Raw genomic sequence first — 69,365 nt, 5'->3', positions numbered from 1 at the left:
ACACAGTAATAACATTTTTTGGACCAAAGCAAAGTAAGAGTTTTTTGACCAAACAACTTAGGTCTGTGTGAGCACACTTTTTCCTTTGATGCTGATGGGAACAGAGATCCTTTCTCTCATCTGAGTGCTGCTGAATAAAACGTACACCTAGGAAGAATGCAGGTGGGGAGAGATGAAAGAGTCAACTTGCTCCAAAGTACATCTAGCAGCACATAGGACAGAAGCACACACTACTGAAACATTGTATCCAGAACCACAGGAACAGCGGGCTCGGAATTCTTAGCAGCTGCTCCCTTTGGCTACTTCAAGGACTTTCCCAGCCAGGGAACCCAGCCGGGGCTCCCGGCTAGAAAGGGCACCTTTGCCATAAAATGCCATGGAAACCTGCTCCAAACCAGCGCTGCAGCTGCTGCCGCATGCAGAGGACATCGGGCTGCTGCCAGCTGAAAGGGGGGGGGGGAGCTGGAATTGTGCCTGGGAATTCTCCCGTGCCCGCTCTCCCCCCCCGCCCCGTCCTTCCGCCCCTCTCACCTCTCCGGCAGAGAGAGCAGCTGCCTCCTCCTGCGGGCTGCTCCCGGCTGCGGGCAGGGCGATGGCTCCGGGAGCTGGGCGACCGCTCTTCCTTCGTCGATGCGTTCCCGGGGGGGGGGGGGGGGGGGAGCGGAACCGGGCGGCGCGGAGAGGTGGCGCGGCGGGACGGGAGTCGGTCTCCGCGACGGCGGCCGGGGAAGGACCCCGGCAGAGAGAGGGGCGGGCTCCCGCCGCTGCCTGTCGGCGCCCGCCGGGCTCCCGCGCGTCCGCGGCGCCGCTGAGCCCACAGCCCGTGTGGGCACGATGGGAAACGCCGCGCAAAATCGCGCCGGGGCAGTGGGGGGGGGGCGATCGGCGTCGGCGTCGCGGGCAGGCAATGCAGTAGACACCCCGTGAGGGGTCCTCTTTTTCCCCGCCCCTTTTTGGCCGCCCTATGTAGAAGGTCGGGCGAGTGACGGTTGAGTCGCCATCTTGGGAAGGTCGAGACGCAATTTCCGCCCTCCCCTGCCGCCATCTTTGATACTGGCAGAAGCCATTTCCGGTGCCTCCGCCATCTTTGTTTCGGGAGGTGAAAAAAGAAGGCCCCCTACATTGGCGGCTATTCAACTCGCCTGCCTGAATCCGGCCCCGAAACCGATCCCGCGTTCTCGGCGCGATTTTCCGTCGCCTTTTACGCGGCGCGGACGGGCGCGGACTGGTCAGCGGTGCTGGAAATGGCTCGTGGAACAGGCGGCGGGAGAGCGCGCGATCGGCGCCGGGGGTCGGATTCAGGCAGGCGACTTCAATAGACACCATTATCTGGGGCTTTACGGTTACCACGACAACGGTGGCAACGCCACCGGAAGTGGCTTCTGCCAGGACCAAATTTGGCGCCAGGAAGGGCGGAAATTGCAGCGTGCCACTCCCAAGATGGCGACCTGGCCATCGCTCACCCGACCTTCTACATAGGACGGCAAAAAAAAGGGCGGGAAAAGAAGGACACACCCCCCCCCCCACACACACACACACCCCCCAGCGTATCTCTGCCGGGGCCCTATTGCGTCCGCCGTCCCGAGCGTCGCATCGGTCCCAGTGGAACGGCATCGTCACCTTGGGCCATCCGCCATCTTGAGAAGGTCACACGCCCCCACCGCCCTCCCGCAGCAGCGCCGAGGAGGAGCCCGTCGCCGCTTCGGGGCACGGCTGCAGTACCGCGCTGTGTCCACAAGGCGGCAGCACTGCCCGGGCTCCGGCTCCGGGCACGGCTGCAGTACCGATCTCTTACCACAAGGCGGCAGCACTGCGGCCGAGCTCAGCCCGGGGCTGCGGCTCTTTGGGGACACGGGGGACACAGACAGAGAGACAGACAGACACACAGACAGACAGACACACAGACAGAGAGACACACAGAGAGACACACAGACAGAGAGACACACAGAGAGACACACACACTGAGAGACAGACACACACACTGAGAGACAGACACACAGACAGAGAGACACACAGACAGAGAGACAGACACACACACTGAGAGACAAGGGGCCAAAAAACATCGAGGTCCCTCCCTTTAAAAAATCCTACTAAACGAATGCCCCCCAAAAAACCCCGACCCAAACTAAAAAATCCCTGCCATGAATAAATTAAAAAAAACCCAAACCCATTAGATATATATATATATAAATATATATATATATATGTTTGTTAATAATTAATTTATATTCATAATCAATACCTATTTTTGGATATTGAATTTAATGCGTATTGGCATCAATTACAACATGGGTACAATATTATTTTTATTAAGAAATCTTTATATTACTAACATTTATATTTTATGTGTGTGTGTATATATGTATACACACACACACACACACACACACACACACACACACACACACTTATATATTCTATATCTTCACATTTTTACATCCTTTATGGAAAAGCCCGGCCTCTAACAAAACAGAAAATTAAAACCCCTTTATTTTAAAACTATATTTCAATTCATTTTTCTATTTATATTTGGCATACTTACGTGGAATTCATATATCCATATAGTCTACACATTATAAACCAGACACAGAGGACACGAGGCAGAAAGGGAGAGTGGCAGCAGAGACGACACGGGAAGAAAATGAAGATCGGGGTGCAGGATGAAATTAAAAAAAAAAAAAAAACAAAAACAAAAAAACAAACAAAAAAAACAAAACCAGAAAACAAAACCACGGCCAGCGGGACAGAGGCTCACCAAGAGAGGGTACAGTCAGGGAGCAGCACTGGGCAGCAGTCAGACTGGGCAGGGCTCCTTTTGGGCAAATATATTTACACGTAGGAGCCATTCCCTCCCTGGCATCTCATTTGTATTTAACCCCCACCCCGACCCCCCCAGAAAAACCTGAATTCCTATCACAAGGAATGTGCAGTCCTGGCTTCTCCCCGCCCAGGATTTGGACAGGGGACCTGGGCACAGCACACACACCTGTGAGTCAGGTGAATAAATCCCGGTTTACATTTCAAGGCTTCTCCTTCTGGCACTGCATGTTTGCAGATCTGGACGGGCACGTTCAACTCCCCTCATGGCCACATTCAAAAACAATTCACCACATTTGGCAGAGAATTCCCAAGAAAACTCACGTGCCATCAGTGAGCAGAAAATCCTTCGGGGTTTAGTTCCATCTCTCACCTGCTCCCAGTGGAGGGAAGATGGGCTTTAGTCACACATCACAGCAGCAGTGATGGAGCGGGGCTTTTTTTCTTTTAATTAAATGAAGGGGTAACACATTCAAACCAGGTCTGATGGAAACGCCTTTAACAAATTTGTCTGGCACACCAACATAAACATAAGGAATCATCAACCCCCAAAGAAAGCAGAGGCAGAAGTATCCAGCTCCAGGCCAGCGGGCACCTGTAACTTTGAACACCACAACACCACGCTCGCTGGAAACAAACTGGGGCTTCAGTAACCTCCCCCTCACTGCAGTTCACTCTCGCCTCTGCTCCCCACCAAGATTCACACGAGTGAACGACATGGAGTTATTCCCTTTTGACCTTTCTTAGGCACCTGTTAACGCACAGACTGGTACGGCACGCAAGGTCTGATGGAAAAACAATCCTGCTTTTACACAGAACAGTCACTAGGACTGTAAGTCGCTGAACACTTTTTCCTTTGACGCTGATGTGAAGAGAGTTCCTCTCTCTCTCCCTCTCTCTCTCTCTCATCCGAGTCCTGCTGAATAAAAAGTACACTTAGGAAGAACGCAGGTGGGGAGAGATGAAAGATTAAACGTTTTTTTCCAAGTACCTCTGCATCAACTAAGACCAGTTACAGACATCACACCTACATGCTGCATGCTGCAGACAAACGATTGATTTTCCAAGGTGTACTTTGAAACCTACTGTATCCTGCTTTGGAATCTCTACCAAAACTCAGAGTAGCTGTTCTGGATCCGGGAATTTTGAGGTAACTGTTAAAAAAAAAAAAAAAAAAGCAGACACAACAGAAATGAAACTGTTTTCCCTCTGGGAATGACATTTCTTTTATACTTTTTGTTCCACTTCAGTCCTTGAAAGGCAGCTTCTGGGCGAATATCATGCAGAGGCCCAGTGTAGGAATCGGACTGACTGACATGCCAAGCCAGACCAGTGTTTTGGGTGAGGAGTTGGCCCATGGCCCCAGACCTTGGAGGGCATTTGTTTAAGTTTAGAATAGCTCCTAAGAAGGTTGTCAAAGGTTTTAAAAATTCTTTATGGCAAAGCTTTAAGGTAAAGCTTTATAACCCTCATTTCCCATTGGTTGCCTCTATTCCCAGTTATGTCATCCCTTGTCTCCTCCCAGCTCTGGAAAGTTCTTGTATCCCTGTACCCCCCCGCCCCCCCCACTGGTTTATGTTCACTGCACTGTTCCACCCATCCTACCTTATCGGCCCCTGCCCTGTATTACTCCTCCCTGGCACCACTTTTCCCTTTACCCACTGGATTCTCACCCTGGACCCACCTCTCATCATCCCTTATAAATACCCTGGATTTTCCCTCAGCCTTGTCTTCGACCCTGAACTCTTCCAGTGTATGCCCTCGCTGCAGGGGACTGTCAGGCCTGAATGGCTGGGAGTTCGTCCTCTTCTCCCTGGGCAAGCAGAAATTGGCATTCATTACACCACAGAAATGCTTTCTGAAACCTTTCCCCTCCCCTGTCCTTTGCTGCTACATCTTCTCTCTCTGCCTCGGAACTGACAGCTGTATCCCTGAGGTCATTTCCCCTGCCTGACTTCTGCGCAGCTCCAAGCTGGGACAAACTGGGATAACTTAGGGGGACAGAGGTGAGACACTTTTATTTAGCAGGATTTTTCTCCCACTTCTAATTACAGCCAAAACCTTCTCCAATCCCCCAGTGAGAAGAGCACAAACTCACAGCCATTCCGGGCTGGCAGTCGCTGAGGGAAATGTGACACAGTATCAATAAATAAGTGACCTTTCCTGGGAGCAGCCATCACCCCAGTCCTCCAGCCTCGGCGAGCTGCTGCAGTCAATGGACCCAACTTCCAAGGCTTAACCTACATTTCTGTCAGCTCTCGTTCGAAAGCTCCCGCACAGTAAATCACACGACAGAATTTTAAAATGGCACCAAGAATAACAGAGCCCAGGCCAAACCCAACCACCCCCATCGCTGCTCCACCCCGCTCTTGGCAGAAACAGTCGTATCCTTTAGAAATCCTCTCCTTCCCCTGCTACTCAGTCCTTCGCTGCCCATCCCCACAGAGGATTTACTCCACCTTTGGCTCCCCACAGCACCTCTCTCCCCAGCACAAATCCCACTTGGCACAGACACAGACGGAGCAGACCTAAGGCCATGGATCCAGCAGCAGCTGCGATTCCGAGCTCCCCGTTCCCCGCACGGCTCATCCATCCAAGCACTCCCGGCAATCTCACCTCAGCCCGGACTCTCTGTTCCTCAGAGGCAAACACGGCCTGATGGGGCACGGCTCTGGCACCCCATTTCCTCCGGCTGCTGCCGACCTGGAAAGCCACGGGGAAACGCAGTCCCCCGGAACCTCACGTCCCTGGATACCAGCAGAGCCGCAGTTTCACCCAGATCCCAGATTCCATAGACACTTCATCCCAGCGGGGAGGAAAAGGGGAACCCTGCGCGGTCAGGACCGGGAGCCCCCCAGTGCAGAGCCCTGGTGCTGAAGGCACCTTGGCTCTGGCTCCTCAAACACCACAGCTTTTGGGAAAGATGGGAGGAGTGGAACCATTTCTCCGGTCCTGGAAGAGAAGAAGAGGAAAAGAAAATGAAGTCCCCTGCAGAAGTCAAAGGATCCCAGCTTTCACACTTCTGCTCCGGACGGACTGCTCGCTGTGGGGCTGCATCCGAGACAGGCGACGGCTGCAGTACCGCGCTGTGCCCACAAGGCGGCAGCACTGCCGCCGAGCTCAGCCCGGGGCTGCGGCCCTTTGGGGACGGGCAGACAGACAGACAGACAGACAGACAGACAGACAGACAAGGGATGGGGTGGGGGGGGGATGAAACAACGAGATCCATCCCTTCAGGAAATCCCCCTGAATGAATGCACCAAAATAAACCCCAGCCAAAACTAAAGAAAGCCTTCCTCTAACGAAATGAAAACAAACAAAAATTTTTCATGTATTCTACGGCCACCCCTCCCTGGGAATGTCCTGGCACCCGTGGGTCCCTCTGGGGGAGGGCACCCAGCACGGCCCCCCCCATTCCCCACTCCCCTGCTCCTGCCCCGCAGCGTGGCTCCCTCTGCCGGGGACCTCGGGCTGCCCCGAAACACATCGGAGCCCCCCGAGTCTCCACCCCGTCCCCCCCTCAGCCTTCTTTCCTCACCCCCAAAATGAAGGCACAGAACCGCTCCAGCTGCCCTGGACGGCAGCACGGCCCTTGATGGGAACCCTTCCCACGGGTCCATGCCCCCAAAAAGGGACCCTGCTGGCACAAGGAAAGGGGTGGGGGGCAGCCCCCAGGAGGGCTAAAGTTCCTCCCCAGCCCCGCAGACACAGAGGACACGAGGCAGAGAGTGGCAGCAGAGAGGACACAGGAAAGAAAATGAAGATCGGGGTGCAGGATGAAATGGAGGAAAAAAAAATAGAAAACAAAACCACAAAAAAAGGGATGCTAGATGGGCAGCACGAGAGAGGGATTAAAAAAGAACAGGGGCAGCGAAGGGGACACAAGGATCCCGGGGGAAACAATGGCACGGGGAGCACCACAGAGCCACAGGGAACAGAACGGGAACACGAGTGAGGCACGGAGAAGGACAGACAAAAAGACGGAGTCCCAAACACACAGCAAGGACGCAGGGACACAGAGACAAAAAGGGAAACCAGGACCGGGAGACAGGAATCGACCACGCCACGTGCTCGGGAGGGTAAAGACGGGCACGGAGCGGCACGGGGACGGGGACAGAAAAGGCACGGCCAGCAGGACAGAGGCTCACCAAGAGAGCGTGCAGTCAGGGAGCAGCACTGGGCAGCAGTCAGACTGGGCAGGGCTCCTCTAGGACAAAAATATTTACAGTTACAAGCCATTCCCTCCCTGGCATCTCATTTCTATTGAACTTCCCCAGAAGTGACTTCCTATCACGAGCAATGTGCAGTCCTGGCTTCTCCCCGCCCAGGATTTGGACAGGGGACCTGGGCACAGCACCCACTAGTGAGTCAGTGGAACACATCCCAGGTGACACTTCAAGGGATCTCCTTCTGGCACTGCATGTTTGCACATCTGGGCTGGCACGTTCAACTCCCCTCATGGCCACATTCAAGAACAACTGACCACATTTGGCAGAGAATTCCCAAGAAAACTCACGTGCCATCAGTGAGCAGAAAATCCTTCGGGGTTTAGTTCCATCTCTCACCTGCTCCCAGTGGAGGGAAGATGGGCTTTAGTCACACATCACAGCCGCAGTGATGGAGCGGGGCTTTTTTATTCTAAAATGTAATGAAAGGTAATAAAAATAAACCAGGTCTGAGAGAAATGCCCTTTAAAGCCATTAAAGCTTTTTAAAGCCAAGGAGACCATCACCATGCCCGAGTTCAGTCTCCTATTCCTACTGCTTTTGGTATCAGCAAATCCATCAGGCTCTTTTCAGAACTAGTGCTTCATATCAACTAAAACTCTGGCTCCTCTTTATTTGCACTTACAGCCCCTTGCAGGAAGCTCTGCAGCCTTTTTTTCCCCCATCCTGCATTGGAGAGAGGAGGGATGTTAGTGACACACGCATGCACAAACAATCCTTCTGGCTCTTCAGAAAGTTCAAATCGCCTGTAATAAAATTGATACCAAGTAATATTGAGTCTCAGACTGTTCAAGAAAAGGGAAAGTGGAGCTTTCATGTCCCACTGAATGCTGCTGAATAAAATCTTCCCCGTGAGTTTGCACACAGTAATAACATTTTTTGGACCAAAGCAAAGTAAGAATTTTTTGACCAAACAACTTAGGTCTGTGTGAGCACACTTTTTCCTTTGATGCTGATGGGAACAGAGATCCTTTCTCTCATCTGAGTGCTGCTGAATAAAACGTACACCTAGGAAGAATGCAGGTGGGGAGAGATGAAAGAGTCAACTTGCTCCAAAGTACATCTAGCAGCACATAGGACAGAAGCACACACTACTGAAACATTGTATCCAGAACCACAGGAACAGCGGGCTCGGAATTCTCAGCAGCTGCTCCCTTTGGCTACTTCAAGGACTTTCCCAGCCAGGGAACCCAGCCGGGGCTCCCGGCTAGAAAGGGCACCTTTGCCATAAAATGCCATGGAAACCTGCTCCAAACCAGCGCTGCAGCTGCTGCCGCATGCAGAGGACATCGGGCTGCTGCCAGCTGAAAGGGGGGGGGGGAGCTGGAATTGTGCCTGGGAATTCTCCCGTGCCCGCTCTCCCCCCCCGCCCCGTCCTTCCGCCCCTCTCACCTCTCCGGCAGAGAGAGCAGCTGCCTCCTCCTGCGGGCTGCTCCCGGCTGCGGGCAGGGCGATGGCTCCGGGAGCTGGGCGACCGCTCTTCCTTCGTCGATGCGCTCCCCGGGGGGGGGGGGGGGGGGGGGGGGGAGCGGAACCGGGCGGCGCGGAGAGGTGGCGCGGCGGGACGGGAGTCGGTCTCCGCGACGGCGGCCGGGGAAGGACCCCGGCAGAGAGAGGGGCGGGCTCCCGCCGCTGCCTGTCGGCGCCCGCCGGGCTCCCGCGCGTCCGCGGCGCCGCTGAGCCCACAGCCCGTGTGGGCACGATGGGAAACGCCGCGCAAAATCGCGCCGGGGCAGTGGGGGGGGGGGGCGATCGGCGTCGGCGTCGCGGGCAGGCAATGCAGTAGACACCCCGTGAGGGGTCCTCTTTTTCCCCGCCCCTTTTTGGCCGCCCTATGTAGAAGGTCGGGCGAGTGACGGTTGAGTCGCCATCTTGGGAAGGTCGAGACGCAATTTCCGCCCTCCCCTGCCGCCATCTTTGATACTGGCAGAAGCCATTTCCGGTGCCTCCGCCATCTTTGTTTCGGGAGGTGAAAAAAGAAGGCCCCCTACATTGGCGGCTATTCAACTCGCCTGCCTGAATCCGGCCCCGAAACCGATCCCGCGTTCTCGGCGCGATTTTCCGTCGCCTTTTACGCGGCGCGGACGGGCGCGGACTGGTCAGCGGTGCTGGAAATGGCTCGTGGAACAGGCGGCGGGAGAGCGCGCGATCGGCGCCGGGGGTCGGATTCAGGCAGGCGACTTCAATAGACACCATTATCTGGGGCTTTACGGTTACCACGACAACGGTGGCAACGCCACCGGAAGTGGCTTCTGCCAGGACCAAATTTGGCGCCAGGAAGGGCGGAAATTGCAGCGTGCCACTCCCAAGATGGCGACCTGGCCATCGCTCACCCGACCTTCTACATAGGACGGCAAAAAAAAAGGGCGGGAAAAGAAGGACACACCCCCCCCCCACACACACACACACCCCCCAGCGTATCTCTGCCGGGGCCCTATTGCGTCCGCCGTCCCGAGCGTCGCATCGGTCCCAGTGGAACGGCATCGTCACCTTGGGCCATCCGCCATCTTGAGAAGGTCACACGCCCCCACCGCCCTCCCGCAGCAGCGCCGAGGAGGAGCCCGTCGCCGCTTCGGGGCACGGCTGCAGTACCGCGCTGTGTCCACAAGGCGGCAGCACTGCCCGGGCTCCGGCTCCGGGCACGGCTGCAGTACCGATCTCTTACCACAAGGCGGCAGCACTGCGGCCGAGCTCAGCCCGGGGCTGCGGCTCTTTGGGGACACGGGGGACACAGACAGAGAGACAGACAGACACACAGACAGACAGACACACAGACAGAGAGACACACAGAGAGACACACAGACAGAGAGACACACAGAGAGACACACACACTGAGAGACAGACACACACACTGAGAGACAGACACACACACTGAGAGACACACAGACAGAGAGACAGACACACACACTGAGAGACAAGGGGCCAAAAAACATCGAGGTCCCTCCCTTTAAAAAATCCTACTAAACGAATGCCCCCCAAAAAACCCCGACCCAAACTAAAAAATCCCTGCCATGAATAAATTAAAAAAAACCCAAACCCATTAGATATATATATATATAAATATATATATATATATGTTTGTTAATAATTAATTTATATTCATAATCAATACCTATTTTTGGATATTGAATTTAATGCGTATTGGCATCAATTACAACATGGGTACAATATTATTTTTATTAAGAAATCTTTATATTACTAACATTTATATTTTATGTGTGTGTGTATATATGTATACACACACACACACACACACACACACACACACACACACTTATATATTCTATATCTTCACATTTTTACATCCTTTATGGAAAAGCCCGGCCTCTAACAAAACAGAAAATTAAAACCCCTTTATTTTAAAACTATATTTCAATTCATTTTTCTATTTATATTTGGCATACTTACGTGGAATTCATATATCCATATAGTCTACACATTATAAACCAGACACAGAGGACACGAGGCAGAAAGGGAGAGTGGCAGCAGAGACGACACGGGAAGAAAATGAAGATCGGGGTGCAGGATGAAATTAAAAAAAAAAAAAAAACAAAAACAAAAAAACAAACAAAAAAAACAAAACCAGAAAACAAAACCACGGCCAGCGGGACAGAGGCTCACCAAGAGAGGGTACAGTCAGGGAGCAGCACTGGGCAGCAGTCAGACTGGGCAGGGCTCCTTTTGGGCAAATATATTTACACGTAGGAGCCATTCCCTCCCTGGCATCTCATTTGTATTTAACCCCCACCCCGACCCCCCCAGAAAAACCTGAATTCCTATCACAAGGAATGTGCAGTCCTGGCTTCTCCCCGCCCAGGATTTGGACAGGGGACCTGGGCACAGCACACACACCTGTGAGTCAGGTGAATAAATCCCGGTTTACATTTCAAGGCTTCTCCTTCTGGCACTGCATGTTTGCAGATCTGGACGGGCACGTTCAACTCCCCTCATGGCCACATTCAAAAACAATTCACCACATTTGGCAGAGAATTCCCAAGAAAACTCACGTGCCATCAGTGAGCAGAAAATCCTTCGGGGTTTAGTTCCATCTCTCACCTGCTCCCAGTGGAGGGAAGATGGGCTTTAGTCACACATCACAGCAGCAGTGATGGAGCGGGGCTTTTTTTCTTTTAATTAAATGAAGGGGTAACACATTCAAACCAGGTCTGATGGAAACGCCTTTAACAAATTTGTCTGGCACACCAACATAAACATAAGGAATCATCAACCCCCAAAGAAAGCAGAGGCAGAAGTATCCAGCTCCAGGCCAGCGGGCACCTGTAACTTTGAACACCACAACACCACGCTCGCTGGAAACAAACTGGGGCTTCAGTAACCTCCCCCTCACTGCAGTTCACTCTCGCCTCTGCTCCCCACCAAGATTCACACGAGTGAACGACATGGAGTTATTCCCTTTTGACCTTTCTTAGGCACCTGTTAACGCACAGACTGGTACGGCACGCAAGGTCTGATGGAAAAACAATCCTGCTTTTACACAGAACAGTCACTAGGACTGTAAGTCGCTGAACACTTTTTCCTTTGACGCTGATGTGAAGAGAGTTCCTCTCTCTCTCCCTCTCTCTCTCTCTCATCCGAGTCCTGCTGAATAAAAAGTACACTTAGGAAGAACGCAGGTGGGGAGAGATGAAAGATTAAACGTTTTTTTCCAAGTACCTCTGCATCAACTAAGACCAGTTACAGACATCACACCTACATGCTGCATGCTGCAGACAAACGATTGATTTTCCAAGGTGTACTTTGAAACCTACTGTATCCTGCTTTGGAATCTCTACCAAAACTCAGAGTAGCTGTTCTGGATCCGGGAATTTTGAGGTAACTGTTAAAAAAAAAAAAAAAAAAGCAGACACAACAGAAATGAAACTGTTTTCCCTCTGGGAATGACATTTCTTTTATACTTTTTGTTCCACTTCAGTCCTTGAAAGGCAGCTTCTGGGCGAATATCATGCAGAGGCCCAGTGTAGGAATCGGACTGACTGACATGCCAAGCCAGACCAGTGTTTTGGGTGAGGAGTTGGCCCATGGCCCCAGACCTTGGAGGGCATTTGTTTAAGTTTAGAATAGCTCCTAAGAAGGTTGTCAAAGGTTTTAAAAATTCTTTATGGCAAAGCTTTAAGGTAAAGCTTTATAACCCTCATTTCCCATTGGTTGCCTCTATTCCCAGTTATGTCATCCCTTGTCTCCTCCCAGCTCTGGAAAGTTCTTGTATCCCTGTACCCCCCCCCCCACTGGTTTATGTTCACTGCACTGTTCCACCCATCCTACCTTATCGGCCCCTGCCCTGTATTACTCCTCCCTGGCACCACTTTTCCCTTTACCCACTGGATTCTCACCCTGGACCCACCTCTCATCATCCCTTATAAATACCCTGGATTTTCCCTCAGCCTTGTCTTCGACCCTGAACTCTTCCAGTGTATGCCCTCGCTGCAGGGGACTGTCAGGCCTGAATGGCTGGGAGTTCGTCCTCTTCTCCCTGGGCAAGCAGAAATTGGCATTCATTACACCACAGAAATGCTTTCTGAAACCTTTCCCCTCCCCTGCCCTTGGCTGCTACATCTTCTCTCTCTGCCTCGGAACTGACAGCTGTATCCCTGAGGTCATTTCCCCTGCCTGACTTCTGCGCAGCTCCAAGCTGGGACAAACTGGGATAACTTAGGGGGACAGAGGTGAGACACTTTTATTTAGCAGGATTTTTCTCCCACTTCTAATTACAGCCAAAACCTTCTCCAATCCCCCACTGAGAAGAGCACAAACTCACAGCCATTCCGGGCTGAGGGAAATGTGACACAGTATCAATAAATAAGTGACCTTTCCTGGGAGCAGCCATCACCCCAGTCCTCCAGCCTCGGCGAGCTGCTGCAGTCAATGGACCCAACTTCCAAGGCTTAACCTACATTTCTGTCAGCTCTCGTTCGAAAGCTCCCGCACAGTAAATCACACGACAGAATTTTAAAATGGCACCAAGAATAACAGAGCCCAGGCCAAACCCAACCACCCCCATCGCTGCTCCACCCCGCTCTTGGCAGAAACAGTCGTATCCTTTAGAAATCCTCTCCTTCCCCTGCTACTCAGTCCTTCGCTGCCCATCCCCACAGAGGATTTACTCCACCTTTGGCTCCCCACAGCACCTCTCTCCCCAGCACAAATCCCACTTGGCACAGACACAGACGGAGCAGACCTAAGGCCATGGATCCAGCAGCAGCTGCGATTCCGAGCTCCCCGTTCCCCGCACGGCTCATCCATCCAAGCACTCCCGGCAATCTCACCTCAGCCCGGACTCTCTGTTCCTCAGAGGCAAACACGGCCTGATGGGGCACGGCTCTGGCACCCCATTTCCTCCGGCTGCTGCCGACCTGGAAAGCCACGGGGAAACGCAGTCCCCCGGAACCTCACGTCCCTGGATACCAGCAGAGCCGCAGTTTCACCCAGATCCCAGATTCCATAGACACTTCATCCCAGCGGGGAGGAAAAGGGGAACCCTGCGCGGTCAGGACCGGGAGCCCCCCAGTGCAGAGCCCTGGTGCTGAAGGCACCTTGGCTCTGGCTCCTCAAACACCACAGCTTTTGGCAAAGATGGGAGGAGTGGAACCATTTCTCCGGTCCTGGAAGAGAAGAAGAGGAAAAGAAAATGAAGTCCCCTGCAGAAGTCAAAGGATCCCAGCTTTCACACTTCTGCTCCGGACGGACTGCTCGCTGTGGGGCTGCATCCGAGACAGGCGACGGCTGCAGTACCGCGCTGTGCCCACAAGGCGGCAGCACTGCCGCCGAGCTCAGCCCGGGGCTGCGGCCCTTTGGGGACGGGCAGACAGACAGACAGACAGACAGACAGACAGACAGACAAGGGATGGGGTGGGGGGGGGATGAAACAACGAGATCCATCCCTTCAGGAAATCCCCCTGAATGAATGCACCAAAATAAACCCCAGCCAAAACTAAAGAAAGCCTTCCTCTAACGAAATGAAAACAAACAAAAATTTTTCATGTATTCTACGGCCACCCCTCCCTGGGAATGTCCTGGCACCCGTGGGTCCCTCTGGGGGAGGGCACCCAGCACGGCCCCCCCCATTCCCCACTCCCCTGCTCCTGCCCCGCAGCGTGGCTCCCTCTGCCGGGGACCTCGGGCTGCCCCGAAACACATCGGAGCCCCCCGAGTCTCCACCCCGTCCCCCCCTCAGCCTTCTTTCCTCACCCCCAAAATGAAGGCACAGAACCGCTCCAGCTGCCCTGGACGGCAGCACGGCCCTTGATGGGAACCCTTCCCACGGGTCCATGCCCCCAAAAAGGGACCCTGCTGGCACAAGGAAAGGGGTGGGGGGCAGCCCCCAGGAGGGCTAAAGTTCCTCCCCAGCCCCGCAGACACAGAGGACACGAGGCAGAGAGTGGCAGCAGAGAGGACACAGGAAAGAAAATGAAGATCGGGGTGCAGGATGAAATGGAGGAAAAAAAAATAGAAAACAAAACCACAAAAAAGGGATGCTAGATGGGCAGCACGAGAGAGGGATTAAAAAAGAACAGGGGCAGCGAAGGGGACACAAGGATCCCGGGGGAAACAATGGCACGGGGAGCACCACAGAGCCACAGGGAACAGAACGGGAACACGAGTGAGGCACGGAGAAGGACAGACAAAAAGACGGAGTCCCAAACACACAGCAAGGACGCAGGGACACAGAGACAAAAAGGGAAACCAGGACCGGGAGACAGGAATCGACCACGCCACGTGCTCGGGAGGGTAAAGACGGGCACGGAGCGGCACGGGGACGGGGACAGAAAAGGCACGGCCAGCAGGACAGAGGCTCACCAAGAGAGCGTGCAGTCAGGGAGCAGCACTGGGCAGCAGTCAGACTGGGCAGGGCTCCTCTAGGACAAAAATATTTACAGTTACAAGCCATTCCCTCCCTGGCATCTCATTTCTATTGAACTTCCCCAGAAGTGACTTCATATCACGAGCAATGTGCAGTCCTGGCTTCTCCCCGCCCAGGATTTGGACAGGGGACCTGGGCACAGCACCCACTAGTGAGTCAGTGGAACACATCCCAGGTGACACTTCAAGGGATCTCCTTCTGGCACTGCATGTTTGCACATCTGGGCTGGCACGTTCAACTCCCCTCATGGCCACATTCAAGAACAACTGACCACATTTGGCAGAGAATTCCCAAGAAAACTCACGTGCCATCAGTGAGCAGAAAATCCTTCGGGGTTTAGTCCCATCTCTCACCTGCTCCCAGTGGAGGGAAGATGGGCTTTAGTCACACATCACAGCCGCAGTGATGGAGCGGGGCTTTTTTATTCTAAAATGTAATGAAAGGTAATAAAAATAAACCAGGTCTGAGAGAAATGCCCTTTAAAGCCATTAAAGCTTTTTAAAGCCAAGGAGACCATCACGATGCCCGAGTTCAGTCTGCTATTCCTACTGGTTTTGGTATCAGCAAATGCATCAGGCTCTTTTCAGAACTAGTGCTTCATATCAACTAAACCTCTGGCTCCTCTTTATTTGCACTTACAGCCCCTTGCAGGAAGCTCTGCAGCCTTTTTTTCCCCCATCCTGCATTGGAGAGAGGAGGGATATTAGTGACACACGCATGCACAAACAATCCTTCTGGCTCTTCAAAAAGTTCAAATCGCCTGTAATAAAATTGATACCAAGTAATATTGAGTCTCAGACTGTTCAAGAAAAGGGAAAGTGGAGCTTTCATGTCCCACTGAGTGCTGCTGAATAAAATCTTCCCCGTGAGTTTGCACACAGTAATAACATTTTTTGGACCAAAGCAAAGTAAGAGTTTTTTGACCAAACAACTTAGGTCTGTGTGAGCACACTTTTTCCTTTGATGCTGATGGGAACAGAGATCCTTTCTCTCATCTGAGTGCTGCTGAATAAAACGTACACCTAGGAAGAATGCAGGTGGGGAGAGATGAAAGAGTCAACTTGCTCCAAAGTACATCTAGCAGCACATAGGACAGAAGCACACACTACTGAAACACTGTATCCAGAACCACAGGAACAGCGGGCTCGGAATTCTTAGCAGCTGCTCCCTTTGGCTACTTCAAGGACTTTCCCAGCCAGGGAACCCAGCCGGGGCTCCCGGCTAGAAAGGGCACCTTTGCCATAAAATGCCATGGAAACCTGCTCCAAACCAGCGCTGCAGCTGCTGCCGCATGCAGAGGACATCGGGCTGCTGCCAGCTGAAAGGGGGGGGGGGAGCTGGAATTGTGCCTGGGAATTCTCCCGTGCCCGCTCTCCCCCCCCGCCCCGTCCTTCCGCCCCTCTCACCTCTCCGGCAGAGAGAGCAGCTGCCTCCTCCTGCGGGCTGCTCCCGGCTGCGGGCAGGGCGATGGCTCCGGGAGCTGGGCGACCGCTCTTCCTTCGTCGATGCGTTCCCGGGGGGGGGGGGGGGGGGGAGCGGAACCGGGCGGCGCGGAGAGGTGGCGCGGCGGGACGGGAGTCGGTCTCCGCGACGGCGGCCGGGGAAGGACCCCGGCAGAGAGAGGGGCGGGCTCCCGCCGCTGCCTGTCGGCGCCCGCCGGGCTCCCGCGCGTCCGCGGCGCCGCTGAGCCCACAGCCCGTGTGGGCACGATGGGAAACGCCGCGCAAAATCGCGCCGGGGCAGTGGGGGGGGGGGCGATCGGCGTCGGCGTCGCGGGCAGGCAATGCAGTAGACACCCCGTGAGGGGTCCTCTTTTTCCCCGCCCCTTTTTGGCCGCCCTATGTAGAAGGTCGGGCGAGTGACGGTTGAGTCGCCATCTTGGGAAGGTCGAGACGCAATTTCCGCCCTCCCCTGCCGCCATCTTTGATACTGGCAGAAGCCATTTCCGGTGCCTCCGCCATCTTTGTTTCGGGAGGTGAAAAAAGAAGGCCCCCTACATTGGCGGCTATTCAACTCGCCTGCCTGAATCCGGCCCCGAAACCGATCCCGCGTTCTCGGCGCGATTTTCCGTCGCCTTTTACGCGGCGCGGACGGGCGCGGACTGGTCAGCGGTGCTGGAAATGGCTCGTGGAACAGGCGGCGGGAGAGCGCGCGATCGGCGCCGGGGGTCGGATTCAGGCAGGCGACTTCAATAGACACCATTATCTGGGGCTTTACGGTTACCACGACAACGGTGGCAACGCCACCGGAAGTGGCTTCTGCCAGGACCAAATTTGGCGCCAGGAAGGGCGGAAATTGCAGCGTGCCACTCCCAAGATGGCGACCTGGCCATCGCTCACCCGACCTTCTACATAGGACGGCAAAAAAAAGGGCGGGAAAAGAAGGACACACCCCCCCCCCCCCCACACACACACACCCCCCAGCGTATCTCTGCCGGGGCCCTATTGCGTCCGCCGTCCCGAGCGTCGCATCGGTCCCAGTGGAACGGCATCGTCACCTTGGGCCATCCGCCATCTTGAGAAGGTCACACGCCCCCACCGCCCTCCCGCAGCAGCGCCGAGGAGGAGCCCGTCGCCGCTTCGGGGCACGGCTGCAGTACCGCGCTGTGTCCACAAGGCGGCAGCACTGCCCGGGCTCCGGCTCCGGGCACGGCTGCAGTACCGATCTCTTACCACAAGGCGGCAGCACTGCGGCCGAGCTCAGCCCGGGGCTGCGGCTCTTTGGGGACACGGGGGACACAGACAGAGAGACAGACAGACACACAGACAGACAGACACACAGACAGAGAGACACACAGAGAGACACACAGACAGAGAGACACACAGAGAGACACACACACTGAGAGACAGACACACACACTGAGAGACAGACACACAGACAGAGAGACACACAGACAGAGAGACAGACACACACACTGAGAGACAAGGGGCCAAAAAACATCGAGGTCCCTCCCTTTAAAAAATCCTACTAAACGAATGCCCCCCAAAAAACCCCGACCCAAACTAAAAAATCCCTGCCATGAATAAATTAAAAAAAACCCAAACCCATTAGATATATATATATATAAATATATATATATATATGTTTGTTAATAATTAATTTATATTCATAATCAATACCTATTTTTGGATATTGAATTTAATGCGTATTGGCATCAATTACAACATGGGTACAATATTATTTTTATTAAGAAATCTTTATATTACTAACATTTATATTTTATGTGTGTGTGTATATATGTATACACACACACACACACACACACACACACACACACACACACACTTATATATTCTATATCTTCACATTTTTACATCCTTTATGGAAAAGCCCGGCCTCTAACAAAACAGAAAATTAAAACCCCTTTATTTTAAAACTATATTTCAATTCATTTTTCTATTTATATTTGGCATACTTACGTGGAATTCATATATCCATATAGTCTACACATTATAAACCAGACACAGAGGACACGAGGCAGAAAGGGAGAGTGGCAGCAGAGACGACACGGGAAGAAAATGAAGATCGGGGTGCAGGATGAAATTAAAAAAAAAAAAAAAACAAAAACAAAAAAACAAACAAAAAAAACAAAACCAGAAAACAAAACCACGGCCAGCGGGACAGAGGCTCACCAAGAGAGGGTACAGTCAGGGAGCAGCACTGGGCAGCAGTCAGACTGGGCAGGGCTCCTTTTGGGCAAATATATTTACACGTAGGAGCCATTCCCTCCCTGGCATCTCATTTGTATTTAACCCCCACCCCGACCCCCCCAGAAAAACCTGAATTCCTATCACAAGGAATGTGCAGTCCTGGCTTCTCCCCGCCCAGGATTTGGACAGGGGACCTGGGCACAGCACACACACCTGTGAGTCAGGTGAATAAATCCCGGTTTACATTTCAAGGCTTCTCCTTCTGGCACTGCATGTTTGCAGATCTGGACGGGCACGTTCAACTCCCCTCATGGCCACATTCAAAAACAATTCACCACATTTGGCAGAGAATTCCCAAGAAAACTCACGTGCCATCAGTGAGCAGAAAATCCTTCGGGGTTTAGTTCCATCTCTCACCTGCTCCCAGTGGAGGGAAGATGGGCTTTAGTCACACATCACAGCAGCAGTGATGGAGCGGGGCTTTTTTTCTTTTAATTAAATGAAGGGGTAACACATTCAAACCAGGTCTGATGGAAACGCCTTTAACAAATTTGTCTGGCACACCAACATAAACATAAGGAATCATCAACCCCCAAAGAAAGCAGAGGCAGAAGTATCCAGCTCCAGGCCAGCGGGCACCTGTAACTTTGAACACCACAACACCACGCTCGCTGGAAACAAACTGGGGCTTCAGTAACCTCCCCCTCACTGCAGTTCACTCTCGCCTCTGCTCCCCACCAAGATTCACACGAGTGAACGACATGGAGTTATTCCCTTTTGACCTTTCTTAGGCACCTGTTAACGCACAGACTGGTACGGCACGCAAGGTCTGATGGAAAAACAATCCTGCTTTTACACAGAACAGTCACTAGGACTGTAAGTCGCTGAACACTTTTTCCTTTGACGCTGATGTGAAGAGAGTTCCTCTCTCTCTCCCTCTCTCTCTCTCTCATCCGAGTCCTGCTGAATAAAAAGTACACTTAGGAAGAACGCAGGTGGGGAGAGATGAAAGATTAAACGTTTTTTTCCAAGTACCTCTGCATCAACTAAGACCAGTTACAGACATCACACCTACATGCTGCATGCTGCAGACAAACGATTGATTTTCCAAGGTGTACTTTGAAACCTACTGTATCCTGCTTTGGAATCTCTACCAAAACTCAGAGTAGCTGTTCTGGATCCGGGAATTTTGAGGTAACTGTAAAAAAAAAAAAAAAAAGCAGACACAAGAGAAATGAAACTGTTTTCCCTCTGGGAATGACATTTCTTTTATACTTTTTGTTCCACTTCAGTCCTTGAAAGGCAGCTTCTGGGCGAATATCATGCAGAGGCCCAGTGTAGGAATCGGACTGACTGACATGCCAAGCCAGACCAGTGTTTTGGGTGAGGAGTTGGCCCATGGCCCCAGACCTTGGAGGGCATTTGTTTAAGTTTAGAATAGCTCCTAAGAAGGTTGTCAAAGGTTTTAAAAATTCTTTATGGCAAAGCTTTAAGGTAAAGCTTTATAACCCTCATTTCCCATTGGTTGCCTCTATTCCCAGTTATGTCATCCCTTGTCTCCTCCCAGCTCTGGAAAGTTCTTGTATCCCTGTACCCCCCCCCCACTGGTTTATGTTCACTGCACTGTTCCACCCATCCTACCTTATCGGCCCCTGCCCTGTATTACTCCTCCCTGGCACCACTTTTCCCTTTACCCACTGGATTCTCACCCTGGACCCACCTCTCATCATCCCTTATAAATACCCTGGATTTTCACTCAGCCTTGTCTTCGACCCTGAACTCTTCCAGTGTATGCCCTCGCTGCAGGGGACTGTCAGGCCTGAATGGCTGGGAGTTCGTCCTCTTCTCCCTGGGCAAGCAGAAATTGGCATTCATTACACCACAGAAATGCTTTCTGAAACCTTTCCCCTCCCCTGTCCTTTGCTGCTACATCTTCTCTCTCTGCCTCGGAACTGACAGCTGTATCCCTGAGGTCATTTCCCCTGCCTGACTTCTGCGCAGCTCCAAGCTGGGACAAACTGGGATAACTTAGGGGGACAGAGGTGAGACACTTTTATTTAGCAGGATTTTTCTCCCACTTCTAATTACAGCCAAAACCTTCTCCAATCCCCCAGTGAGAAGAGCACAAACTCACAGCCATTCCGGGCTGGCAGTCGCTGAGGGAAATGTGACACAGTATCAATAAATAAGTGACCTTTCCTGGGAGCAGCCATCACCCCAGTCCTCCAGCCTCGGCGAGCTGCTGCAGTCAATGGACCCAACTTCCAAGGCTTAACCTACATTTCTGTCAGCTCTCGTTCGAAAGCTCCCGCACAGTAAATCACACGACAGAATTTTAAAATGGCACCAAGAATAACAGAGCCCAGGCCAAACCCAACCACCCCCATCGCTGCTCCACCCCGCTCTTGGCAGAAACAGTCGTATCCTTTAGAAATCCTCTCCTTCCCCTGCTACTCAGTCCTTCGCTGCCCATCCCCACAGAGGATTTACTCCACCTTTGGCTCCCCACAGCACCTCTCTCCCCAGCACAAATCCCACTTGGCACAGACACAGACGGAGCAGACCTAAGGCCATGGATCCAGCAGCAGCTGCGATTCCGAGCTCCCCGTTCCCCGCACGGCTCATCCATCCAAGCACTCCCGGCAATCTCACCTCAGCCCGGACTCTCTGTTCCTCAGAGGCAAACACGGCCTGATGGGGCACGGCTCTGGCACCCCATTTCCTCCGGCTGCTGCCGACCTGGAAAGCCACGGGGAAACGCAGTCCCCCGGAACCTCACGTCCCTGGATACCAGCAGAGCCGCAGTTTCACCCAGATCCCAGATTCCATAGACACTTCATCCCAGCGGGGAGGAAAAGGGGAACCCTGCGCGGTCAGGACCGGGAGCCCCCCAGTGCAGAGCCCTGGTGCTGAAGGCACCTTGGCTCTGGCTCCTCAAACACCACAGCTTTTGGGAAAGATGGGAGGAGTGGAACCATTTCTCCGGTCCTGGAAGAGAAGAAGAGGAAAAGAAAATGAAGTCCCCTGCAGAAGTCAAAGGATCCCAGCTTTCACACTTCTGCTCCGGACGGACTGCTCGCTGTGGGGCTGCATCCGAGACAGGCGACGGCTGCAGTACCGCGCTGTGCCCACAAGGCGGCAGCACTGCCGCCGAGCTCAGCCCGGGGCTGCGGCCCTTTGGGGACGGGCAGACAGACAGACAGACAGACAGACAGACAGACAGACAAGGGATGGGGTGGGGGGGGGATGAAACAACGAGATCCATCCCTTCAGGAAATCCCCCTGAATGAATGCACCAAAATAAACCCCAGCCAAAACTAAAGAAAGCCTTCCTCTAACGAAATGAAAACAAACAAAAATTTTTCATGTATTCTACGGCCACCCCTCCCTGGGAATGTCCTGGCACCCGTGGGTCCCTCTGGGGGAGGGCACCCAGCACGGCCCCCCCCATTCCCCACTCCCCTGCTCCTGCCCCGCAGCGTGGCTCCCTCTGCCGGGGACCTCGGGCTGCCCCGAAACACATCGGAGCCCCCCGAGTCTCCACCCCGTCCCCCCCTCAGCCTTCTTTCCTCACCCCCAAAATGAAGGCACAGAACCGCTCCAGCTGCCCTGGACGGCAGCACGGCCCTTGATGGGAACCCTTCCCACGGGTCCATGCCCCCAAAAAGGGACCCTGCTGGCACAAGGAAAGGGGTGGGGGGCAGCCCCCAGGAGGGCTAAAGTTCCTCCCCAGCCCCGCAGACACAGAGGACACGAGGCAGAGAGTGGCAGCAGAGAGGACACAGGAAAGAAAATGAAGATCGGGGTGCAGGATGAAATGGAGGAAAAAAAAATAGAAAACAAAACCACAAAAAAAGGGATGCTAGATGGGCAGCACGAGAGAGGGATTAAAAAAGAACAGGGGCAGCGAAGGGGACACAAGGATCCCGGGGGAAACAATGGCACGGGGAGCACCACAGAGCCACAGGGAACAGAACGGGAACACGAGTGAGGCACGGAGAAGGACAGACAAAAAGACGGAGTCCCAAACACACAGCAAGGACGCAGGGACACAGAGACAAAAAGGGAAACCAGGACCGGGAGACAGGAATCGACCACGCCACGTGCTCGGGAGGGTAAAGACGGGCACGGAGCGGCACGGGGACGGGGACAGAAAAGGCACGGCCAGCAGGACAGAGGCTCACCAAGAGAGCGTGCAGTCAGGGAGCAGCACTGGGCAGCAGTCAGACTGGGCAGGGCTCCTCTAGGACAAAAATATTTACAGTTACAAGCCATTCCCTCCCTGGCATCTCATTTCTATTGAACCTCCCCAGAAGTGACTTCCTATCACGAGCAATGTGCAGTCCTGGCTTCTCCCCGCCCAGGATTTGGACAGGGGACCTGGGCACAGCACCCACTAGTGAGTCAGTGGAACACATCCCAGGTGACACTTCAAGGGATCTCCTTCTGGCACTGCATGTTTGCACATCTGGGCTGGCACGTTCAACTCCCCTCATGGCCACATTCAAGAACAACTGACCACATTTGGCAGAGAATTCCCAAGAAAACTCACGTGCCATCAGTGAGCAGAAAATCCTTCGGGGTTTAGTTCCATCTCTCACCTGCTCCCAGTGGAGGGAAGATGGGCTTTAGTCACACATCACAGCCGCAGTGATGGAGCGGGGCTTTTTTATTCTAAAATGTAATGAAAGGTAATAAAAATAAACCAGGTCTGAGAGAAATGCCCTTTAAAGCCATTAAAGCTTTTTAAAGCCAAGGAGACCATCACCATGCCCGAGTTCAGTCTCCTATTCCTACTGCTTTTGGTATCAGCAAATCCATCAGGCTCTTTTCAGAACTAGTGCTTCATATCAACTAAAACTCTGGCTCCTCTTTATTTGCACTTACAGCCCCTTGCAGGAAGCTCTGCAGCCTTTTTTTCCCCCATCCTGCATTGGAGAGAGGAGGGATGTTAGTGACACACGCATGCACAAACAATCCTTCTGGCTCTTCAGAAAGTTCAAATCGCCTGTAATAAAATTGATACCAAGTAATATTGAGTCTCAGACTGTTCAAGAAAAGGGAAAGTGGAGCTTTCATGTCCCACTGAATGCTGCTGAATAAAATCTTCCCCGTGAGTTTGCACACAGTAATAACATTTTTTGGACCAAAGCAAAGTAAGAATTTTTTGACCAAACAACTTAGGTCTGTGTGAGCACACTTTTTCCTTTGATGCTGATGGGAACAGAGATCCTTTCTCTCATCTGAGTGCTGCTGAATAAAACGTACACCTAGGAAGAATGCAGGTGGGGAGAGATGAAAGAGTCAACTTGCTCCAAAGTACATCTAGCAGCACATAGGACAGAAGCACACACTACTGAAACATTGTATCCAGAACCACAGGAACAGCGGGCTCGGAATTCTCAGCAGCTGCTCCCTTTGGCTACTTCAAGGACTTTCCCAGCCAGGGAACCCAGCCGGGGCTCCCGGCTAGAAAGGGCACCTTTGCCATAAAATGCCATGGAAACCTGCTCCAAACCAGCGCTGCAGCTGCTGCCGCATGCAGAGGACACCGGGCTGCTGCCAGCTGAAAGGGGGGGGGGGAGCTGGAATTGTGCCTGGGAATTCTCCCGTGCCCGCTCTCCCCCCCCGCCCCGTCCTTCCGCCCCTCTCACCTCTCCGGCAGAGAGAGCAGCTGCCTCCTCCTGCGGGCTGCTCCCGGCTGCGGGCAGGGCGATGGCTCCGGGAGCTGGGCGACCGCTCTTCCTTCGTCGATGCGCTCCCCGGGGGGGGGGGGGGGGGGGGGGGGAGCGGAACCGGGCGGCGCGGAGAGGTGGCGCGGCGGGACGGGAGTCGGTCTCCGCGACGGCGGCCGGGGAAGGACCCCGGCAGAGAGAGGGGCGGGCTCCCGCCGCTGCCTGTCGGCGCCCGCCGGGCTCCCGCGCGTCCGCGGCGCCGCTGAGCCCACAGCCCGTGTGGGCACGATGGGAAACGCCGCGCAAAATCGCGCCGGGGCAGTGGGGGGGGGGGGCGATCGGCGTCGGCGTCGCGGGCAGGCAATGCAGTAGACACCCCGTGAGGGGTCCTCTTTTTCCCCGCCCCTTTTTGGCCGCCCTATGTAGAAGGTCGGGCGAGTGACGGTTGAGTCGCCATCTTGGGAAGGTCGAGACGCAATTTCCGCCCTCCCCTGCCGCCATCTTTGATACTGGCAGAAGCCATTTCCGGTGCCTCCGCCATCTTTGTTTCGGGAGGTGAAAAAAGAAGGCCCCCTACATTGGCGGCTATTCAACTCGCCTGCCTGAATCCGGCCCCGAAACCGATCCCGCGTTCTCGGCGCGATTTTCCGTCGCCTTTTACGCGGCGCGGACGGGCGCGGACTGGTCAGCGGTGCTGGAAATGGCTCGTGGAACAGGCGGCGGGAGAGCGCGCGATCGGCGCCGGGGGTCGGATTCAGGCAGGCGACTTCAATAGACACCATTATCTGGGGCTTTACGGTTACCACGACAACGGTGGCAACGCCACCGGAAGTGGCTTCTGCCAGGACCAAATTTGGCGCCAGGAAGGGCGGAAATTGCAGCGTGCCACTCCCAAGATGGCGACCTGGCCATCGCTCACCCGACCTTCTACATAGGACGGCAAAAAAAAAGGGCGGGAAAAGAAGGACACACCCCCCCCCCACACACACACACACCCCCCAGCGTATCTCTGCCGGGGCCCTATTGCGTCCGCCGTCCCGAGCGTCGCATCGGTCCCAGTGGAACGGCATCGTCACCTTGGGCCATCCGCCATCTTGAGAAGGTCACACGCCCCCACCGCCCTCCCGCAGCAGCGCCGAGGAGGAGCCCGTCGCCGCTTCGGGGCACGGCTGCAGTACCGCGCTGTGTCCACAAGGCGGCAGCACTGCCCGGGCTCCGGCTCCGGGCACGGCTGCAGTACCGATCTCTTACCACAAGGCGGCAGCACTGCGGCCGAGCTCAGCCCGGGGCTGCGGCTCTTTGGGGACACGGGGGACACAGACAGAGAGACAGACACACACACTGAGAGACAGAGAGACACACAGACAGAGAGACAGACACACACACTGAGAGACAGACACACAGACAGAGAGACACACAGAGAGACACACAGACAGAGAGACAGACACACACACTGAGAGACAGACACACAGACAGAGAGACAGACACACAGACAGAGAGACAGAGAGACACACAGACAGAGAGACAGAGAGACACACAGACAGAGAGACAGACACACACACTGAGAGACAGACACACAGACAGAGAGACACACAGAGAGACACACAGACAGAGAGACAGACACACACACACTGAGAGACAGACACACAGACAGAGAGACACACAGAGAGACACACAGACAGAGAGACAGACACACACACTGAGAGACAAGGGGCCAAAAAACATCGAGGTCCCTCCCTTTAAAAAATCCTACTAAACGAATGCCCCCCAAAAAATCCCGACCCAAACTAAAAAATCCCTGCCATGAATAAATTAAAAAAAACCCAAACCCATTAGATATATATATATAAATATATATATATATATGTTTGTTAATAATTAATTTATATTCATAATCAATACCTATTTTTGGATATTGAATTTAATGCGTATTGGCATCAATTACAACATGGGTACAATATTATTTTTATTAAGAAATCTTTATATTACTAACATTTATATTTTATGTGTGTGTGTATATATGTATACACACACACACACACACACACACACACACACACACACACACACACTTATATATTCTATATCTTCACATTTTTACATCCTTTATGGAAAAGCCCGGCCTCTAACAAAACAGAAAATTAAAACCCCTTTATTTTAAAACTATATTTCAATTCATTTTTCTATTTATATTTGGCATACTTACGTGGAATTCATATATCCATATAGTCTACACATTATAAACCAGACACAGAGGACACGAGGCAGAAAGGGAGAGTGGCAGCAGAGACGACACGGGAAGAAAATGAAGATCGGGGTGCAGGATGAAATTAAAAAAAAAAAAAAAAACAAAAACAAAAAAACAAACAAAAAAAACAAAACCAGAAAACAAAACCACGGCCAGCGGGACAGAGGCTCACCAAGAGAGGGTACAGTCAGGGAGCAGCACTGGGCAGCAGTCAGACTGGGCAGGGCTCCTTTTGGGCAAATATATTTACACGTAGGAGCCATTCCCTCCCTGGCATCTCATTTGTATTTAACCCCCACCCCGACCCCCCCAGAAAAACCTGAATTCCTATCACAAGGAATGTGCAGTCCTGGCTTCTCCCCGCCCAGGATTTGGACAGGGGACCTGGGCACAGCACACACACCTGTGAGTCAGGTGAATAAATCCCGGTTTACATTTCAAGGCTTCTCCTTCTGGCACTGCATGTTTGCAGATCTGGACGGGCACGTTCAACTCCCCTCATGGCCACATTCAAAAACAATTCACCACATTTGGCAGAGAATTCCCAAGAAAACTCACGTGCCATCAGTGAGCAGAAAATCCTTCGGGGTTTAGTTCCATCTCTCACCTGCTCCCAGTGGAGGGAAGATGGGCTTTAGTCACACATCACAGCAGCAGTGATGGAGCGGGGCTTTTTTTCTTTTAATTAAATGAAGGGGTAACACATTCAAACCAGGTCTGATGGAAACGCCTTTAACAAATTTGTCTGGCACACCAACATAAACATAAGGAATCATCAACCCCCAAAGAAAGCAGAGGCAGAAGTATCCAGCTCCAGGCCAGCGGGCACCTGTAACTTTGAACACCACAACACCACGCTCGCTGGAAACAAACTGGGGCTTCAGTAACCTCCCCCTCACTGCAGTTCACTCTCGCCTCTGCTCCCCACCAAGATTCACACGAGTGAACGACATGGAGTTATTCCCTTTTGACCTTTCTTAGGCACCTGTTAACGCACAGACTGGTACGGCACGCAAGGTCTGATGGAAAAACAATCCTGCTTTTACACAGAACAGTCACTAGGACTGTAAGTCGCTGAACACTTTTTCCTTTGACGCTGATGTGAAGAGAGTTCCTCTCTCTCTCCCTCTCTCTCTCTCTCATCCGAGTCCTGCTGAATAAAAAGTACACTTAGGAAGAACGCAGGTGGGGAGAGATGAAAGATTAAACGTTTTTTTCCAAGTACCTCTGCATCAACTAAGACCAGTTACAGACATCACACCTACATGCTGCATGCTGCAGACAAACGATTGATTTTCCAAGGTGTACTTTGAAACCTACTGTATCCTGCTTTGGAATCTCTACCAAAACTCAGAGTAGCTGTTCTGGATCCGGGAATTTTGAGATAACTGTGTAACAAAAGTAGACACAACAGAAATGAAACCAAAATTGCAAGAAGATGTGTTTTCTTTGAAAGAATACAGTTGCTCAGCTATACTAATGCTAATCTTTTCCTTACATTCTACTGCCACAAATTATTGGCAGGGTAAAAGCTAGCTTTAAAATAGCTAATATCTGAATAATTTTGTCATAACTATACATACGACTTAGTACACCTAAGCATGCAGTGGTTCTTGTATGGGTTGGCTTCTGTCAATTCAGAAATACTTTTTTTTTCTTTGAATCGTATTTCTCTTGTGACATAGATAAAGATTACATGGTCCAGTTTCAGGTGGAAGATTGCTAGTGCTGTATTTTACCTTTCTCTGGACCATAATATTTACAAAGCAACAGGAAAAAAAATATTTATACTCAAGTGTGACTTAAGCAGCGTTTGCCTTTTCGTGGATGCATTATATATACTGGTACACATCAAACATAATGCATACCCAGCCATGGTGGTAAAGAGACAAACTCCAACTCTTTCAAAAAGCTATTGCCTCGCAGACTTCTACACACTTGATCACAGAAATTCAATTTTTCTAAGCAAAATAATTGAGAAAAATATCACTATGATAATACAGATTACTTCAAAAAGTGTAGTGCTCGCTACATCACCTAACAAACCACTAAAAAATACTTTTCAAACATACTGAGTCACACTATGTACTTTCCTATATTAGAAAAGAATGTTTAAAAAGAAACAGAGTATTAGGTGTTTCAAAGTAAACCACTACGTGCTTGAAGACCAAAAAAAGAGCTTCTCATCTTGGAGTAATTCCTGAACGCAGTCCAGTCTTGTGTTAATTGTTTCAGCATCAACTAGAGGTTCCAGGATACTGGATCTCAGTCTTTGACTTCCACTGGGAGTTCTAGTGCAATTGAAAACACCAAGAAGTGTGCGACCATTCTTCTGCAAATAAAATGGACATGAAGAACACATGCCCCAGAAACAGAAATAGCAGGTGTCAGGAGACACTTACAGGCAAGAGTATCCCACAAATCTTTGGCATCCTTAGCATCTCCCCGTTTGTCACATCTATTATTATATGAACTACAGCAGTTTAGGAATCCAGGAAATTCAATGAGATGTAAGACAAGATTTGCCCTCAATTATATCAGTACAGAAATACATTTGTACTTAGTATTTTATTCATATTTTGTAGTAGCATTCCATTGCTACTGCAGTGGTGAAGTTCACATTTTCCCTCTCCATTAAATTAATAAAAAAGAACAAATCAACCCTACACAAGGAGGCAAATTATCAAGTTATAATCAGAGATCAAATACTAATCAGAACAATTTACTTGAAATACATTTCTGAAAATAAATCCTTAAGGGATTCTAGCCCTGCACAGTTCAGTGAAGAGAGACAAGTTCTCCCAGAATTAAGACAGGCACACAAATTTGACTTAGGTGTTCCCGGTGTGTGCCTGTACTATTCACTTTTGCTTGCTGATACCTAATACAAAGATATGTAACCAGACTTCAGAGCTAAAATCTAGGTAACAAAACCAGATAGGTTTGGCTGATTCAAACTTGCCAATGGATCAGCCAAAATTCTGCATCGATAATGGTAAAAAAGCCCCCCTTGAAGAGAAACTTCAGGCAGTTTATCTGCTGTTGCTCAGCTCCTCCTGTAACCACCATCCTTCCAAAGCCATCTGTGAAATTTGGAACAGAAACTTTTTTTTTTTTTTTTTTTAAGAAAAATATTGCTCCAAAAGTACCTTCCTATGTAAGGCACTCTATGGTTCTACTGTGTCTCCCCAAGGACAAAGCTCTTGTGAACAGTACTTGGAGAGTCAGCAATGTCCAGGCTCCCCTTTTTACATCATGTAAGCAGAGGTGGATCTCAGAACCCGACAGGCAGCCAAACACAAGTTCCAAGTATTCCCCTTGCTAACCACAAGTGGAACAGTCTGGAGAAGGCAAGCCTTGAAGTTTCTTGTGCCTACAACTCCCCAGGAAGGAAGTGCCCCAAGCATTGATCTCAATGTGGAAATCTACCATGCAATCAAGTACCACATTGCACATCCCCATCATTACAGCAATTACTCTCTTTCCCACTATTAGATCTAAAAGAAAACAAAATCCCCTTTCAAGGCTGAAGCATGTCTCTTGGGCAAAATGAGCCAAAGGTAGGTGTTTTAATCCAGCATAAGAAACTTGCAGAAATATTGCTTCTCTCATTCCATAGTCTGTCAAATTTTGCATAAACTAAATTTTCAAGTCTGAATAAAACATACACATTAATGTCAAGATGATTAGGCATCATCTCTTTCCACAATTCAGGATTTCCTGTGCCAGAAATTTGGTGCTGAATTGCAACATATTTCTCTGACAAAATATTTTTAGAAGCTCTAAATGGGATGCAAGTTCTCTCATATAGAGAGAAATGAAATGGTCAGCTCTTTGACACAAATGTCAAGGAAACTTGGCAAAATCCATCCTTATCAAAACATAACTTGGAAAACCTATTCTTAGAGAGAATCTCTGCTATTAATCACTAGTTCAAGATTTTGTGCTGCTGATGAATCCATCAGAGCTGTTTTCTCACTCCCCTGGAAATGCACCTTGAGTGATTTAGGAGCATAAACGGCATCTTGAATAAATTCAACATATTTTAGCAAAGCTGCAGCAGCTGCAAGACAGCAATACCTTGGGAAAAAACCCCCATCTTTTATGAATGTTGAATACTGCTATTGAAATACCACAAAAGCAGCACACTACAGCAGTAACATTCACACTAGTCACTTTGTGGCTTGGCAAAGCTCCTGTGATTGAGAAAAGCAGTATACTTCAAATATGCACAAAGCCATGTCTAGGGAACATATACACACACAAATCAGATATTCATAAATGCTTGAGTCTCTGCACACTCTGCAGCCTATATTGTGTCCCTGGTATTGTGAACGTTCATATTTTGATTACACACAGGTGACTTGAAGACCCTGGACACCAAGTAGCAACACTTAAAATTGTTGATACATAGAAAACGCTTGCTAAGGCCAGTAAGAAAGGCAAGCCTAGCTCCTGAAAGGTATCTTTAGGGAAAGAATGAAAAAGACTAAGTGTGAAAACCCAAAAAACCACCCAGTCATGTAACAGGCTTTCTACTTACATTTCTAGATCTATCAGGAACACCAGAGGGCAAAATAAAAAGTCAGCTCTGTTATGATTTTCTAACTTTTGGAACTTGACACAGACGTGTAACGAGTACATCAGATGATTTTGTTAAAAACTTATCTGGACACATTATGCTTTTCCTTATTCAAGCATACCTTGATTGGACTGCCATGAAAATGGTGCTAAGTTCAGATGCACACAATTGTTCCATGTACTCCAAACCCACCGTTTCATTGAAGTATCTTCTCTGGACAGGTGTAATAAGTCACATTCTGTGAAGATGGGGATGAAAGCAAACAGGTTTAAAACTTACATCAGAGAGACTTCTGCATTTTTCTGGTGACACGTGTTTCCAAGAAATCCATCAACTGGTTCTGTGACCTGTCCTCATAGAAGTATTCATTCCAGCTTACCAGCACAAGCAGGTCAATGTTACTGGAGGGGTGTGATGCACATGTGAAAAAAAGAGGGGAGAGGTCAGCAACTAGAAGAGCACTCAGGCATGAAGAAATCCAGGTAGTGATTAATAAGGTTTTTGTAAAGGTCCTGAGGCTTTAACACTCGTAAATTACTTATACCAGTACATCTCACCCTCTTTTTACCCTCTCCGGCAGCAGCAACAGAAGGATGTTGTCCTTCCCCAGCAGCCCTGCTATTCCAAGGATGCTATCCTCTGTGCCCGCACTGCTATTCCAAATGTCAGGAAAATTAATCCACAAACACCGGAGGTTTATGTCCAAAAAGGAGAGAGAGGAGTCCTTCCTGCTTTATTTGAATAAAGGGAGAGCCCGTGGGGCATTCCCCTGGGATCGCTCAAATTTTTGGAGGACGCAGCCTCCTTTTTATCCTATTTTCCCGGCCGCAATTCCCTCTCTCTTTCCCCATGGGCTGAGGTACTTGAGAGGCACAGACTTCCCAGAACGCCTGATTCCTGAGATTCCCCTCTGATGCATAACCCTCCCTTTTCATTTTTTAATTCTTACAGAATCCGCGGTTTCCCCCACCCCCATCTCTTCCTTCACCTTTCAACATCCAATTTCATTTGTCAGCAAACCTCCGGTTCGTCTGTAAAGGCAAACATCCTTTTCTCCCCCATTCATCCATCGGCGGAATCTTTCATCTCTCGGCTCTAGTCCCATCCAGCAGCAGATCCGCAGCTCCCTCGTAAAGACAAGTCCGACATTCCTCCCACAAGGACACCGCCCAGCCGGCAGCCCTGCTATCCCAGGGATGCTGTCCTTTCCCAGCAGCGCTTCCACCACCGGAGGAGCCACCCGGATCGCGCCGCCAAGACCGGGGGCATTCCCGGCGGAACTTTAGGCCGCTTCCAGCTTCTCCTGAGCGGCGGCGAGGCGGCGCTGGAGGCAGCGCTGGCGCCATCGCAGGAAGCGGCGGCGCGCCCGGCCCGCCTGCCAGCCCACAGCCACCCCGGCGGCGAAGGCGGCCAGCAGCGCCCACCGCACCACCCGCGGCCTCAGAGCCTCCAGCACCATCCCCGACCCGACCCGGACCGGACCGGACCGGACCGCGTCCGCTCCCGAACCTCGGCCCGAGCCCGGCACCGCCTCCCGCTTCCGCCGCCGCGGGGGCGGGACCGGCCCCGTTAAAGGCGGCGGGGCCGGGGAGGCGCCGTGTCCGCCCCGCGCCATGGCCGAGGCGGCGGCGCCGGTACCGCTTTCACACACTCTCCCGGCTCCTTGTCCCTTCTCTCCCCTCCCTCCCCGAAGCTCCTTCACCGGCTGTCTTGTGTTCTTTCCCCCCTCCCCTCCTAGGATCTCCTGCTGGCAGCAGCGTTTGTCTCCGATGCGCAGTACAACAGGAATATTCCCTTTAAGACCTCCCCCGAGGCGGTCAGGTAAGGAGGGATGATGCGCTCAGAACGCGCCTGCGGCAGAGCTAAGCAAACAGCGACAGCCAGAAAAATCTAAGGTGCTAAGAAGAGTGATGGGGTGGGGTGCCGCTGGAGTCAAGCTGAAATGCTCAAAGGGACGCGTCTGTGTGTTCAGGATGGGTAATGATATTAAAGAGCTGTGGTTTGCTGGAGGGGACAAAATGCAACTCGCAGAAAGTCTTCCAAGCCCCTGTGGGGATGAACGGGAGGCTGGCTCAGCGCTCAGCTGTGTGGAAGGTGCTGGAGTGGCAGAACTAGTTGGCTGCGCAGTTAAGTATTTCTTTCTTTACTCTAAGAAATATTTCATATAATAAACATTATGTTATTTAACCCTGCTCTCAAAGGCGGCATAGTATCCATGAGCTCTGAGACTGATTTGGATACAAATTGCTGAGTTCCTTGCTGGCAAAAATGTTTGTTTGGGACAGGGAGTGCTGTTCTTCCAGGAGTGCTGTTCTCCCACGTCTTTAGGGATGTGCCCTGTAGTCTTTATTTATGGTGCCTGTGCCTTTGTCCTCCAGGCTTTATCGCCTCTATAACCACTGGATGATGAGAACAGCCACCTACTTCTTCATCTTCCTCAACCTGTCCCTTGCCCTGTTTGAAGAACCTGCTGTGTATCCACTCCCCTTTCTGGTGAGTTTATGGTGTGAGAGCAGAACGTGCAGCTGCTGGAGCCAGCAAGGGTTACTTGCTTCTAAGTGGTTTGTCAGAGGTGCCAAGAGACGGTGGATTGGGATGTTTTTGTGGATGTCTTTGTTCCTCTGCTCTGGTGAGACCCCACCTGGAGTTCAGGTCTGAGTCCTCAGCACAGAAAGGACATGGCAAGTTGGAGTGAGTCCAGAGGAGGCCACCAAGTTGATCAGAGGGATGGAACAGCTCTGCTGTGAGGAAAAGCTGGGAGAATTCGTGTTGTTCAGCCTGGAATAGCTTCAGAGTGACCTGATCGGCCCTTCAGTACTTGAAATAGCTACCAAGAAAGATGAAGGACTATTTCCAAGGGCCTGGAGTGCTGGGACAAGGGGGATGGCTTCCCCCTGCCAGAAATAAATTGTCCCCTGTAAGGGTGGTCAAGCCCTGGCCCAGGTTTGCCAGAGAAGCTGTGGTTGCCCCATTCCTAGAAGTGTTCCAGGCCAGGTTGGATAGGGCTTGGAGCAACTTGGGATAGTGGAAGGTGTCCTTGCCCATGGCAGGGGTGGAATGGGGTCGTCCTTAAGGTCCCCTTCCACCCAGATGATTCTGGGGTTTTATAATTCTGTCATCTGTTTGAAATGGGGACAGAAAAGGCACAAGAGACAGCCAGGGACTTTAGGAGCCCTTGTGGCCACCAGCAATGGCCCGTGTGACTGTAGACAAAGTCATGTTGCTGTTCTCTGCCTCAGAGACCAATTCCAGCCTTCTTTGGGACTCAGGTCCAGTCCTCATGTGTGAAAATATAAGCCAAGTTTTACTTTAGGCCAGACTTTTCTTCAGCCTTTGTTTGTCCCGCACCAGTGTGATTGTGAAAGATGCCCTTCTTGAATCCTAAGTAAACACAGTGGCTGGCTCTAACCTGCCTGTGGCAGGGAATTCCACAAAAGGAAGCCTGAAAATACTGCTCTGCCTGTTTGTTACCATGCAGAAAAGGAACATTGCTGCTCCTGGTTGTGCTGGCTGAGCCCTGCTCTCTCTGCAGGCCACATCAGTGCTGGAGGTGTTGTGCCTCCTGGTGTTCCTCGGGCGGCTGACACACTTTGCCAAAGTCACCCTGCACAACATGTTCTGGAAGGACACCAAGAACATCTGCATCATGGTAGCAATCCTGGTGAGTTGGACTCAGTTGTTTTCCTGGGGTCCCAGACGTGGCATACATGAGCCGTGGCCAAACCAACCAGCTCTCACAAACCTATCGTGTATACCCCTCTCCTGTATCAGTGAACACTGTTTGCTGTCTATAAACACGTTCTAGCACTCTTTGTGGGAGCTTTCCTTCTTTCTCCTACAGTTATCCCTGACAGACCTGGCTGTGTATGGGGTCCTCAGGCTGTATGGTGTGAGAAGCATCCGATGGTCAAGGATTGTGAGGCCAGTATTCCTCATCAACTTTGCAGAGAGTCGCCAGGTAAGGAAAAAGTCTGGTGGGATGTTCAGGATCCTGGTTTTTTGGTTTTTTTTTGGTTTTTTTTTTTTTTTTTTTTTTAGACAGCCCGCTGCTTTTCACAATCCAGGGGATTTAGCAGGAAGGTTTTATGGCAGATTTTAGGGTCCTGTGAGAGTAGGTTTTGTTTCAGAAGTGGCCTGAAGCAATAATTTGAGGTGGGTGGATTCACACAGTCCCACAGGAAAAGCCCAGTGTTCTTCCCTGAGTCAGGGAGCTGGTTACTGATTTCTGGAAGTCTCCTGGGTAAATAAGTGTCATGGTGTTCTCAAACCTGTAGTCCCCTTTTGGACTCTGATTCCTCTCATCATAGAGAGATCTTTGTCCTGCTGCCCAAGTCTGGTCCTGACTAACAAATGAATAAACTCTGCTGTGGAGGCATGGCAGGAGGGAGCAGCTCAATATTTGGGCTCAGAGTGTGTGTTTTGTGGCCTGGAGTGATGGAGGATTTATGTCCCTGACTGGTTCCCTGCAGCAAGAACATCTGAGCAGTGCCCTGGGGCCCTCTGTCCCTTGGCTGCTGAGTTGACTGTGATGTGTAGCTGGATCACTTCCTTCTAGGATCTCCCCTGGAGAACAAGAAGGGAAAGGCTGGGACTCTTGCAGCCCAATCTAGGGATTTTGCACACGTGGGGTGGTGAGGGGAAAAAGGGGGTTCCATGCTGCCTCTGAACCCTTCCCTTGTCCCTGGCAGATCCGGAGGGCCTTCCGCAGCATCCGCAACACACTGCCAGAGATCACCTACGTCTTCCTGCTCTTCATGTTCAGCCTCCTCATGTTCTCCCTCATGGCCTTGAAGCTGTTTGGAGAGAGGTGTGGGTACTTCCTTTGCTCCTGGAGTACTCTGGGATGCTCCAAACAGTTCCTAGGGTATGCCAGCTCCTGCTGTTGTTATCCCAGAGCTTAACTCCAGGCTGTCCTCTTCCTCCTAGGAATCTCCAGACAGCAGAAGGCTTGCCCTACTTCAGAAACTACCTGGAGATTGTGTTTGACCTCTACGTGCTGGTGACGACAGCAAACAGTCCAGATGTCATGTACAGATGATCAGATCTTTCTGTGTTCTCAGGGCTCTCTGTGCAGCCTCTGATTTGCACAGCAGAGTTAAAATACTATGGGTGTTGGGCTTTTCATTCCTCTCTCTTCTAGGTTCCCATTGTAGTTCGTGCTGGGAAGCTACTGCCAAGAGTAAGACAGGGAGGAACAGCTTGGTTGTCTGTATGCTTGGAAGTATCTTGAGCACAACTGGGATGGTACAGGGACCCTGGGGATTTAAACTGAGAAATAAAATGCTGCTCATCCTAGAGCAAGTGGAAAAGCAGATCTGAGTGCAGCAAGGGTCTGAGGCCAAAAAATAGCATATGGCTGAGGCGTTGCCTCGTGTCTACTCTTAAATTTGGCCACACTGGCAGAAATTTAATCTCTATGCTGTCTCCTGCGCCCTCAGTCAGGGCCTGACGAACCAGGGTGAAAAACCAGCAGAAGAAAAGTGTCCTCTAGCTGAACAAATGCAGTTTTTAGCTTTTAGCTGACGAGTTTGATCTGGCAGGCCCTTGGGAATCCCCGTGGGAGTCTGTTTTCTCATGGACTCACTTTCCCTGTGTGTCAGTCTGGCAAGCAGCAATCCCTCTCTCCTTCTGTAGGATGCCAGCATTTGACTTCAGCTCCTGGTACGCCCTGTTCTTCATCGCCTTCGTCATCATCAACACTTACATCTTCATGTCTCTCTTCCTGGCTGTGGTCTACAATAACTACAAAAAACACCTGAAGGTAATGCCTGGAGGGGCTTGTGACCAGTGGATTCCTGCTGTCCTCTGTCAGGAACCTCTGGCTTTTGCCTTGGGAAGCTTTGAGGAGGGGAATCAGCTTCTTGCCTTTGATCTGCAAACAACAAGCCCAGACCCACTTTTCATATTGTGGGGTTCTTGGGAGTTGTGCTGTTGGCACTGAATTAACTATTCTGTGGTGTTTCTAACAGATAAGTACATTCTGCATTGCCTTGGAGGCTTAGTCCTAGCTCAGGAATGCTGTCTCCATGCAGGGAACTGTTTCTGCACAGCATCTTTGCGTGTGCTCTTAGAGCAAGGGAACTGGAAATGGGAGGTCTGAGTAAATCAGAATTTTTGTTCTACCCAAACTCAGTAGGGGCAGTTTGTGATCAAAGGGGGAGAGCTGGGAATTCCTGGGTGTTCCCATGGGGGGGGGGGGGGGGGGGTGGATGGATCTTTCCCAGGAAGCAGAATGGTAGATGTCCCTCTGCTCACAGTCATGTGCAGAAGAGGATCCCCGCCCCTGCTCTCAGCAGGATTCACTTGTGGATGGGAAGCATATGTGGACACATCCTCTTTGCTTCTGTGACCATGTGTCTCCTATGGTCTTTGTTACCTCCTTCCTGTCTGACGCTACCCTTTGTCTTTCCTTCCGGTTTTTTAGTGCTGTCCCAGCATCCAGCAATCTGCTGATCCTTCCAGAGCTCTGTGTGGAGAACCCACAGCTGCCTGTTAAACACCATTCCTTACACACACACTCTAACTTTGCTGTGCTTTGTGTCCAGTGTCATTCCCCTGGTTCTCTCCTTGCATCTCTGTGCTGTGAAAATGAGTTTATTTGTTAAAGAAAGGGGGAAGGGCACCCGGAGCTGCCTGACTCCCGGTGCTCTCTCTAGAACGAGATCCGTAAACTCGCCTACATGAAGCGCCGCAAGATGATCGAGGCCTTCAACCTCCTGAAGGAGGAGGAGGGAGAGCAGTTTGTGGTCAGGGAGGCCCGGTGGAAGCAGCTGGTCAAGCTGGTGGCTCCTGACACCAGCAATTCCCACCGGGAGCTGCTGCTCCGCATCTCGGATGACAAGCAGAAAGGGTTCGTAGGTGAGCACTGGGGACTGGGGAGGAGCCAAAAGCCTGATCCTTCAAGGGGTTTGGAATTGGGATTTTTTTTTTTTTTTTTTTTTTTTGGTCTGTAATGGCCCCAGAGGGAGTCAAAATAACAGTCATTGAGGTTGGAAAAGATCTCCAAGATGGTCCAACCTGTGCCTGCTCCCCAGCTTGTCACCCAGCCCAGAGCGCCGAGTGCCATGTCCAGTCATTCCTTGAGCGCTGCCAGGAATGGGGACTCCAGGCCCCTCTTTCTGTTTCCCTCTGGGTTCTTGGGGTCCTAAAAGGTTGTTCCTGCTGCCTGTGCTATAGCCCATATTCCACACACTGTAAGTGGCCTTTCATGGCCATTTAGCATCAGGCCAAGCTCTCCATGGCATGTGGGACCTCCTGTTGTGCGCAGAGGATGTGGAAAGCCTCCCTTGCTATCAGATGCAATGTGGAGCGGGAATATCGGGAGAGATGGGTCAGTCTCCTCGTTCTGGATCATTCTGTATCATTCTGTGATGGTTGTTGGCCCGTGGCTCCAGCCAGTTCGCCAGGAGTGCAGCAGAGAAGCTGCTTGGATTCCGAGTTCAGCCTGTTGTGGTGGATACCACTCAGGACAGGCTTTGCTGGGAGCAGATACAGAGTCCAGACCCTGTGGGCTGGGATTTGCCTCTAGCAGAGAATTTCTTTGCCATGAGATCTGACACGTGGCACTGTGCTGCAGACAAGAAGTCCTTCGTGCAGCTGGCAGACCTGCTCAACATCCAGGTGGTAACACTGAAGATCCACAGGCACCCTCTGGCACGCTGGGCACCAGCCATGTACGGATCCACACCCAGCTGGCTCCTGCGCAGTGCCGTGAGGCACAGGTGAGTCTGGCAGGGCTCAGGGCTCACCTGGATGTGCTGACAGGGTGGCCAGGCCACCCTCAGGGACTCTGCCACTGCTCCTGGCCTGCCTTTTGTCACTGTGGAGGAGGCAGCTCGCTGACTGAGCTGGATATCAGGCTGTGCTTTGTGCCTTGCCACACAGGAGCTCAGCGCTGCACTTGGGTCTGCTCCTACCTCAGCAGTCTCTGCTGCACAGCCGTGTCCTGCTGCCTCATCAGCTCTGGGTGTTCTCTAGAGCTCTCTTTCACCTCCAAGCCTTCCCAGAATCCCAAAATAGCTGAGGTTCCTGTAGCAGTTTTGGTTCACTAATATGAAATTTTCCTGCTGTGAGATAGGATTAGGAGGAAGGCAAGAAGAGGCTCAACTTTAAATGGTACAAAGAGAAACTTTGACTAGAAACAGTAAGAAAAAAACCTCAGAATAATAAAACTTCAGTCTACTTTTCTGTCCCCTACATGCTTTTTTTTTTCACAATGAAAACATTAAAAACAACTTGGTTAGTTTACCATTTCTAAAATAATCTTTAACTAATGTACTTGAAAGAGGAGACTTCCCTCTTTAGTCTGTGGAGATAAAGACTTTACAAACCACCACAGTTCCAAGGAACAGCTAGGGATGGGCATGTGGAACTCCCCTGCTCCAAGCAAGGTCAGCCACAGTAGGGTACTCAGAGATATCCTAGCTGGGTCCAGAATATCCCCAAAGGACAGAGGCTCCATAACTTATCTGCAGCCCCTTCCAGTGCTTGATCATACCTGGTTAAAAAACAAAAAAAACAAAACAAAGCAACTTTGTTTAAGTGGGAGTTCCTGTATTTCAACTTATTCCCCTTGCCTCTTATGCTTCTACTGGATATCACTGCGCAGTCTGCCTCCATCTTCCCTGCACTTTCCCATCAGATATTTATGCACAGGTGCTGCTCCTGCCCCTTCTCGCTGCCAGGCTGGAATACCCTAGCTCTCCCAGCACATCACATTCCACTGGCCTGTCCTCCTGTCAGTTTTGTGACCCTTTAATGCACCAGCTCTGTGTGTTCAGGCCTCTTCTGTACTGGGGAGTTCAACTGACCCTGGTACCTCCCTCATCACCTCCGAGTGTGGCCTCACCAGTACTGAGTAGGTGGGAAAAAAATCACTTCCATGGACCTGTTAACCAAATTCTGTGTTGGACCTCAAAAGCAAAAAGAAACTATTCAGTGACTCCTCCGAACTCTCAGGTTTGGGGAGAACTGATGGGTAAAGGATTTTTGAGAGGGAAGGCAAAGAGCTTTTGAAATTGTTGTATGCCTTTGAGCTTCTTGGGAGCTGCAGACTGATCTCTCTTGATTCTTGCAGGGCTTTTGTTTGGACTTATGATGCCATCATCCTGATAAATGCCATCTTCATTGCTCTGGATGAGGAAAGCCCATACATTTCCTATGCAGAGTGGGTGTTCCTCACTCTGTACATCATCGAGATCCTCCTGAAGCTCTACACTTATGAACCCAGGGAGTTCTTTGGCAAAACCCAGTTCTGGAATTGGTGAGTGGGCTGGAAGTTTGTGTGGAGTGTGCTGAGTGCTGTGCTCAGCTCCTCATGGACTGAAAGGCTCTAAACTCCTGTGCCAGGGGGTGTTTTAAGAGGCATCAGAGGATGTTGTCACAAAGCTGTCCCATGTGCCTGTAGCCTGAGCTGACCCAGGGCTGCCTGGCCCTGATGTGAGGAGCAGGGGTCACTCCTTGTTTTAAACCCCACTCCTGTCCCCCCAAAATCTAACAGCAGTGCCTTCCCTCATGCCAGGTTTGATACTCTCATCATCTTTGCTGCCCTGACTGCAACGATTCTCAATGCCAACCTCAAGTCCAGTAAGTGCAGCTTGAACAGCCTGCATGCCTTGGGAATCTTGGTGTCCTCCCCAGCCTTCTGCCAGCACCTCAGGCTTGAGAGGCTTTTGTGACCAGACAAGGCATTTCTGGAGGGTTTCTAAGAACTAACCTAGTCTTCCTCTTTTTTTTTTTTTTTTTTTTTTTCTTTTTTTTTAAGCTCCCTGTTCTGGTGTTTAACAAGGAAACAATAGTGAATTAAAGAATTTTATCTAAACACTTCCCTCCAGCTTTATTTTCATGATAAAAAAATCTTGGTTCTCTTTGCAGCCATGAAGTACAACAGCCAGCAGATCCTGGACATTGTGTTCATCCTAAGAGTCCTCAGGCTGATCCGGGTTGTTGACAGCATTCAGAGGTGAGCAAGAAAGTGGAATGGGAGATGGTTTTTGGGTTTGGGGTTGGTCTCTGTTGGTGTGCCCAGAACTGACCATGGCCACCCCACAAAGCATCCCAAGGCCTTGTCCCAGCCTGCCTGGGATGAGCCCAATGGCTGCAGCCTCTCTGGAGGCTTTTTTGGGGGATGTGGGGAGCATGTGGTGGCCAGGGTGTGACAATAACCAGTGTGGGCTCTCTGTAGGTTCCAGGTCATCATGAACACCCTGATAAACATTGTCCCGACCATGCTGACTTTTGGTGGGCTCACTCTGGTAAGAAATCCTGGTGTCTTGGCTCACAGCACTCCAGTTGCATGGAAATGTGCCTTAAATCTCACACTCATGATGTTTCCAAGGGGATAAAAGCAATTCCCTGGATGGCAGACCCTTGGAACTGTAAGTGTGCATTTGAATCGTGGCCATTGTGCAAGCAAAGGGTGCAGAGGGGCTGCATTCTCGCTTTTTCCTGGATCAGCGCATCATCCTTGGATCCATGGGGTGTTCTGGCAGCCTGGGCTTTGCATCAAAAGGAATCAGATTGTGGTTTGGGCAAGAGGCTGAATTGAGAAACCTGGATTTTGAGTAATTTCTTAAAATGAGCCTCTGTTATGATTTGAGAATATTTCCTATTTGTGTATTTGTAGTTCTTGGCTAGTTATTCCTGCTTGGTGATTGCTGTTGGGTGTCTTGGAGTCTGTGCTGCCCCCCAGCCCCTTGCTGTGCCTGTGGAAACTGGAAAACCTGCTGGGATGCTGAGCTTGCCCTGGGGCTTGCAGCTTGCTGGAGAAGCAGGTGATGGGCTTTCTCTTCCCAGGTTGTGTATTGTGTGTTTGCTATCATTGGCATGGAGTTATTCCATGGGAAAATCCAGTACTTCCCAGCCAACTCGAATGCTCCTCACGCCCTGGAATGTGGGAATCCAGCTCTCAAGGATTCCCTGTTTGCCCGTGGGAAGTACTGCAAGAACAACTTCAACAACTTCGCCTCATCCTTCATTGTCCTCATGGAGCTCACTGTGGTCAACCAGTGGCACGATATCTTTTGTGGAACACGTTCCCAGCTGGTTTCTTGGGAATTTGGTTTGATGGTCCTTGGGGGAGGTCGGGTTGTGCTCAGATCCACACTCTCTTCCCCTGGCTCTGCACGGGGACAGGTAGCAGGGGTGGTCCCTCAGAGGGTTTTGTTGGGATCCTGGTTCCTCCTTCATCTCCTCCTTCCCTCTTTTCCCTTAACTCCCACTGCACTCTTTGCCAATGGATTTGCCAATGTGACAGTTCAGCCTGCCAAACTCTACTTCATTGCCTTCCACATTGTGATGGTGATCATCATTGTCAAGTACGTTTTTTTGGGGGTTTTTTTTGGGAATATCTCCTCTGCTTTAGATGGAAAAGGGGATGGAAAAGTGCCTCTGCCAGGGCACTGCTGGTAGGCCCTGGGAGACTGGTGGGATGTGTTGAGAGGGATCTGCTGCATTCTTGTCCCCACTGGGTGCTGCTCTGACCTGGAGGGCATGGAGCACTGGGAAGTGAGTCTAGGAATACTGAGACGGTCAATGCCAGACAGTGAGGAATTGCTGCCTCAATCCTGCTCATAATTTCTTGCAGTATCTTCGTGTCATTCATCTTGGAAGCTTTCTTTGTGGAATACTCCCTGGAGAAGAGTGAAGTGGAAACTGCCATCGAGCAGAAAATCCAGGAGCTGGGAATTGGAGTTCAGGAGTAAGCCCCAAAAATGTACCTGTGCTGGATATGGCTAGTTTGGCACCACTGATGAGGGAAAACCACCCTCTGTGTCGAGGTGTGAGCTGATATTCCCCTTCCTTGTCACAAAGTTCCAGCTCATCTTCCTGAAAAATGGAGATTCCTCTTCCCTATCAGGAAGTTCTGGCTCCTCTGCTGGTTTAGGTGCCAGTAGAAGGCCACTGGTGTTGGCTTTGCTGCCTTCCGTGGCTCCTCCAGCTGGGAATTCCAACCCAGAGGACAGGAAAGATGCTGGAAAATAACCTCATGCCTGGTGCTTGTGCTGCCCCACTGAGAACCCATCCCTGAAGGGCTCCCAGGGGTGGGATGTGCCCCCTCCCCAGGGTAATTCCTGGCCCTTGCTGTGCAGGGATGAGCTCCAGCAGGAACAGCTCCTTGACAACATGGAGAGTGCAGAGCATGAGCTCGAGGGGGAAGGTGGAACAAAGCTGCAGAGCAAACGGCTGGTGTTCAAAATTGCCTCTAAACGTAAGTGTGACTCTCCAGGGTGTGCAGGCCCAAAGTTCCCAGCTGTTCCTGGGGAAGCTCCTAAGCCCTGCTGCCCCCCTGGAGCTATAAAAGTAGCTAAAACCTAACTGGAAACTTTGGGGTAGCCATGGACATTTGATGTTTGTTGTTTGTTTCTACTTCTGCAGCATCTTCTCCTCTCCCACCTCAGCCCTTCTGTGTTATTTGCCTTCATTAACCTCCCTCTGGAGACACTGCCCTGGTGGCCGAGGTCCTGCTGTGCCAAGACACCTGTTTTCCTTTTTCCTTCCTCCATGGGCTTTGCACTCCTGCTGCCTTGGATCACGGGGTGACTATATCCTCCTTTCCTCTGGCTCCATGACTATTTCCCTCCTTCTCATGGCTTTCTTGCCGTACCTCAGGTTTCCATTGCGATGGAATAGAAGGGTTTAAACTCCAAAATAATGGCCTTATCTTTGGGGACTTAAAGCAGATGGGGTGGAACAGCAGGGAGTGTAATTTGGAGGATTTTCTTGCTTGTTTTAAATGGCCTTTAAGGTATTCAGAGGAGCACATCTGGTGCTTATGGGGCTATTTTTTTTTTTGTCCCCCCAGGATACAGGACGGTGGATGCTCTGCTCCAGCGCATGTTTGAGGCAGAATTACCCCTGGAGGATGAAGGCCCTTCCTTTGAAGAGATCCTAAACTTGTCCCCCACCTCGGTAGTTCCCAGAAGCCTGAGTTCCGAGAGTGCACCGTGATGGGAGGGGTGGGAATCAGGGAATGGAGCTGATTCCCGGCTGTCTAGGTGTTCCCTGGCTGCTCCCATGCGTGGGACCCGGGTTGCACGGTGGGAACAAACAGCTTTGTCCTGTAAAGGCGCTTTATTTCATGTAAAACCTGTTGTAAACGTCTGGAATGCAGGGGGGCGGGGGGAGTCGGAGTATCCGGCTGTGCCCGGAGAGGGGCGGTGTGTTATGGAATAAGTCCTCCTTGTAACTGGAATTGTATCGCAGCACTGTTATACGCAGCTCTGGGCTGGTGTACCCTGAACGGAGCACCTCTTCAGCACCAATAAATTCAGCAGTTCGGAAAAACCGTGGGATTAATGATGGGACAGGGTTGTGGCTGCTCCATGATAACGTGCAGGGCTTGGAGGGTGGAAGTGAGGAGGGGGGAGAGGATCGGGGGCGCACGGACTTTCCCATTTTTTTCCTCCTTTTATCCCGCCTTTTCCTTGGGAGATGCGCCCAGGGCGCCATCCAGCGGCCTCCGCGGGAACCGCACCCGCGGTGTTCCCTGCCTGATTGACGGAGCCGTCCACCAATGGCAAGGCGGGGGCGGGCCGGAGGACTGGCCAATGGCGGGGCGGCGCGGGGCCGCGCGCGGCCCGTTTGAATCGGCGGGAGCGGTTAAGGCGGGCGGGCATGGACGCGTCCGGGCGGTGAGCGGGATGAACCGGGATAACGGGGTGGGGAACGGCATCGGGGCGGCAGAGCCTGCGTCCGCTTCCCTAGCTTTACTGATCCCAGCCTTTTCCCTGCAGGAATCATGAAGCTCAGATCCGGAATTACCGAGGGCCCGACCCGCTGGAGCCGTGGGACAGGTGAGCGCGGGCCTGGCTCGGGGTGCCCAGTCTGGGTGTTGTTCCCCCCCATCCCTGGCCCTTGAGCTGACTCGGGAATGGTTCCAGGTACCTGCGGTGGGCAGAGGGATGTCTCCCTCTCCAGGAGAAACAGAGCCGCTGGCCCGGGATGCTGGAAGAGGTGGTGAAGGTGTTCGTGGGCGACAAGAGGTACCACCAGGACCCGCGGTTTGTGAGCTACTGCATCAAGCTGGTGCGTGGTTTGTTTGGGTTTTTTTTTGTTTTTTGTTTTTTTCTGGGGATCAAATGGTCCTGGTTTGTTCGCTTCTGGGAATGCGGAGAGCTTTGGGAGGAGCGGGAGGCCTCAGGAATTCTGGTCCTCTGCAGAATAGGGGGAATCGGGGGGTGGGGAAAAAAGCAGCAAGTGTGTTTTTTCAAGCTGGGTAGCTCGCAGAGATTTGCCTTAGTTTCACTCATCCTTAGAAAATGATGCTTTCCTATTATGATAACTAAGAAAGAACCAAAAACAAAGAAGAAAAAAACCCCTGGTTTTGGGTTGGTTTTTTTTTTTTTTTTTTTTCGGCTTGGCACATTTGTGTCTTGCAGGCAGAGTTCATCTCTTCCCCTTGCCAGTACTTTGAGTACCTGCATGGCCAGGGAATCGGAGCCACCACCTCGGATTTCTACCTGGCCTGGGCTCAGCTGCTGCTGAAGGAAGGCAACGTGCAGGGAGCAGGAGATGTGCTCCAAAAAGGGCTTCTCAACCAGGCACAGCCCCGGGAAAACCTGCAGCAGCTCCACTGGTAACTCCAGAGCCTCTTCTACTCTTTTACTCAGTGCTCATAATTAACTACAGCTAGCATGTGATTTGATTATTTTTTCCCTGCTGGTTTTTGGTAAAGGGAGGTTTAAGCTTAACAATGTTTCTTTGCTGTTGAATGTTTATTGGGTGTTTTGGGACGTATGTTTAAAAAGAAAAATATATCCCAGAGTGAAGCAAATCCTTGAGCTGAGTCTTGGAGTTAAGCATTTAATTCTGGGCAGCACAATGCAAAAAAACAGAAGTAAAATGTAATGTCAAGCATTAAACAAATTCCTGTTTCTGTTCTCCTGCTGCTTTTTGAAGGTTTTTTTTTTTTTAGTTTTGCAGCTGTGGAAATGTCTATATACAGAAAAAAAATATGCTTTTCAGTGTTACGTTTCGTAGCATGATTGAACAGGGAAATCCAAGATTGTGGGGAAGGGTGACGGACAGGTAATTTCATGGTAATAACTGAGGGGTTTTTTTACAATTTAGCTCTCTGCAGAGTTATGATCCTCGGAATCTTCCTTTGCAAGGTGAGGATGGAGAGTCCTGTTTGATCTGTTGTTCCACTAAAGGAGTATTTTTACCTCAATGAGTGAGTTTTGTCACTGAAAAAAAAAAAACAATTCCTTGTAGAAACCGCTTTATTTTCCTTCTGTACTTGAAAAATTCTTAAGGGCGGTGTATTCGAACCAAGTTATTAATTTTGCCAGTGCTTTAAGCTAATCAAAATTCACAAAGGAGCAAACGATTTTTACTCATTAATGAGTAGAAAATACTTACATTATATTTTTCTGTGCCAGATGCTCCTGTTGTAAAACCACTTCAGACTTCCCATGCTGCAAATCAAATGGGTCCTCCAAAAGGTGTTTCAAGTCCCAATCCCTGCAAAAGTCAGGTAAATGATGACTTGTTTGGGAAAGATGATTCATGTAGAGTTTAGGTTGGCTGAAAAAGGGTAAGAGTGACCAGAGAGTATCTGGTGTGTCTCAAAACTGATCCTGGGATGATATTGCTGCTGTTTTCCTGCTACAAGCATCGTATCTCCATGGGAATGTCTCATCTGGGAAGCACTGGGACATACTCAGTGGCCTGACGCATTCCTAGAATCAGGGATAACATTAGCAGTGGATTTTGTGCCAGCTGTGCTGATTGAATTTCATTTGATATCAATTTTTTTGATGTTTTATTTCCCTCTTGTAGGGTCTAGATGCTGCTGATTCTCAATGCTGTGCTGCTGGAAAAGAAGTGTAAGTGGTTGGGTGGTGCTTTTATAGTCCCACTGTGGGAAAAGGAGCTTCCTCCTGGGATAAATCCCCCAGCCATGGCCCTTTTTTTTTCCTTTTCCCTCACAGGAACTACGTGACTTATATCTCCAAGTCTGAGGTGGTGCCGAAGCTGCTGCCGGGCACCGCAAGCTGGGAGCAGGTCCCCATGTACGACAAGAACCTGCTCCTGTGCCAGGGCTCTGAGCTGTCTTTTGAGGAGCTGAGGGCCAAGAGATACTTCAGGAAATACGAGCTCCTCAGGAGGCAGCAGGCACTGGGTATCCTCCTTTTTTCCAGCTCTCCAAGTGGCTGTTTCCTGGTTAAGCTCATCCCTTGGGCTCCTCTTTTCAGTGCCACAGTTAGTGGTGTCTCTGCTGAGGAGATAGGCGCACAGTGAGCCATCAGTATGGCATCCAGACCATATCTATTCATTTAATGTCATTCTTTAATCCTTAGAGGAGGAGAAGAAAGACTCCATGAGGAAAAAGGAGTCGGCAGTGCTGGAACTCCAAGCCCTGCAGCAGAAGTTGGACCAGCTCACGCAGCTCTCCAGAAGTCTGGAGGAAACAAGACTGGAACCAGCAGCTGAGCCAAACCAGAAGGTTGTGAGTGGGTCCTGGCATAGACAGGAATGCTCTGCCTGGGCTTATCCTACAAAACCCAGCCATGCTGTAGGAACCAGGGTTGGTTGCTAACCCAGTCTGGAGGCTGAGGCCGCAATACCAGTGTGGAAACCTGGCACAACTTGCAATACCTGGATTTGGAAGGTTTTTGCCTCTCCACAATTTAGTCTGAGATTCAGCTGGAAGTCCTCTTGGGTTCTGGGCACGTGGAACTAACAGGAAAAATGGGAATGGCTGTACTTGGCAGGGGAGCCTTAAGGTTCTGTTACACTCTGGTCTCGTGAAGCTGGTAGAGAAAATGGGAATGTCTGCATTAAGTGGGGGGAAGCTGGGTGTCACAGAACCCTTCTTATCCCTAAAGGTGCCCCCACCTGTGAGGCCCAGCTCATCTCACATCCCAGGAAACTGGATGGCACCTGCTCCAGGGCTGGATGTGCCAGAATGCCAAGCTCTGGTGCCTGAGCAGCCCCAACTCCAAGCACCACCAGTGGCTGCTCCCAGGCTGCAGCCAGCGAAGCCCCTCGGTGACCATGTCCCAGCAGCCTCTCCCTGGGAAGTACAGGAGGAGAAGGACCTAGCTGGAGCTCAGGCAGAGCTTGGGGAGCTGCACCCTCCTTTCAGTGCTGCTTCAGCTCAGGAACGGGCTCATCCCAACCCAGCTCTGCCTCGGAACACGGGAGAACTGTGAGTGTGAACTCCTCTGCAGTTGTGTCCTCAGGGTGCACACTGAGAGTTAGCGAAAAATAAGCCTTTCTTCCCCAACTGGGGGGAAAAAAAAAAAACAAAAACCTGACCTGAAACTGCTGTTTATTAAACCTAGGTCAAATCTGTAGATCCTACTCCAAGGTCTCCAGAGAAAAATTAAAAAGTGCTGATTTTTTTCCCCTGTACTTTTGCTGTGGGACTTGGCCACAAAATAAGGGGGCAGAAGGAGAAACCCAGGCTGGCAAAGCAAGGGTGGCTCAGTGGGCTTGGCCAAGGTGGGAACAGTTATTCACTCATGTTCTGGAGTTCCTTGGAGGCAAACTGTGTCCAAGGGGAGCTTTTAATGCATTTTAACCTTTTTTAAAGGACTCTTCTGCCTCCCAGGTTATTGACAGCTGTAGGAGAAACTTTCCAGGGTGATCTTTGTTAAAGGACATCTCCCTTCATTGAAACAGGGATTGAAATAGGATTTAAATGGCTTTTATTCCAAGGTAATGCTGTGACTCTTCCTTCTGAAGGTCCCCTAACAAGGGATCCACTGGATTAACTCCTGCTGTGGATGTGAAGGAAGGTAAGGAACCTTTGCATGGAGACTGATACCATTGATGTGGCTGCTCCCAGCTGGGAATCATTAACTGATTGTGGACACCAGCTCCAGCCCTGGCAAAGCTTCTTGACTTCCCAGCCTCCACCCCTGCCTGTCTGTGCAGGGTCTCTCTATCCCTTCCATGGAATGTGGACCCTGTGTTCTGAGCAGTTCCCTTTGGAGCATGGTTGGGAATCGCTGCTTGTCCTTGCTGGCTTCCTGCTTTACTTTCTGTGTGGGGACAGAACATTCCTGGGAATTGCAGATCCATTCCTTGGAAGCCACCCAGCTGTCCCAGGTCCCTCTTGTCCTCCAGGGCAGCCTCCCTTGGGAGTCTGCCATGCAAATTTCTGAACAAGCCAAAAAAATCTTTCCCCAAATTCTGCGTCACTGCTGCTCCTTATATTTACTTCCCTCAGTGACATTTTGCTGGAATGCTCATAAACAATCCCAGGCTCTGTCAGGAATCATCTTGATGTTGTTTTCCAGTCTCCAGAGTTGGGAATTCCTCCTTTGCCTGTGGAAATGCTTCCCAAGCCACCCCCAACACCTCACTGGGAGGAGCAATGTGGATGACAACGCCCTTCAAGGTGCAGCCATCACCCACAGTCCACACAAAGGAAGCCTTGGGTAAGGTCTGGAATGAAGTTTTCCTTCCCCTGGAGTCTGTGGGATCTTCCCTGGAAAAGTTAGTGGAGCTTTTTCAATCAGGGATGGGCATGTGCACCATTCAAAGAGGAAAACAGCATAAAATCATTCATTGTCTGTTGGGATTGTCTGGGTGACCCAAAACCCCTGGGTGACCAGAAATGGATGTTTTAACAACATCCCAGCAGCCACATCCCATCAATTACTGGATAAATCACTGCCAGGCTTCTTTGGGAGTGTGTTGTCTGAGCTGCTTTTGCAGGGAATCCTGTTTGGGAGGTGAAAACCTAAACCACATTAATTCGGAAGTTCACAGTCAGCTCTGCTTGATGCTGAGCTGAATAAAAATGAAAGAAATAAACCTAAAAAGCTTGTGGCATTCATTAGTCTTACAAACGTCTAAGTTTTCCAAAAATCTGAGAAATGAAAGAACTTGCTCTCTTAGGAAACTTGGAATCTCCCCATGGGTAGGGAATAAAAAAGGCTGTGACCAAGGGTGTTAGCCAAATTGGCCCTTCCTGTGTCTGATCAATTGTCTGAGGTGTTTAAATGCAAAGAGGAGGAATAATTGGCTACTGACTGCTGGTAAGTGACAAGAATTTTATTAATTAGCATTTAAGATTATTAGAGTTAATTGGCATTTGATTTGGCTATTACACAATGGAGGAACCTCTAAACATTTCTTCTTCTGGGACTGTTATTCCTTTATTATTTATCCCATTATTTTTTATTTTTTTCTTAGGTGTTCTCATGGATATGTTCCAAACACCCTTCTTGCCTGAGCCATCTCTCCTGGAAGACAGTGAGGAACAATTTGAAGCCTTTTGCAGAAAAAGTGGTGTGTGCTCTTTATTTTCTCAGCCCTTGGAATTCCATCTTTTATTTCCCATTGGCACCTCCCACCAGTGGAAGAGTTGAGCCAGTTTGAAACCCAGAGGCTTTGCAAGAGTGAGCAGAGAGATTTCACCTCTGGGGTTGGGCTGGAAAAACCTTCTTTCTAAGAGGTTGTAGGAAAGGTGATTGGAGTGGGAATTCTGCAGGTGCAGTTGGATGGAGCCCTGAGCATCACGTGGCTGTGTAAATAATCTTTATTGGGTGAAGATAACAGGGATTATCTTTTAATTTTCAGAGCCTGGTGGATGTTTGAAAACTAAGATTGCTGTCCCTGTCACTCCTGCATTTGCCATCTTTGAGGATGAGGAGGAGAAGGAGAATGGCGGGTGAGGAGGGCAACAGGAGCAGCTGAGCTCAGCTCTTTAAAAATCACATAAGAAATGGATCCCATTCCATGGGACTTTGCTGTGGCAGCTGCCTGGAATGGCATGAGTAAAGCAGGAGTTGCTGCTCTGGGATTGCACAACTTCCCTGTTTGGACAGTGCTTGGGAGACTTCACTGTCTGGAGGATTTGGGGATAATTCTGAGCTGCTGCAGCTTCTATGAATTGCTGCAAATGGGACTCTTAAAGTAAAATTAAAAGTTCAAGTTAAAACAAACCAACCTTTGTGACCAGCGTGCCTGGAAAAGCTCTTGGGGGGAAAAGCTGTTCTAAACTTTTTGGATCGCTTTTCAGGATCCCACAGCAGAGGAAGAAGCCAGAAGAGCCCAGAACTTTTGGAGAGCATCCCTTGACTGACTGTGCAGCAGAAGTGAGTGGTGATCCTGCAGGGATTAGCCTTGGAAGTGGGTTATGTACTTAGGAGGGTTACCAGAGTGGGTGGATTCACTTCTGCTCTGTCCCAGTCCCACAATAGTCCTAGGAATGATGCCCAGCTGAAGGCTGGATGCCTTCTCCCATTTCCTGCACGTGACATGAGCTTTTTTTGATTGCTGATTGACAGAGACTTGGAGAACTCCTCCTCTCAAATGTGTGGAGTTGGCATCAGTTTGGGGGAAGATTTCATCTTGCAGCAGCCACCTTGCAGCTTCCATAGCCAAGGAGAAGGATAAAACTTGGATAGAACAGATCCCTTCTCATGGGATTGGCTTTTCCAGGCTCTCATAGCAATTTCTAGTGGTCTGGCATTTTGCCATGGCCTTAATTACTGCCAACATTCAGACCTAGTCTAAAACTATGAAAACGTGGGATTTTGTTTTTATTTCAGTATCATTTTGCTGGTTTAATTTTAAACCTGGATATTTATTTTTTTCCTGCCTAGGAAGAAATGGGGAGCACGGAATTCCTGCGGGATGATTACACTGTGTGGAATGGCCCCTGCAGCAACAAAGCCCTGGCTCCCAGTCCAGACAACACCAGGGATTTTGCCCGAGCTGCCCAGCTCATGTCCACACCCTTCAATCACCTGGCAGCTCCCTCCCAGCCCCCTTTGGAAGCAAGAGGTAAAATAAAGAATATTTCAAGTGGAAAACATTGAATTTGGTGCCTCATGACTCCATTTCTGCCCAAATCCCATCCAGGTGTGGCTCCCACTGCTGCCACTCCTGAGTCCACATTGCTTGTGGAACAGCAGCTCATCAGCTCTCTAAGGGTTTTTAATTGGGATAAGAAGAGGGACAGGAGAGGCTTTGTGCCCAGCTGCTGCTGTGAACCATTCCAAGGGGTTGGGAATATCCAAACATTGGCTGAATCCCATCTGGGAGCACCTTTATGCTTCCTGCCCCTCTTTAAGTCTTGGAATCTTCCGTGGAGAAATCCAGCTGTTATTTTAACTGGAATATTTGAAATGAGGCTCTGTAAAGCTCTGGGTTTTGTGACAGCAGCTTTCAGAGCTGCTGGGTGAGAATGCTCCAAATATTCCTGCTTTTGGGGAAACAAACATTGATTTGCTCTTGTTCTTGCTCCCTTTGTTCAGTCTGTAAGGAAAATTTGCCTCAAATGGATTTGGAATTCTCTGCAGAACTGCACAGGGAGCCGAAGTCCAAGAAGTTAAGGTATGCTGTTCCAATGCAAATTTCCCAAGATTTTCTGTTGCATTCAGCCTGGCTCTGCCTGACACTCATCCCAGCACTCTGGGGGGTAAAAGGACCTGAGTTTGGTGACCATGGCCCAAAAACCCTTCCAAGATTTAAGTTTTGCCCTGTTGAAATGAAAAATTGACAGGCCAAAAATCCACTCTTTTCTTCTCTTGGTGAACTTGAGAATTACTGGGGTATGGGTAAAGTGACTTGACCAAATCTAATTTTCCTAAGAAAACTCCATTCTATTCACCTCCATGGTGGCATTTGACAGGTTTTTGCTTCCTGAGGGTGACAAACCACCAAGGCAGGAGGTTAATAATACAGTACTATTATAACACTATTAATAATACTTTGTTTAAATCTTTAGCCCTGTTCTCGAACAGGTCCCAGAGAAGAGAGGGCTTCATGGTAACATCCTGAAACAAGGGACTGGAATCCAGGGAATTGCTGCAGCTGCTTCCCAACGACTGCATGAGCAGACAGCTCAAAGCAGAGCTGGACATTCCTCCTCCTTTGGGGTGGATAGGATTGCCCAGGAGACACTGTGTGGAGCTGGGCAGGACAGGACAACCCAGAGCGGGAGACCTGCAGGTACACAGCATTCCCTGTTTTCCTTCCCTGGATTCCAAGGGCAGTGCTTTGTGCACTGCAGGGAGCAATTCCCTGTTTACTGTGAGGGATGAATGTGGGCTGTACCTGGATTGCACATTGCCATGGAATACTTGGAATCCTGACAGGTTCTGGGCTCGCTGAGGCTCCAACTCTTTGGGGGAACTCTGGATTTCTGGGTGGCTGCAAAAGCTGGAGTATCAAAATCAAGGAATGCTTCTCATATCCTTATCCCTCCTGGGGTTTTTGGTTTTAAATTAGTGATGCTCGTTCAAGCCCAAGCTTGTGTTACCTCCTTGGAATGACACCCAGAGCTTAAACGCTTCACTTTTTTTCTGCAAAGTCCTTGTTGAGAACCCTTGGGACAAGAAATTAATTGGCAAATTCTTGTCGGAGCTTCCGAAACCGCTGCACACCTGCGCCAACTACTTTGAGTGGAAATCTCCTCTTCCATTCATCAAACTGAAGGCTGAACTCTCACTGGGTAAGATCTCCTTCAAACTTATAGTTGCCAAGCATTTCTTGAGACTTTTCTTAGGAAAACCTTCTCGGGAGTGTGTGGGAATTCAGCTTCCTTGTGTGTGTATCTCCAGATTATCTCGACCTCAGGTTGGGAATTAGGCCTGGGATTGGTTTGTTTGTCTTTTGTAGCATGAGCCTTTTGGATGAGGCATTTTTCCTAGTTTTCCCTGTAAACTGGGCCACAGCTCTCCAGCTTTGTGTGGAACAGCAGTGGGCCCGTGTCAACAAAAGCTGTAGGACGGGGATTGCAACATCCCTGTGGGACTTAAACATCAGTGTTTACTTTTCAGGGCATGCCCTTTGGAATTTGACTGCTTCCAGGGGGTCAGGCAAAAAATAGAAACACTGGGGTCGAGTGTGTGGCATGTCCAGCACTCCTGCTCTTTCTTGCTCTCTCCAGGAAGAGATTTGTAGGGAAAGATTTGATCTAGGATTTAATAATTCTTATGGGCTGGTGCTTTCATCTTTTTTTTTTTTTATCCTGTTTTTCCTCTGTGGAGTTGGCAAGCAGGATTTAATGTTAATCTTTTAAAGGTCCCAGCTCATTCCATGTGGACTGCTTGGTTGGAGAAGGAGCTTTTGCTCAAGTCTACCAAGCTTCCATCCTGGATGCCAGTAATCCTCGGAATAATCAGAAAGTGATATTCAAGGTCAGTGGTGTTGGAATAGTTCTTGAGTCTGACCCTCCCCTGGGTGGATTCACATGCATCCTTGGCTTTCCATGTCAGATCTGCCTCTGGCACCTTTTTGTGGACCTTCCCTCCAACGTTTAGTCCTTCAGGGAAAGCTAAAGCCTCTCTTTATCCCCTGAAGTGAACCTTTTTCAGGACAGAAGGATGGCTTATGCTCTCTTTGGAGCATCCGGGATTCACAAGGAGTGTGTGGGATTGAAGTCTTGATTTGAGAGGATTAATCATGGAGTTTCTCAGCTGAGGTTAATCACTGGGAGGGTGGGCAGGCCCTGGCACAGGGTGCTCAGAGAAGCTGTGGCTGCCCCTGGATCCCTGGAAGTGTCTAAGGCCAGGCTGGGCAGGGCTTGGAGCAACCTAGGGATAGTGGAAAGTGTCCTATGGCAGGGGATGAAAGATGAACTGAGAGGTGATCCAGTTCCCCTCCCAAGCCAAACCATTCTAGGACGAGTTCAAGAGGGATGATGCCTGATCTGCTGTTAAAAACCAACAACAAAACCCAACCTGAGAGGAACTCCAGCTTTTCCCAGAAAAATCCCCTTCTTTCTTCCAGGTCCAGAAACCTGCCAACCCTTGGGAGTTCTACATTGCAACCCAGCTGCTGGAGAGGCTGAGCCCCAGCGTGCGCCACCTCTACATCCACTTCTATTCCGCCCATTTCTTCCCCAACGGCAGCATTTTGGTGGGAGAGCTCCACAACTATGGAACGCTGCTTGTGAGTGCCACCAACTCCTGCTCTGGAGCATTTCTTCCACTTAATTCACCTTCCTTGGGAATATGCTGTTCCTTAATCCATGCTCTGTGTGTGTCTCTGGCTTCCAGAATGCCATCAACATTTACAAGAAACTCCCAGAGAAGGTGATGCCCCAAGCCCTTGTCGTTTACTTTGCTGTCAAAATCCTTCACATGGTGGAGGAGCTGCACAGCTGCAAAATCATCCACGGGGACATCAAACCAGACAATTTCATCCTGGGAGAAAGGCAAGTGTCTCCTGTTGTCTCCAGATGTCACCATAAGGGAGCCTGGGGACACTGAGGGGGTTGTCTCTTGTCGTTGGTTGAAGGTTCCTGGACAACGACACGTGTGACATTGATGGGCTCTGCCATGGCCTGACCCTCATTGACCTGGGCCAGAGCATTGACATGAAGCTCTTCCCTGAGGGAACAGCCTTCACTGCCAGGTGTGAAACATCTGGATTCCAGTGCGTGGAAATGCTGACAAATAAACCATGGAACTACCAGGTAAGGGACAGCCTGGAATCTTGGTGCTTCCTGCACACCAATTCTGGTAAAATTGGACTCTACCACAGTTGTGGCCTCTCCCCCTCCGTGGGCTGTTTTCAGCTCATTTCCAGTGCTCTGGGTGTGTTTTTGACACAAAACTGGTGTGGTTTTGGTTCAGACAGACTACTTTGGGATTGCAGCCACTGTGTATTGCATGCTCTTTGGGACCTACATGCGCCTCAAGGATGACAACGGGGTCTGGAAACCTGAGGGAACCTTCAGGAGGTGGGTGTCCAAAATATCCCCCAGATCTTTGCCTAGATTTCCTAGAAACCCACATTAGTACCACATTGCTGAGGTCAGGTTCTGTCACAGCTTTGCTAGCTGGGAGTGGAGTAAAAATCAGTATTTTAACAGCTGGATTTGGTGCTTTTTTGATGCTTTTTTTTTTTTGTCCCTTTTTGCAGGCTTGCCAATGCTGAGCTGTGGAAAGAGTTCTTTGAGAGCTTGCTGAACATTCCCAGCTGCCACAAGCTGCCTTCCCTCGGGGCTCTGAGCCAGAAGCTCAGGGATTTATTCTGCAGGTCCTACATGAAGGAAATCAAGTTCCTTCGGAACAGACTTGTTGTGCTGCTCATCGAGCACAAACGCTCACGGAAATAAGGGCTGAGTTTGCACAGTTTCCAAGGACTTGGGCATTTTTTGGATGTGGAACTTTTTTTTTTTGGTAATAACTCTCTTTTAAATAATAAACGGGTTTGGGGTTGACTTCAGCAGTGATGGCTTGCATCTTTCTGTGCTTTTTGGGGGATGGGGGGGAAATATGCTAAGTTGAGTTGATAATTGGTTTGGGAGGCAATGGGTGTGCTTGGACTGGGCTCTTCCTGCTCTACTTGTCCTTAGGAATTTCTAGGATGGAGGAAATGGAGGTTTGCAGGTCAGATTGAAGTTGGACAGGACTGAACCCACCCCCTTCCCCCCATCATTATTCAAGCTCAGGGGAAACCCACAAGACAAATGTATCTTGTTTGCCTGTAATGGCAGAATTTTGAGGGAAAAAGAAGTGTTCCTTTAAAAGGAATATTTTAGCAGCACAGCCTCCCCAAGGGAAGAGAGGGCATTAATTTGATTTTTGCATCTCCCCACAGGAGGGAGACAACAGCCTTTCCTATTCTCCTTCCTCCTGCTTCTGTTTCAGGGGTGTTTTTCCTCTGCTTAAATTGTTTAGCTAGAAAACCATGGTGAGCCTGGTGCAGCCTGGGATGCTCAGGAAGAGCTGGGATGTCTTGGTTCTCCTTGGGCTTGCTGTCCTTGCAGCTGGGACTCCTCTCCCTGCCCTGCTGGCAATACCTCTGGGATTCCCCTTGGAAGCAGCCAGCTTCCCCTGGTACGGGAAAAGCCTTGGGCTTTGATCTGAGCTAGCTGATGCCTGACTCAGCTGGGTCCAGTTGCACCAGGAGGGAGATCAGCTGGAGCAACCTCAGAGCTGGTGGAAACAAACACTGCACGGTGGGGGTGGCTTTTTTTGTTCCCTTTCTCCTTTTAGTTGCATTTTTTTTACAAGCTGAGCCAGAGTCAGCTGTTCTTTGGCCAGGCCAAAATCTCTGCCAGGCTTTAGTTTTTAAATCTATATTGTGAATTATATATTTTTAGCTCCTCATATAATGCAGAGGGATATGTGGAAGAGCACTTTTGAGAGCATTTATAAGCACAATGGAGCTTTTAGCTGCAGCTTTGCCCTTAATAAATGCTGTTATTTTACATCAAACACCCTTAAAAAGAACCCCTGTCCCAGCCGCCTGCTCCTACCCCCCTCCCACCATCATCCCATGGGAAGCAGGGAGGAGGAAGGTTAAAACCACGAGAGGGGTAAAAATGGACTGGTGGAGTGGTGAGGTGGGGTGCAGGTTCTGCTGTTGTTGATTTAAAGGAAGCTGTTAAAAAAGCCAGGATGAAGCCCAGGGCCCAGCTGACAGGGTGATATTTCCTCACCGGCTCCATGCCGCTGAAGATCTTGAGGTATCCCCAGAGTCGCCCTTTAGAGATAACTCATCTTGGGGCCTCCACCACCCACACGGAGAAGAGAGATTTCCTGGTGTGTGGGTGAGTGCCTCTGCCTTTTATTCTGCAGAAAACCCAGGTTTACTCATTTTTCACCCTCTGCCATCGAGCTGCCCCCCCCCCAGGGTCTGGGGCTCTCCCTCAACACCTCCATCCCTCGCTGGTGATGGACCACTCAGCCCTTTCTCCCTGCAATTCCTGGCCAAATTTATTAATTATGGCTTTGAAGGCATTAACAAGGATAAAGTGTGAGGTTGTTGAAGTAATTTGGCGCATGTTAACAAAGCAGCAGTCCTGCTCCACCCCTCTTTGGGGTCACCCACAGCACTATCACTGCCCCATTAGGAACAATTAATAGTTTGAAATATACATTAATAGGTCCCAAATTCACGGGTGGCAGCAGGAAATCCGAGTGCCACCCCCTGCCCAGCCCAGGGACTACTCAGGTCACAACGGAGCCATTCTTGTCACTTGATTCATCACCACATCACTGTGGTGTGTGTGTGTGTGGAGAGTAGTGACATCCCCCCAGATGACAAACCCCCCCCAGAGAGGGTTTGGGGTTTTCTTTAACTAAAATGTACATTTAACAAAACCCACCTGTTCTTATATCTCCATCCAACCTTTGCTGTTCAAGCACCCCCACGCTGGTGACAAAGGGTTTGATTTGGGGTTGGTGTTTGAAATCAGGAGCACTGTAAAGGTCAGCCTCCAAGCCTAGCTCAGACAAAGCCTTGTGCTTGAGGCTCAGTCCTGATTTTATCTGGCAACAGATTTTATCTGGCACAGTGAAGTAGCATTTATCACTGTGGTTGGAGGAGAAGGAGAGCAAGGTGTCATATTTTTCCGTTAGTGCTTTGTTCAGGTCAGACTGAACTTGGTGAGCACCTGCTGGGTGGGGAGGAGAGGTTGGGGGTGGTTTTCCCTGGGGGTTTCCATGGCATTGTGAGGAGTCAGTTCCCTCCAGCCAGGCCCCGTCTCCTTTACTCCAATCTCCAGTGGCAGGGACAATTCCCTGCTGGGATTGGACTGGCCTCCATAATCTGGGAGGTCTTTTCCGAGATGAGTGATTCTGTGATGGCACAGAGGGAAGGCTGGGTGGGAGATGCCACTGCTGGAGTGCTATAGCAGCATGGGATCCCCATCATCCTCCTCCATCCCTTTCCTTCCTCCCTCCTCATTTCCATGTGGGATAGGGGAAGCTCTCTGCACACAGATGCTGGTGGGTGCTTTGGGGGCATCGCTTTTGGGATGAGGCATTCCCAGGGCCTGAGGCAGCCTTGAGGGACAGGTTTAGCTCCCCCTCTCTTACTGCGTGCCCACAGTGCCAAAAATGAAGGACCTTTGGTACTGGCTTCAATGCAAATTCCTCTGCTATGGCTCACGACAAGAGGAACGAGGATAACGTCGAAACGGATTTCTTCCAGGAGGCTGAAGCCGTGATTCACAGTGGGAAAATGCACTTAGTGCCTGTCCTGGCTCTCCAAAAACCCGAGGGCAGGAGGAGAAGGGGCAGCTCAAGGTTGGATCCAGGCTGTTCCCCATCCCCTTTGTGCTCGTGTGAGCCGCCCACGCAGAAACCAAGATGAGCCAGGAGGAGAAAATAGACTGAACATCTGCTGGCTGGCCCCGTGTCCCGGCAGCCCTGGTGCCTCCAGAGTGTCCTCCTTCCTCTGCCCCACCACCACAGGATGCTCTGCAGGCCTCAGCCAAGGGGAAAAGCCTCGGGTGGCTCTTGGATCCAAAGGATGTGTGAGGGAAGCGGGGCCTGGTGGAGCTCTGTGCTGTGGGTACCTCTGCTGCAGGGCTGGGAAAAGAGGAGCCAGCCTGATTTTTCAGCCCTGCTTTTCCCTTGCTTTCCTGGTGTGAAGAAAGGTGATGGCCTTCTGTTGCTGGTCCCTGTCTTAAGATTTTTCCCTGATGTCTTTTCCTAACAAATTTCCCTAGTTATTTTTGCCCACTCGAACACCCGCAGACACTTTTCCTTCCCCTCCTGTTGGAGTGGCATGAAGGCAATGGGAAGAGAGCCGGAGCAGCCAGCGATGCTCCAGCAGCGTGTGGGACCATCCCTGCCTTGGCTGAGGAGGGGGACAGTGAGCCGGGACACTGGGGACACTGGCAGCAGGGGTGTACAAGGTGGCACAGGGGGGCGAGGTGTGCGCACACACAGGGGCGCAGCCGCAGCACAGGGCGTGCGTGCAGGGACCCCGGGGGTTTTGGGTTGTGGGTATAAGGGGTGAGAAGGGTGAAGGGATGAGCACAACGCGCTCTGGGCTCTGTGTTTAAGTGAAAGGCTGTACCGCGCGTCAGCGTGTGTTTGCTAGACCGGGCCACATCCGTCCGTCCCCAATGCTCCGCCGGCGGCAGCGGCCTGGGCGGCGCCTGGGCCGGGGCGGTGCCGGGGCTGTAAACACGGAGGGGAGCGGGGCCGCTCCCGCGCACACCCCAGCGCAGCCGCGGCCGGGGCTGCTCCAGCGGCGGCAGCACCGTGAGTGGGGTCGGGGGCGCGGAGCGGGGGCTCGGGCCGGGGCGGGGGAGCGCTGGGCAGAACAATGAGGGCGGCGGGGAGGAGTGGGGTGGGGTGGGGGGGTGGCGGCGAGGGCCGGGCCGGGCCGGCCCCGGCGCGCTCGGCCGCTGACCGCGCTCCGCTCCCCGCAGGCAGCCCCGATGGCCAAGCAGCCCCCCGAGGTGAAAGCGCGACGCGACGGCGAGGGCGGGCGGCTGCCGGCGGCAGAGGGGCCGGGCCCCGGCGCGCAGCTACGCCCCGGCGCTCCCGCCGCCCTGCCCGGGGCCGGCGCGGTGTCCGCGGCGCGGGGCCCGCCCGCCAGCCCCGGCCCCTTCGCCACCCGCTCGCCGCTTTTCATCTTCGTGCGGAGGTCGCCGCTGCTGCCGCGCTCCTCCAGCGGGTACTTCTCGTTCGAAGCCGAGCGCAGCCCCGCGCCCGCCCTGGGCTGCGACAAGGCCACGCAGACCCCCAGCCCGCCCTGCCAGGCGCTCAGCCACTGCCTCAGCGCCATGGGTAAGCTCTGGGGCGCGGCTCCCCAATCCTTCTCCTCCTTCCTCCTCCTCCTCCTCGGGCTCGACTTCCCTCGCTCCCCCTCCTCACCTGGGGCTGGGGGCTTTCCTCAGAAACCTGGAGAACGCGGGCTCTCGTGGGGGTGTTTGAAGGGGAAGCGCCGGGGGAGATGTGTGGAGGGTGAATACGCGGTGTGAAGGTAGAAAGTGCCGGAGAGGTTTTCCCACCGTTCTTCTTTCACCTGGCTGGGCTTTCCTCGCCTTCCCCTCCTTCACTTGGCTGGGCTTTCCCCAGAACCGCGGAAAATACGGATTTCTCGTGTGGGCGTGAGAAGTGCCGGGGGTTTGTGTGCAGGTGCGAGTGCAAAAGGAGCGAAGCCGTGAGCGCACAGTGCCAGCACGGGGCTGGTGCTGCTGCTCCTTGCCTCGGCTTCCCTTGGAATGATGCAGAACGCGGGTAGCAGCACGAGGCACCTGCAGCAGCAGCAGCACCTCCCGCATCCCACCCTGTGAAATTTGGGAGGCTCTCCCGGGAGCCCTGTGGAAGCTGGCCGGGCCCGCTGAACAAACACAGCGCCGGGGAAACTCGCGCGCGTCCAGCGCCGGGGTTTTTATTACTATGATGTTTATTCTTTTCCGGGCTCGGTCAGTCGCTGCCAGGGGAGGAGGGGACAGAGTTGTTGAGTCCAGCTTCCTACTCGGGGCTCGCTCGTTCTCGGCTGTTTTGCTAAGCAAGTGGCTCCTGGCTCCTGCGGCGCTGCCGGCTCTCTCATCGGCGGAGGTGCTGGGGTCGTGCATCCCGAAATCCCGCTGGGAAGCGGCCGGGGGCGTGTTTTTTACCGGCGGCTTTGCCAGGTGAAGCCTCTCCAGCAGGGAAAACCTGCCCGCGGGAGCTGCCTGCGTCTCCAGCATTCCCTTCTCCTGATGAATTTCCTTTAATCGGAGGAAACCTTTGAACTTCCACCTTTTAGCTTCCACCTGGGTACGGCGGGATAACAAACACTGGCTCTAAGCTTTCTGGGATCTACGCACCGTCTCTTTTGCTTGGTGGTGTTTTTGCTGCCTCCTGGCTCCGGGCTGTGGCTCTGGCTGCTTAGTGCCCTTAGGAGAGATTTTGTGACATTACTGCAGTAATTACAGCTTAATTCAAGTTTCACAACCTCGCCCTGGCACGGCGGGGCAGGGATGCTCCCGGAATTCCTCACTGGGAGAGCCAAGGCTTCGGTTTCTTTCTTTTGGGAAGAAATTGAAGTTTTCCCTGGTTTATTTTTTTTTTTTCCAAATTCCTGCACTTTCATCAGCTGTTTCATAGGAGCCTTTGCTCTGTGAGTGTTGCTAGGGGCATCATCCTAAACAACTATAAGCAAATGGAAAATCCTCAGTGCTGTTGAGCCGGGACCCCTGGGTACTCCTGGACGGATTAAGCGGGGAACATGGATCTACAGAGCTGTTTTGTCCCTATCCAGGCCTGCATCTACCAGGCTGTGGCTTCCCATGCAGCTCTCATTGGGGAATATCCATGGCTTTGCCCTGCACACCTACTGCTTAATCCCTGTGCCTTGGCAGTGCCCAGCTGGACATGTGCTGTGAAGTTTTCCACATGGAAGTGGGTCAGTCCCTTCGGAAGGAAGCAAAGGGGATATTTTTGTTGTGCTTTTACCCACTGATCTTATCTGTTGTGAGCAGAGGCTGCAAGGTGGAGAGTTTCTCTCGGAAGCACAAGCAATAATAGTAATTATTATTTTGATTAAAATAAACAGGCGTTTCCTGCGAGCAGGATGCTCCTAGCCTCTCCCATGGGCAGGGGGGAATTGCTCCAAGGCTGCTCCTGCACGGCAAACTCATGCTCTGCCTCAAAAGTCCCTCTCTACATCTCACAAAACCTTCCCCCAAGGTTTAAAAGAGGGCAAATAAAGGTGGAGGCAGCCCTTGGGAGAGCCTTGGGTTGTGTAAGGAAGAGCTGTTGCTGTGGAGGTTTTGGGAAATGATGCTTTGGTCTGTGCTGTCTTTCTGACGGTTCATCCTGCTGCCTCCAAAGCCGTTTTTCTGGGGAGAAATGAGGCAAAAGCAGCGACGGGATGGTCTGGGGTGGAAGGGAAACAGGGGTTGCAGTGCCAGCTTTGGCATATCCAGGAAGATGCTTTTGGGGATGGGAAGGAGAGGAGCAAGGGTGAGTTGGTTAGGTTGTGCTGCAGGAAGAGGCTCAGTCCTGCCTTTGGGGGAAGAGGGTGGCAGGGATGGGGAATTCCCAGCTGGGAGTGTAAGTCAGGCATGACAGACTCACCCTTTGTGCAGGGGTTGTGTGACTGTGCGTGGTATTTCGGGTCTCTCCGTGGGAAGAGGTTCCTTTCCTGTCGTCAGATTTTCGGTCTGAAGGCACGTGGTTGTTGGCATGCGGCTTTTGGGAATGTGGCTGGAGCAGGTGCTCTGCAAATGGGTTTTCCCGGTGCTGGTTTGATCCCGGTGTGTATTCCCGTGAGGAGAGAAGCAACAGAGCTCCCGTTGCTCTCAAAGGAGAATTCTCCACGTGCAAATAGCTGGATTTGAGGGGGAAAACCTCGAGCTGGGAATCTGCTGGCGTGACGTCCTGATGCTCTTGTTTTCAAATCGCTGCTGTTTTCTCCCGGCTCTCCAGGATTTCCTTCCGTGGCGGGGGGGGGGGGGGGGTTGGATACCTAACCCAAGAGCTGAAGATGCAGTTTGGGGTCGGTTTCTTTGCCCTTCCCAGCCAGAACCGCAGCAATTCCACGCTGGAGCATCCCACGAGCTGGAGCCAGACGCGACATCCCGGCGGTGCCGGTGGCCCGGGGTTGTCCCCGTGTCACCCTCGCTGGCTCGCGCTATGACTGTGTCCCCCCGCCCCCGAAAGCACCCGTGACAGGTTTGGGGACACGGTTATGACTGTCCCCTTTCGCCGCCGCCGCTCGGCAGCGCCGCAGAAAGTCCTTTCTGAAAACCTCAGCCCGATTTTCGCTCTCAGCCACCGAGCCCAGCCCGGGCGTCTCCGGGGATGAAGGATGGTGAAGGGCGGAAAGGATGGAGCGGGAGCAGCGCGGCTCCCTCGCGTGGTTTTCCTCACGTCCCCGGCGCTCCTCGCGTCTTCCTGCCGCGGGCTCGCCGCGTGGTTTTGTTTGCCCGGCTGGGCCGGCCCTGCTGAGGGCGGCGGTGGGATTTGGGAAGGTCGCCCTGCCCCGGCAGAGCGGGGTTTGGCTGCCCGGAGCAGCCGGGGCGGAGGGAGAGCCGCGCCCGGTTCATTCAGCGGCGGCGGGAGAAGCGCTCGGGGCGGGCGGCGGGCGCTGCTCCTGCGCTACTACAGCGTGAAAACAAAACACATCCTCCGGCCAAGCAGCGCTGCCTTGGCTTGGAAATGCATTTTCCAGTCAGGTTGGAGCCAGACTTTTATTTAATTTCTCTCTCTCTCTCTTTTTTTTTTTTTTTTTTTTTTAAAAACTGCCCCACTAATCCTTTGAATATTTGGAAGATTGGAAGCTATTCCTGTTCCCTTGTGATTCCTCTGAAGCCGTTGTGCCAAAACACTGCTTTGTTTTTTGCAGGTTTTTTTTTTTTTTCGTGTGGGGTTGTTTTATTCTTTTTAGTTTGTTGGTGGTTTTTTTGTTTTGTTTTGTTTTGGTTTTTTTAAAATCCTTAAGGCTGCAGTTCCTGCTCAGATACTGAACTTTATGGAAGGGGGATGACGTGGTGTTGGTACCATACATCGTTCTGTCTCTTTTTTCCCCCCTGGCTATTTGGAGGATTTATCACATGTTTAATAACCTTTTAAGATGGAGACCTAAATAATTATGTATCCTGCAGTATAATAAATACATTCACTCTTTCTTTTCCCTTTCAAGCCAGCACTTGGATTTGCTGGAAATGTGGTTTCTCCACACACAAATCCAACTGTGGCTTTCTCCTCCCTATGACAAACCCATTGGTTTTCCTCGTTGGGCGCTTGAGGATGATTTGGGGAAGAAATGTGAGGGTTGGATGGAAATATCCAGGCAGAGGGTTTTTAAGGTTAGGGAAGGAGTTGCTGCTGAAGGATAAAAAGGGGGAAGAGAAGGTTGGGCAAGGGAAGGAAATTGTAGCTTTGCATCTTGGCTTTTATCCCTGTTTAAGAGGACCCAAAGCTTGGAGATTCTTCCACAGAAAGCCTACAATAAATATGTAAAATAGTAGTAGTAATAATACAGAAATAACAAGGAATAAAAGCCTGTTCGTTGTATGCAGTGTATGCACCCCTGGGATTTAACAGAGTTAAGATACAACGGTAATAAAAAATAGGAATAAGATGGCAAGAGTTGATGGGTCACCACTGAGCTTTATGTGGTAAATTCCACACAACCTTCTCTTGTTGCTGGGTTTCCAACTCTCCCTTTTCACTCCCCGCAGCTTCCCGGTGGCAATCCCAGTCTCCAGCCGAGGAGGTGCAGCCAGAAATCTGGATCGCACAGGAGCTGCGGCGCATCGGGGACGAGTTCAATGCCTCCTATTGTCCACGCAGGGTAACTTTTCCCTCTTCACTTTCCACTTCTCTCAAAAGCAGAGGCTGAATCATTTCTGGAGACTCTCTCTGCGGTGAGCGTGTTGTTCACTCAGATGGAGAAAAGGCTGCGAGGGCGGGGGGGGGCTGGACCAGGCAAATCAGCGGTGACGGCCTCGAATCAATGAAAAATAACCTTGAAATCAATGAAAAATAACCTTGAAATCAGGGCTGGAAGTTTTAGGGCACCAGGTTTGCACGAGGGTTTTGGGGCAGAGGTGTTGGGTTGGGCCCGGACCTGATGGTGATGAGGAAACTTTTAGAAAAGGAAGAGGCAGGGAAAGTTTGGGGGTTTTGAGGGATGCACCGTAGCTTTTAGGTAAGCATTCGGTGGGATTCCCAGCCCAGCTTCCATATCCCAGCCACCACGAAGACAAGACTGGGTCCCAGAACTTATTTCTCTTGCTAAGACTGTTTTGAAAGAGTTTTTGTAAGCCCATGAACTTGCTCACCTTGGGGTGTTGCAACCCAAATGGATGCAGCAATGCCACAGAAAAGCCCAAGCCCAAGGCAGCCCAGCCCAGGGGGTGAAGCAAGAGGAGCTCGGAGCCCTCTGAGTGTTCCCGACGGCTGCGTGTCCCTGCTTGTGCATTCTGCTCCATCCACTCTGGGTAGAGGAGCCAGGAGCAGTGTTGGTGATGGAATGCTGGATCCTTATCTGTCCTCTTCAGCTCCCAAACAGCTCCTGCAGTGCTTCCTCACTGCTCCCAGGGTTGGCTTTCCTGCAAAATCAGGGTCAAGCTGCTATGATCCCGCTTTTTCCACATCATCTCCACCTGCTCCACTTTTTCCAAATAGCCTGGCATTCCTGACCTGCAACAAAACGGTGATAAGCTGGTGTCCCCAGAATCCAAAATGCCCCTCTTCTGACCTCCCCCATCCAGGCTGATCCCTCATGATGCAAAGTGGCTGCTTTTTGGGATGAAAGGACATCTTTCCAATAAAAGGCAGGGATCAGGCTATCCAGAAAGCTGGAGGCACCTGGTAGCAGCAGGCAGACCCAGAAGAGCTGGAAGAGATGCAGAGTGCCATGGAATATCCTGAGCTGGAAGGGACCCACATGGATCATCCAAGTCCAAACTCCTCCTGCCCTGCACAGCCCCAGCATTGTGCCTCATCACAAATTCCTTGAACTCTGGCAGCCTTGGGGCTGTGACCATTCCCTGGGGAGCTTGGTCAGTGCTGGACCACCCTCATCCCATCTCCTCCCTACCTCCCAGAGCAGTGCCTTAAATCTGGAGTGCTTTGTGAGGAGCTGGAATGTCCTTCCAGTGTTATCCCAGCTCCTTTGGTGCTGGAAATCTCTGGGCACATCATGCAGCTCCCTTACAGCCCTGAGGTGGATAAGGGGGTGAATTTAATGGGAGTGGGGTGTTTCCCAGGCAGCAGCAGGGTGAGGTGCAGGGAGCATCCCCCAGGTCTGCAGCAGGCTCTCCCAGCACTGCAGCCGCAATTCCAGTGCAGGGCGAGGAGCGGAGCACGGAGGACACGTCCTGCCCGCTCAGGTGACACGAGCAGAGGACGTCATGCGTGACCCTAAAAACACTTTGTACCTGGTGCAGTCAGCATGTGACAAATTCTCACTCCCTGCACCCAAAAGCAGGGAGGTTTCAGAGAATTTAAGCCGTTGTTTAATTACCATCCCTGCGGCACTTGGCGGAAAGGTCCCTTTTCCTTCTGGAAGCATCCTGGCTGCTCCTGAGTTTTCTCCAGAGGGGAAGGTGGAAGGGTTCTGTGCCTGCCAGCCCCCCCCCCCCCCCCCCCCGGCTCTGGGGTTTGCCCTTTCAGCCCGAGGTTAGAAATGGGGAACTGCAGCCGTGCCAGAGCCGCACTCGCCGGGCAGGTCGGGGCTGTCGGACGGGTCCCAGCGCCATCCTTGTCACGTTCCCCCGGGGTGGGGCCTCCCCCCGGGCCTGCTCCTGGGACAGGGACACCAGGAGATCGGGCATTTCGCCATCCAGCCATTCCTTGACCCAGCAAGGCTTTCGTGGGTCCCAGGCTTTTCCTGGAAGATGGGGCATCCCTTGACTGCTGCCGCGAGCCCCAAGCTCTGCTGGCTGCCAAGCGTTAAACACTTCAGGTTGTGCCTCTGGAATATTTTCCAGGTGTTCATATAACATAGGGGGCTTCGTGTTGCTGGCAATTAAAGTCACCACTTTCTTTGGTTTTTCTCTCCTTTCCCCCTGCTCCCTCTCTGCCAGGGTTTCTTGGATCCCCAGGTGGGAAACCCCCAGGTGGTGATCCTGCGCCTGCTGCGTTACATCATCCGCCTCATCTGGAGGCTCCAGTGAGCTCCAGGTGCATCCCGAGGAGCCGCCAGGACTGAATTCCTCGCTGGGAAAACCCAGGAAAGATGGATGGATGGATGGATGTGGGACTCCCACCCTGCTTCTCCCCCAGGACACATGGCAGGATGAGGGTGGACCTCCCATTCCCACCACAGAGTGGTGTTTACTCGGTGTTTCCCTCCACTCTTTTTATTCTTTTTGCCTTTTTTTTTTTAAGATTTCCTGAAAGAGTCTCAACGAAAATGTGGAATCACATTTTGTCATCGTTCCTGGAGTCCCGTGGGATGAGCCCCACAGCAGGAAAGAGGGAAACCTGAGCCAGCTGATGGGCAGAGCCACCAGAGTTTGCCTTGCGGAGGCTCAGATTCCTCCCCTCTCCCTTTGCCTCTGGGGTGTTTGACCCCCCAAAAAAGCTGGAAAAAGGGCAGAGGGATTTAATCAGCACTTCTTTTACCTGTAAATACCTAATGCTACCCCAAAATCCAGCTTCATTTGCATCACGCAAATCAGCCTATTTCCTGCTGACTGATTTTTTTTTTTTTTTTTTTTTTGGGTTTTGATATCTCTATTTTTTTGATCCACTCTGAATTTCAAGACTTTGCTGTCGAACTCCAGGGTCCACCAAACCATCACAACCAACCAATCAAACCCCAAGCCACCAGGTTGCCTTTTTTTCAAAAGAAATTCTTTCTATAAAACGTGTGAAAATGCTTCTGTAGTATCTATCAGATGTGGGGGACTGAGCAATCCAGCAATAAAACCCTTCTGGAGGCAGGGAGCAGCTCCCGGAACACCGGAGGCGACGGCAGCAGGACCTGCTGTGAGTCGGGGCTGTCAAAAGAGGTTTCCAAGATTTTGTGTTTTCCTGGGATCCTCTCCGTATTTTGGACAGGGATGAGCACCTGGATGCAGATGGGAGGAGGCCAGCCCGACATGGATCCATCCAGGACATTTCCAAGGGGATCTGACTGCTCTGTGTCCTCCCAGGTGCTCCATATCCCAGGGCCTTTCCCCCTGGAGCCATGGGTATTCCTGTTGCCTCCCAGCAGATGTTTTTGGGGGATTGGCTGCTCTGACCATCCCATATCTATGCACAAACATCCCCCTTCCCTCAGGCTGGTGCAGGTGCTCCCCAAAAGCTCCAGGGTTTGGTCTGGTCTCACCAGCACCGCAGGAAGAGGAAAGAAGGGAAACCCCATCCCAAGTTCCCCCTTGGAGCGGTTCTTCCCGCAGGGAGAAGCTGCTGAGTGCCATGGATGATAATTAGTGTTAATTAACAATGGACAGAGCCCAGTGGGACCTCTCTGCACGGCTCTGTGGGAGCAGGACCTCCTCTCCTGCTCCTGCATGAGTTTTAACCTCAGTTGCCAATTTTATTCCCCTTTTTTTCCCTTGGAAGTGCAAGGTGAGCAGTGGCTGCAGGAGCAAGGAATGTTTTGGGAAGGGCATTTTGGAGCCCTTTGCACTGGTGGAGAGCAAGCGGTTCAAATAACGGGTTCAAATAACGAGGGAGCTTGGCCAGGGCAGATCCTGCTCCTCATCCCTTGGGATTTGCCTCTGGCTTTGGCTCACCGTGGCTGTGCTGCCCCAGCCCGCCCTACAGAAGCTACTACCAGGGATTTCCCATGGAATTCCACTGGTAAAATTAAAATTAAATGGATAAAACTCAGCAGCAGACGTAGGGGGAACCCAGTGAGATTTTTTTTTTTTTTTTTTGCTCCTAATTGAGTTCCATCATTGCTGGTGGATGAAATGGTGCTTTGGGATCTCCCAACCTTTGGCATTCCAGAATGTGTCCCTTGGAGTACACCAAAGAATCACCAAAGAGCACTTTACCCCATCCTCCCATGGAGACAAAGACCACTCATTTTGAGGGGAAAAAAATAAAATTCAAGGTATTGGCAAAGTCCCCCAGGACCTTCTCCACAGGAGAGGAGTCCCCAGCCAAAAATCATAGGAAAAGGAACCCTCAATAAAACAGGATTCCTGTGAGGTTTAGTGGGAAAAAGCCCCC

General features: G+C 51.3%; 4 protein-coding genes across 4 annotated transcripts; 3 read left to right on the top strand and 1 right to left on the bottom strand.

Moving 5' to 3' along the window:
• Nucleotides 1–31,705: 31,705 nt before the first annotated feature.
• Nucleotides 31,706–32,592, bottom strand: MTLN (mitoregulin). Its single transcript, XM_062489531.1, has one exon. The coding sequence runs from the start codon at nt 32,534–32,536 to the stop codon at nt 32,360–32,362; it is 177 nt and encodes a 58-aa protein (XP_062345515.1). The 5' UTR covers nt 32,537–32,592; the 3' UTR covers nt 31,706–32,359.
• A 97-nt stretch (nt 32,593–32,689) lies between these two features.
• On the top strand, nt 32,690–44,289 carry LOC134042819 (two pore channel protein 2-like). The gene is made up of 19 exons (XM_062490758.1): nt 32,690–32,711; nt 32,816–32,898; nt 33,456–33,570; nt 34,610–34,738; nt 34,919–35,035; nt 35,766–35,884; nt 36,004–36,105; nt 36,712–36,838; nt 37,734–37,935; nt 38,654–38,798; nt 40,154–40,339; nt 40,598–40,662; nt 40,951–41,038; nt 41,261–41,330; nt 41,872–42,091; nt 42,302–42,392; nt 42,662–42,775; nt 43,167–43,285; nt 43,880–44,289. Exons 1-19 carry the CDS (start codon nt 32,691–32,693, stop codon nt 44,023–44,025), a joined length of 2,259 nt encoding a protein of 752 aa, XP_062346742.1. The 5' UTR covers nt 32,690; the 3' UTR covers nt 44,026–44,289.
• A 526-nt stretch (nt 44,290–44,815) lies between these two features.
• Nucleotides 44,816–56,217, top strand: BUB1 (BUB1 mitotic checkpoint serine/threonine kinase). The gene is made up of 24 exons (XM_062490757.1): nt 44,816–44,870; nt 44,958–45,102; nt 45,456–45,652; nt 46,147–46,187; nt 46,458–46,552; nt 46,858–46,904; nt 47,010–47,200; nt 47,379–47,524; nt 47,907–48,229; nt 48,769–48,821; nt 49,326–49,466; nt 50,227–50,322; nt 50,614–50,704; nt 51,056–51,131; nt 51,642–51,822; nt 52,296–52,374; nt 52,769–52,992; nt 53,354–53,494; nt 54,067–54,182; nt 54,775–54,936; nt 55,044–55,201; nt 55,285–55,462; nt 55,623–55,729; nt 55,912–56,217. The coding sequence occupies exons 2-24, from the start codon at nt 45,019–45,021 to the stop codon at nt 56,105–56,107; spliced, it is 3,123 nt and encodes a 1,040-aa protein (XP_062346741.1). The 5' UTR covers nt 44,816–44,870; nt 44,958–45,018; the 3' UTR covers nt 56,108–56,217.
• A 3,898-nt stretch (nt 56,218–60,115) lies between these two features.
• On the top strand, nt 60,116–67,354 carry BCL2L11 (BCL2 like 11). The gene is made up of 3 exons (XM_062489530.1): nt 60,116–60,524; nt 64,913–65,025; nt 67,265–67,354. Exons 1-3 carry the CDS (start codon nt 60,173–60,175, stop codon nt 67,352–67,354), a joined length of 555 nt encoding a protein of 184 aa, XP_062345514.1. The 5' UTR covers nt 60,116–60,172.
• Nucleotides 67,355–69,365: the final 2,011 nt, after the last annotated feature.

This window comes from Cinclus cinclus, chromosome 3, assembly GCF_963662255.1.
Source record: "Cinclus cinclus chromosome 3, bCinCin1.1, whole genome shotgun sequence".
NCBI classification, from domain to species: Eukaryota; Metazoa; Chordata; class Aves; order Passeriformes; family Cinclidae; genus Cinclus; species Cinclus cinclus.
The sequence above is the reverse complement of the archived record's forward strand: the minus strand, read 5'-3'. Positions and strand labels throughout refer to the sequence as shown.

Bases quoted from the DNA above. Each gene is read 5' to 3' on its own strand.
- BCL2L11 (XM_062489530.1), top strand. From the start codon at position 60,173: ATGGCCAAGCAGCCCCCCGAGGTGAAAGCGCGACGCGACGGCGAGGGC. The intron at 60,525-64,912 runs GTAAGCTCTGGG...CACTCCCCGCAG, and splicing joins CCACTGCCTCAGCGCCATGG to CTTCCCGGTGGCAATCCCAG. The intron at 65,026-67,264 runs GTAACTTTTCCC...CCTCTCTGCCAG, and splicing joins CCTCCTATTGTCCACGCAGG to GGTTTCTTGGATCCCCAGGT.
- BUB1 (XM_062490757.1), top strand. From the start codon at position 45,019: ATGCTGGAAGAGGTGGTGAAGGTGTTCGTGGGCGACAAGAGGTACCAC. The intron at 45,103-45,455 runs GTGCGTGGTTTG...TGTGTCTTGCAG, and splicing joins TGAGCTACTGCATCAAGCTG to GCAGAGTTCATCTCTTCCCC. The intron at 55,202-55,284 runs GCAAGTGTCTCC...CGTTGGTTGAAG, and splicing joins AATTTCATCCTGGGAGAAAG to GTTCCTGGACAACGACACGT.
- MTLN (XM_062489531.1), bottom strand. From the start codon at position 32,536: ATGGTGCTGGAGGCTCTGAGGCCGCGGGTGGTGCGGTGGGCGCTGCTG.
- LOC134042819 (XM_062490758.1), top strand. From the start codon at position 32,691: ATGGCCGAGGCGGCGGCGCCG. The intron at 35,036-35,765 runs GTAAGGAAAAAG...TGTCCCTGGCAG, and splicing joins ACTTTGCAGAGAGTCGCCAG to ATCCGGAGGGCCTTCCGCAG. The intron at 35,885-36,003 runs GTGTGGGTACTT...TCTTCCTCCTAG, and splicing joins TTGAAGCTGTTTGGAGAGAG to GAATCTCCAGACAGCAGAAG.